At 45.7% G+C, this 72,089-nt stretch overlaps 2 non-coding genes across 2 annotated transcripts; one reads left to right on the forward strand and one right to left on the reverse strand.

Moving 5' to 3' along the window:
- The first annotated feature begins 11,491 nt into the window (after positions 1 to 11,491).
- TRNAP-AGG lies at positions 11,492 to 11,563 on the forward strand. The gene has a single exon. It is a non-coding gene; the product is annotated as a tRNA-Pro (tRNA).
- Positions 11,564 to 11,862: 299 nt separating this feature from the next.
- Positions 11,863 to 11,934, reverse strand: TRNAP-UGG. Its single transcript has one exon. It is a non-coding gene; the product is annotated as a tRNA-Pro (tRNA).
- Between the last annotated feature and the right edge of the window lie 60,155 nt (positions 11,935 to 72,089).

The raw sequence follows: 72,089 nt of genomic DNA on the forward strand, positions 1-72,089 counted from the left end.
ATTTCTCCGATGAAAATAGTGACGTCCTATTCCGTAATTATAATTTTACCATTTATACCTCACACATCTGACTGGGTTGCTACGGCCACTCTGGGCAGTTTCCTTTTTTTTTTTATAAGAAAATTATTGGTTTTTAAAGAAAATACAAAAAAAAGAAAAAGAAAAGATACATACAAAATACAAACAACAAAATACAAAACAAAAAAGACTTATACAATACATAAAACACACCTAAAACAACAAAACTCTGGGCAGTTTCCAATGTATATAAAAACATCATAAAACATTAAACTTTTTTTTGACACCTCCCTATAAAGGAGGGATCGGCTAACTCCATACCTTCCAACATTTCTCCAGTGAAAATAGGGACGTCCTAAGGAAAAGCGGGACATTTTGGGATCAAATCAGAAACCGGGATGGCTTATGTAAATCAGGGGTATCCCTGGAAAATAGGGACACTTGGAGGGTCTGTTTGCCTTTTCGTTTTCGCTGTCTCGAGTATTTTTTGTAAGCTGTATAGCTACTCTTGCTTGAAGTTTGACTTGCGCTTTGTGGATCACCTGGAGGGTCTTTTTGGCTGAAAGGCAGCAAAATCATAGAATTGGATAGTTGGAAGGGTTCCTGGGGGTCATCTAGCCCACCCCCTACAATGCAGGAATCTCAACTCAAGCATCCATGACAGATGGCCATCCAACCTCTGCTAAAAACCTCATAGGAAGCAGAGCCCACCGCCTCCCGAGGGCGTCTGTTCCATTCAGTTCTTATACTCCAAACCAATTCCTGGCCTCAGGATTTTTTTTGATCCCGTGCCTCTTGCACCAGACTTATATAGAACCAGTGCGGGATTTATGTATAAGCTAAACAAGCTATAGCTTAGGGCCCCACTCTCTTGGGGGCCCCAAAAAAATTTAAAGGGAAAAAAACTGGATGTACATTTCCAAAATATAAGATAAAAAACAAATAAAATAAAACCCACACACAGCAACAGTGTTTTGTGCTGTGTAGGCTCCTATTTGCTATGTGCAAATGGCTTTAGATACCTATTAGGTCCATAAATTACCATATAGCATATATTCAACACAAAACACAGTGACAAATTTGTTGTTGACAAAGGACAGCTGGACATATAAAAGGCCCCATTACCTTCAGTAGCTTCAAACCTAAATCCGGCCCTGTATAAGAACCATAGTATTGTAGAGTTGGAAGGGACCACAAGGGTCATCTAGTCCAACCCCCTGCAATGCAGGCATCTTTTGCCCAAGGTGGGGCTCGAACCCACAGCCCTGAGATTAACATCGAGCTAGATGTGCAATTGGTCTCGCTCAGTAGATGACAGCTGAAGTTGGTGGTGGTATTCCAGGGGCTTGAATGCGCCCTGATAAACCGCCGTCTCTTATTAGCTTATCGGAGAGACAACGGTGATGCCCCTTAAAATAAGAAAATGTATTGAAAAACAAAATCTTTAAAAAGTGCAAACTGTCTCACAGCCTAAACAATATCTTGGTAGCTGTGACAGGCGTCTGTCAGATCTGTAACTCTGACTTGATATAAGTTTATTAATTCACTGCATTTATATCCCACGTTTTTCCTCCGCAGAGCTCAAAGTATCGTGCGTGCTCCTTCTCCTCCTCCTCCTCCTCCTCACTTAATCCCCACAACAACCGTGTGAGGTAGGTTACGCTGAGAGGCAAGGACTGGCCCAAGATCACCCAAGGAGCTTCGTGGCCAGGTGGGGATTCGAACCCTGGCCTCCGAGGTCCTAGCCCGACACTCAAATCACTACACCACACTGGCTATCCTCCCAATAGTGTCAGTTGCAGGTGGGTAGCCGTGTTGGTCTGCCATAGTCAAAACAAAATCGAAAATTCTTTCTAGTAGCACCTTAGAGACCAACTGAGTTTGTTCCTGGTATGAGCTTTCGTGTGCATGCACACTTCTTCAGATACCAATAGTGTGTTAATCTTGGTAAACCTGTGTCTCACCTCTGGATGTTCCTCCATACAGAAAAGGCAGCAGGGCAGGGAGAAAATTCCCTCTTCATAGAAAATTAGCACAGTCTTTGGCAACCTGGTGCCCTCCAGATGTTTTGGCCTAAAACTGCCACCAGCCTAGGTCAGCACATTCATGCTGGCTGGCACAGGGGCTGATGGGAGTTTTAGGCGCCCAAACACCTGGAAGGTGCCCAGCTGAGAACAGCTGGACTTATGGCTGGCATACATCCGGGTCTTCTCAGACACGTCCGGAAATGGGTCTCTCTGAATGGTGTCCGAATTGGCAAAATGTACGGGAAAACACGGTCGTATGGAGTGATTTTTTTTTTTAATGCCTTTGAAAACTCGACAACTTTGGGAAGATGGTAACCCTAGCTGGACTAGCATCTCAAGAAGGCTACATTGGACCCCATTGGATTCTTAAGGAAATCAGCCCTGAGTGCTCACTGGAAGGACAGATCCTGAAGCTGAGGCTCCAGTACTTTGGCCACCTCATGAGAAGAGAAGACCCTGGTGTTGGTAAAGATGGAGGCCACAAGGAGAAGGGGACGACAGAGGACGAGATGGTTGGACAGTGTTCTCGAGGCTACCAACATGAGTCTGACCGAACTGAGGGAGGCAGTGGAAGACAGGAGTGCCTGGCGTGCTCTGGTCCATGGGGTCACGAAGAGTTGGACACGACTCAACAACTAAACGACAACATTGGACCCCTTCTCTCTCACATGCTAGTTTTCCAAGTGCTGAGAAATCCTGGCGTCACCAAACTGGTGCCCTACAGATGTTTTCGAGTCCCATCAGCTTCAGCCAGCACAGCTGCACAAGGCCGTATGAGACCATCCCTCTTTCTTAAATTGCCTTGCAATTTAAATATTAATCTAATAAGTATAATTTTTAAAGCTCCCCCCCCCTTAAAGTAACAAGCAGGTGATTAACTTCAGATGTACCTGTCAGGATGGTTCACAGACACAAACAGACAAAGGAAGCTGTTAATCCCTTTTCCCATCATAAAAATGCAACAATGAGCATATCTTGCCGAAAGACATATTCCACCCCCCCTTTCTCTCTCTCTCTCTCTCTTTCCTCCATATGTGCTCCAGCCTCTCTTCCTTCCATTTGCAAGAAGCGTGCCTGAGCTTTGCACTCGGAAAGCTAATGCACTTTTAGAGCCAGTGAAACTTTGGCACCTTGTTCAAACGAGTGCTGGGAAAAAAAGGAAAAAAAAGTCTGTTGATCTCCTGCAAGTCCCTCTCTCCCCCCCCCCTTCTCTCTCCATCCCCCCCCCCCAATGAAATTTTCATTTCTTTCCATGCTAATGGGAGGGGGGGTTAAAAGGAGGTGGGGGAGACAGGCAGATGGGATCTAGCAAAGAAAGTTACATTCCACAGGAACGGCGTAATACCCCCCAGGATTACACTTTTATGATTCACCACCTCCGATCTCATTCATATATATATATATATATATATATATATATATATATATATATATAGCTTTAAAAGAGACAAACTGCCGTCGCCTTAAAGGAGAGAGAAGATCAATAGCGCTTAGGGAACAGGTGAAGGAAACAGGGGGTGCACGAGGGGTGTGCAAAGGAACCTAGGGACAACCCAGCATCTAAAGTGATGTGTAAAAAGAAATGCCAGAATCTGGCTCTAAGACAGGGTTCCCCGTACCAAGGCCCGGGGGCCAGACCCAGCCCAATCGCCTTCTAAATCCATCCCGTGGACAGTCCGGGAATCAGCATGTTTTTACAAGAGTAGAATGTGTCCTTTTATTTAAAATGCATCTCTGGGTTATTTGTGGGGCTAGGAATTCGTTCACCCCCCCCCCCAAAAAAAATAGTCCGGCCCCCCACAAGGTCTGAGGGACAGTGGACCGGCCCTCTGCTGAAAAAGTTTGCTGACTCCTGCTCTAAGCCCTTCTTTGCTCCTGCAAAATTGGGGGGGGGGAGCAGAACTGAATATGTTTGCAGCCTCCAAAGTGCTACATCTAGTGAGCACCCAATCCTGTTACATGATCTGGGTCAGGAGAGGCTGTTGTGCAAGCTCTGGTAAAGGTAAAGGTAAAGGGACCCCCGACCGTTAAGTCCAGTCGTGGACGACTCTGGGGTTGCAGCGCTCATCTCGCTTTACTGGCCGAGGGAGCCGGCGTACAGCTTCCGGGTCATGTGGCCAGCATGACTAAGCTGCTTCTGGCAAACCAGAGCAGCGCACAGAAATGCCGTTTACCTTCCCGCTGGAGTGGTACCTATTTATCTACTTGCACTAAGACATGCTTTCAAACTGCTAGGTGGGCAGGAGCTGGAACCGAGCAACGGGAGCTCACCCCGTTGTGGGGATTTGAACCACCAACCTTCTGATCGGCAAGTTCTAGGCTCTGTGGTTTAGACCACAGCGCCACCCGCATCCCTGCACGCTCTGGAGCTGTGTCTTAATGCAGTGGTGGAATGGCTCACAAACTGAGTGCGAATCCTGGGGAGACAGAGGCTCTGTGGGTAGATGGCTCCCATGTCCACAATACGGGCCATGGGCCTGTTCTGGATAGGGTCGTGCTCCCAAAGAAGCAGGTGCATAGCCTGCGAGCACTTACTTTATTCATCTTTGTCTCTGGAGGCCCAATGGACTCCTGTCGCTAGAGGTTTCTTTTTACCAGCTACACCTGGTCTTCTTTCTTCTTCTTTGGCGATCCCTCGTAGCCGAGTAAGATTGTCTTCCATAAATACCGTTTTAAAAAGTGAGTCCGTAAGTGACTGGTTGTTATTGTTATTGTTTTGTTTTTGTTTTACCTATTTATTTGTGCTTTTACTTTGTATTTTTATCTTGCGAACCGCCCTGAGATCTTGTGATGAACGGTGGCTTAATAATAATAATAATAATAATAATAATAATAATAATAATAACAATAATAATAATAATAATAATGAATGATTTGCATGGTCGTACACTGCCCTGATGTTTTGCAAGAGGATAGTATACAAATGGGTGGGGTATAAAATATTCAAAATAAAAAATAAAAAAAATCCTTCCAATAGCACCTTAGAGACCAACTAAGTTTGTTCTTGGTATGAGCTTTCGTGTGCATACGTATCTGAAGAGGTGTGCCTGCACACGAAAGCTCATACCAAGAACAAACTTACTTGGTCTCTAAGGTGCTACTGGAAGGAATTTTTATTTTTATTTTTTATTTTGTTTCAACTATGGCAGACCAACACAGCTTCCTACCTATAACTGGAACAATGGAAGGCACCACATTGAGCCGCATGAAATGGAAGTCCATCAACCTCACCTCTGACACCAGGAATCACAAGACAGAGAAACCAGTAGGAGAACACTTCAATCTCCCAGGACATTCTATAAAAGATCCCAAAGTAGCTGTCTTAATACAAAGGAATTTCAGAAATAGACTGGAAAGAGAAGTGGCTGAATTGCAACTAATCACCAAACTTAAAACCATGGAGAAACCTGGTCTGAACAGAGACATTGGATTCTTATCTCATTATACATGACAAAGCTATCTTTAGCCATCTCACCCCTTGCCTTTCCCTGCAAGACCCTGTAAAAATTGCAGTCGTTAACAGTCGTCCACAGGTTTTCCACACCTATCAGCTGATCACCCATTCCCACCACCCTTCTGAGTAATACCCCTCCCCATTCCCTCACTATATATAAGGGTCTGGTGACTTCTGTTTCAATGTATCTGAAGAAGTGTGCATGCACACGAAAGCTCATACCAAGAACAAACTTAGTTGGTCTCTAAGGTGCTACTGGAAGAAATAGAAATGTTAAATGAGGTTTAGAAAATATATGTAAAAATTATACACACGCACACCCCAAATGGGTGGGGTATAAATAAAATTATTATTATTATTATTATTATTATTATTATTATTATTATTATTATTATTAATTATTATTATTATTGAATTTTTAGAACACAGAAACTGTCACAGTGAGTCAGACCACTGGCCTATCTAAAGGTAAAGGACCCCTGGATGGTTAAGTCCAGTCAAAGGCGACTATGGGGTTGCGGCGCTCATCTCGCTTTCAGGCCGAGGGAGCCAGCATTTGCCCACAGACAGCTTTCTGGGTCACGTGGCCAGCAGGACTAAACCGCTAGTGTCGCATGGAGGACCGTGACGATTGCACGAAAACACTGTTTACTTTCCCTCCACAGCAGTACCTATTTATCTACTTGCACTGGCATGCTTTCAAATTGCTAGGTTGGCAGGAGCTGGGACAGAGCAACGGGAGCTCACTCCGTCACGGGGATTCGAACCGCCGACCTTCCGATCAGCAAGGCCAAGAGGCTCAGGGGTTTAGACCACAGCACCACCCTGTCCCGGCCTATCTAGCTCAGCATTGTCTCCACTGACCAGCAGCAGCTCTCCGGGGTTCCAGGCAGAGCATCTCTCCAAGCCCTACCTTGAGCTGCCTGGGATGGAGCATGGGAATTTCTGCAAGCAGATTCTCTGCCGCAGGACTGCAGTGCTGAAACAAGGCTGTTTCATATTGTTTTTAGGCTGATTGATTGCACGCATCGCACTTTTATTGTATTATATGAATGTTACTCATCGCTTTGGGCCAAAAAGCGGTATATGAATAAATCACACCGCGCCATGTGGTCTCCTTGTGGAGAAGAAAAGAGAATTGAATCCAGGTCTAGAAGACCAAACCAGCCCTTTTCTCTTAGAGATGTTGCAAAAGTGGGACTTAATTTTGAGCTTCTGGCCGGCGAGACACAGCGAGACACCGAGTTGGGAAAAGGACAGAGCTACCAACAGGCTGAACATTTAGTGCCAAACTTGAGTGTCCCTGTTGCCTTGCTACCTTATGGATGGAGATGGGAGACCTGCTCTGGGGCCAACATCTCTATGGCTAAAGAAATCATCTGTCCTTGGCACTGGCAACTGGCCCCTCGCGCTCAGGATCTAGTTGATCGTTAAGTTTCGCAACTCAGATAAGGATTTATGCTCCAGGACAAGCTGGCTAGACCCACCTTTGCATGGGTTCTCTCCGCTACCCCTCCCCATTTCCCTCCTGCACGTGACTTGGCTGACTTGCTCGAGCCATCTGGATTGTTTTATTCTGCCATTCCTTAAATTGTTCTGGCATGTCTCACTTGGCAGGCCTCGGACGCTTCTGCCTCTTCTTCTTCTTCTTCTTCTTCTTCTTCTTCTTCTTCTTCTTCTTCTTCTTCTGGGTTAATCTTTATGTGAGTTAACGTGTGTGAGCGGGTGTATGAGTCAAAGCGCGCAAGGCGGAGGGTCGGCGGATGGATTCAGTCCTCCTCCAGGCCCACCGCTGTGCCACGCACATCATGCATGCAAATCATTCAAAAAATGCCAGCGAGCCACAACACAGGTAACGTTTCGAGGCCAGATCCAATACCTCTCTCTCTCTCTTTCTCTCTCTCCCCCATAAACCCTTCTATTCACGAACAGGGTTGGCTTCTGAGATACTTGCACAGGACTCCAGTTCCTCCGGACCTGTCACTTGCACCAAATGGATTGCTTCAAAAGATAGATGGAGAAAAGAGAAAGAGAGGATCGGTTCCCCCAGGGTGCCCACTCATTATTTTACATTTGAAAGTTCCTGGAAATGCAAATCCTCAAAGCTCTGCAGAGGTGACATCATCACCCAAACACACCCAGGTAATCCGCAAAGCATCCATTCGAGGGTGGTTTGCAGCTCATTACACAAAAGGCCCAGTATGCCTAAAACCATTTTTAAAGCATCTAATCCCTGGAAGTTCAAGTGGGGATTCCGCATCCAGTGTTTTCCCCCCTCTCCCCACCCCCACCCCCACTCCCAGGCGCTTTTCATATTTGCTCAGATATCCAAAAATATCACTTTTGATCTGGCTTTATTTTAAAGAGGAACCTCTTCCTGGAGGTTTTTTTTTTTTTTGGCTCCTTTTCACATGTCTGGACCGTACTGACGTTTCGCTCTATCCCCTAAACGGCGCCCGGCTGCTGGGATCAATCAAAACGTTTTTCCTCCCATCTGTAGGACCTGCGTTCTTCCCCCTGAGTCAGGAGACCACATAAGAGGTATAAATATTTATATGATACTATTTACTCAGGAAGTAGGAACATCACTAATTTGTTTGAAGGACCAAAGCCCAGTTCTCTGATTGCAGAGAAGGTCTGCTGGGTGTGCTTCAACACCCACCCACCCCCCAATTTATTTTTCTTTTTTATAAAAAAAAGAAAAAGAATCACTTATTTCCAGACATTTGCACTCTCCCTCGCATCCATGGGGAAAGGACTCATCTGTATTAATAGAACTATTTTATTTGCTCTCTCTCTCTCTCAGCGATTCTCCAGGATTTCAGGCAGATGGGCACTCCCATCTTGGGAAATTCATGGAGGAGAGTTCTGTTGACTAGCCATGACAACTATGTTCTATTTTCATTGTTGGATGCAGCAATGCTTCAGGATACCAGTTCCTAGAAACCGCAGGAGGGGAGAGGGCTCTGGGGCTCAGATCCTGCTTCCCACAGGGAACTGGTTGAGATCATCCTGTGAGAACAGGATGCTGGGCTAGATGGGCCAATGGCCTGACCCAGCAGCCTCTTCCTTTCTTCTCGTGCCAAGGATGGAGGCTTGGACCTTCTCTACATGTGAACCAGATGTTCTGCCACCAGGCCCAAACGGGGGGGGGGGGTCATATGGGCCACTTGGCCTGGGCCTCTGATTCCAAAGGGGGCCTCTGTCAGCATATTCACAGTTACAGGTAGGTAGCCGTGTTGGTGTGCCATAGTCAAAACAAAACAAAATAAAAAAGACCCTTAAATATAGGGAGGGAGTGGGGAGGGGTATTACTCAGAAGGGTGGTGGGAATGGGTGATCAGCTGATAGGTGTGGAAAACCTGTCTGGTGACTTCCGTTTCAGTGTATCTGAAGAAGTGTGCATGCACACGAAAGCTCATACCAAGAACAAACTTAGTTGGTCTCTAAGGTGCTACTGGAAGGATTTTTTTTAGCATATTCACAATCGCTCACCATTATTTAAATGTAAATACTTCAAATGTTACAGTGCATTAAAATACTTACAGTGTTCTCGAAGCTACTAACATGAGTTTGGCGAAACTGCGAGCGGCAGTGAAGGATAGGCGTGCCTGGCGTGCTCTGGTCCATGGGGTCACGAAGAGTCGGGCACGACTGAACGACTGAACAACAACAACAACTTAAAATAATCCTTTCCCCTATGTATTTTTAAAAAGCACTATTGTATATCTATATTTTCCATTTTGTCTTTATATGCACATACGGTTCATGCCTTGAAATCCCCAGGGTAAAAAAAAAGGGGGGGCACATTATCTACCTGGCCCGGGCCTCTGCCTGGCTCTGCAAGGGCCTGTCTGCCACTGAGCTATAGCCCTTGGCATTCGGCTTGTTTGCAGGATCATTTCCAAGACAACCGACCCTAACTCTGCAATCTCCCTACAACAAAGTGGCTTTCAAACTTTCTAACTCCAGGGCATATTTTCCATGTTGACTTGTTGGACAAGGAATCCTAGAATCCTTGCTGCAGAAGGTGGGAATACTGCAAAGGATTACGGTCTAGGATCCACACTAGGTTCACAGGGTAAGCTCCTTGGATCGTTATCTCCCCACTAGGAAGCCATGTAATCTCCTAGGCGTGCATTGTCAAAAAGGCAGTCGTGAACTGGGTAGGGGTTAATAAACTGAGGCTGAACCCTGGTAAGATAGAGGAGCTTCACATCAGTGGTTCTGTGGTCCAGGAACTACAGCGCTTTCGGGGGAAAACTGACCAAGGAACCTAAAGCCTTAGTTAGAAAGAGAGACGACGCTTTTATAGAGACCTGGTACCCTTTCGCCATATTCTCAACAGAAAATCAATTCTTATTCTTATTCTTTGGAGATCACTTGTAGCCGAGTAAGATTGTCTTCCGTGAACATAGTGTTAACAAGGAGTCCGTAAGTGACAGTGGAGGCCAATTCTGGATCCACACGTCCTTCCACAGTGGGGACATCAGTTTCTGGACGGGAGTTGATCACGGTGAGGGTTTGCAATCCATGCCTTCACATTTCTCCCTTGCGTCCTGAGTTCGAGTGTCTTCAAAGCCCGTGACACCTTTGGTAAAGGCTGCTCTCCAACTGGAGCGCTCACAGGCCCAGTGTGTCCCAGTTGTCGGTGTTTATACTACATTTTTAAAAATAGGTATGTCTTTAAACCTCTTTTGTTGACCACCAGCATTACGCTTTCCATTTTTAAGTTAGGAATAGAGCAGTTGCTTTGGAAGACGATCATCAGGCACCCGAACAACATGACCAGTCCAACCAAGTTGGTGTTGAAAAATCATCGCTTCGACACTGGTGATCTTTGCTTCTTCCAGTACACTGGCATTAGTTCACCTGTCTTCCCAAGTGGTGTGTAATTTTTTCCTGGACTCCATTGATGGAATATTTCAAGGAGTCAGAGACGGCGTTTATAAGTCGGAGAAAATCAGTTACAGTGGCATCCACTGGACTCACATTTGGTATACATGGTTCTTCCCCACTGTCTTTTTTTTAACCTTCACAACAACCCTGTGAGGTAGGTAAGGCTGAGAAGGCTGACTGGCCCAAGCTCACCAAGTACGCTTCATGGCTCATTGAGGATTTGAACCCAGGTCTGTAAGCGTTCCCTCTCCTCCCCTTCCCCCTGGGAAGACCCTCTTAACTTAGGAAGCTGCCTGAAAGTGCAGGTAACATACAAGGGAAATGTATGTTCCAAGACGCTCTTGCATTCCCAACGGGTCTCAATCCTGTGGACACTGACTCAGAGGCGTTTAAAGTCCCATCGTACTAAACAGGGGCTTCCCTGGCGCTCAGCATACCTAGACTGTTGTGAACCGCCCTTGGGATCTTAGCCTGAAAGGCGGTATACAACTTTAGTAAAGAATAGACAGGGACTACATACCCAGCTGGAAACAAAGCAACAAACGTAACCGAAAAATCCGGAAGAACTTTCCGAGATCGCTCCAGCAAACGGATTGCACACAGGTGCAATTATGGGATGGAAGGGGGCTTGCAAGAACAAAGGCATGGACGCAAATATAATAAAAAAACTGGCAAGCGGGGTGGGTGGGTGATCAAGTCGGGGGGGGGAAGGAGAGGGATTTTTTTTTTTCTGCCGCGGAGAAATGGTGCAGTTTGCAAGCATTCTCTAGATCCTGGCGCAAGTTAAGCCTTTTCCCGCTTTTCCTTTTTTTGTATATAACTTGGAGCAAAGGGCAGGAAGAGGGCTTGCAAGAATAAAAACACGGACGCAAAATAGTAAGAACGATAATAATGCCAATAACGAGCAAGGAGGAGGATGGAAAAAAAGAGAGCTTCAGAACGGATCTTTCCTGCTGCGAAGAAATTGGGCATTTTGCAAGCATCCTAGAGCAGGGCGCAATTTAGCACGTAAAAATAAAAATAAATCCTCCCAGCGCATGCGCCTTCCGTCTTTTGTACGTATAAATAGACATCATGAGCCGCTTCTTGCATCGGCTCGTTGGTCTAGGGGTATGATTCTCGCTTAGGGTGCGAGAGGTCCCGGGTTCAAATCCCGGACGAGCCCTGCCTTTTTTTCCTTATCTTCCTACCGCAATGCTCGCATTTAAAAATACTGGAAATAAATAGCTTCGTGTCGCAATACAAAGGTACCAGCTTCCAAAGCAATTGCAAAGCCAGCTCTTCGTGCCAATGTGGAACTGCTTTCTTGCATTGCAAGGACACGTGCAAAAAAATTTAAAAAAAATTTAAAGCCCGCAAGTGCTGCAACGGGAAGGCGGGATGAATTTTCAATCAGAGCTTAGAGGAGGAAAGATAAAATACATGATGGGAGTTTTTTTAAAAAAAGGGAAATGGAGAAAAGTAGGGCTCGTCCGGGATTTGAACCCGGGACCTCTCGGACCCAAACCGAGAATCATACCCCTAGACCAACGAGCCAGCTGGATTGAGGGCCGGCAAAATTTATATAAGGAACATGTACCTCATTAAAAAACACAATTAATTGCTGGGATGAGTTTCGTTGTTTTAAATTCATTGTTGAATTAAAATTATGGGTTATGTGTTCCTCCAGCACCATCAGCAGTCGCTGGATTCCCTGTTGCTTGGGGACGAAGTCCTAAACGGAGCACGACAGACAGAGGCGCTGACTCTTGGGGTGTCCTATTGAAGGCAACACGGCTTACTTCGGCATAAAGATGCTTAGAAGAGAGCATAGGGCTTTGCTTTGGTGTTTTGTTTTGTTTTTGCAAGCAAGCTTATGCAATAGAGGGAACATCTGCTGAGCTCTGCAGCCTCTCTCTCCCCCCCCCCTCAACCCCGGCAATCTCATTTTCTGCAATTTATAATGGACCCCAATCATCACTTATTCATTTAAAAGATGGGTTTTCGAGACCTCCGCCATCGTTTGCACGCGAATATCTCACTTGCATACTTTAAATACTGGATTTTTTTTTTAAAGAGTCAGATTTCCAGTAAGAGTGAACCTTTTGCGGGGGCAGGTGGGGGGGGGGGTTCTAGTACATTTGTGGTTGCAAAGTGGAGAAGCGTGATATATTTTAACAATACTGCGTAATTGGTGGTTGGTTGGTTTTAATATAATATAATATAATACAATATAATATAATATAGTAATTACACCACGTAATGTTAATGGAGGCTTCTAAATGGTTATATATGGTGTAATTATTATTAGTAGCCTTCTTACATTATTATTTCCTAATAATAATAAATCCCAAGGCTGTACAGGAGCCACAGTTTTAATGCATTTATTCTGGGCAATGTGCACTTGCACCCCAAACCAAATGAAATCAGAAGCAGACCATAAAAGCAGCCGCCACCAGTCACCACCCATTTAAATGGCACATCTAACTAAGAACTCGAGAGATCTGTGCTGCTCATGCACTGGTAAGGGAAGCACTCTGTGAATGCCCAGAGGCACAATGCAGATATTTGTTGCCACTTCTCGTGGCTCCTTTTCACACCTATGATGCCCACCCACTAGCCTGCTAGCTGTGCAGAGGCTCTACAAGAATAAGAAGGCAGCTAGCACCCCTCCAGTTATATAAATCCTGCTCTGAAATATCAGGGAGTTATAGTCTCCTTGGGGGTGATGGCACCTGCCTTTTATTGGAACGGTCTCATTGGAATTCCTTAAGAACAGCCTGCTGGATTAGCCCAGGGGCCTATTGACTTCCCAGTGGTGCAAGCAATAAAACTGCTAGCACATTTGCAAAGCTAAGCAGGGTCCAGTGTGGTTTCAAATTGGATGGGAATCTGCATGTGAAGATTCCCTGCATTGTAGGGGGTTAGACTAGATGGCCCTCAAGATCCCTTACAACTTTATGGTTCTGTGATTCTTGACTATTGTAGCCCACTTTACGTGGGGCTGCCCTTGAAACTGACCCAGAAACTCCAGCGGGTGCAGAATGCCGCGGCGAGACTCCTTACGGGGGCCTCGCCGCGGGATCACATTCGCCCGGTGCTATACCAGCTGCACTGGCTCCTAGTGGAGTACAGGATCAGGTTTAAGGTGCTGGTTTTAACCTTCAAAGCCCTATACGGCCTAGGATCCTCGTACATACGGGACCGCCTCTTCTGGTATGCCACACGGAGGACTTTACGGTCTGCAAAAAATAACACTCTGAAGATCCTGGGCCCCAGGGAGATTAGACTGGCCTCGACGTGGCCCCGGCCTGGTGGAACGCCCTCCCACAAGAGACTAGGGCCCTGCGGGATTTGACATCTTTCTGCAGGGCCTGCAAGACGGAGCTGTTCTGCCAGGCCTTTGGCCAGGGTGCAGTCTGACCTATTTTCCTTTGTAAAAAATAAATAAATTCCTTCCAGTAGCACCTTAGAGACCAACTAAGTTTGTTATTGGTATGAGCTTTCGTGTGCATGCACACTTCTTCAGATACGCATGCACACGAAAGCTCATACCAATAAATAACAAACTTAGTTGGTCTCTAAGGTGCTGCTGGAAGGAATTTTTTTATTTTTTATTTTGCGGGGCAGACCAACATGGCTACCTACCTGTAAGAAGAGTAGAAGAAGAATTTGGATTTGATACCCCACTTTATCACTACCCAAAGGAGTCTCAAAGCGGCTACAGGTAGGTAGGTATCTGAAGAAGTGTGCATGCACACGAAAGCTCATACCAAGAACAAACTTAGTTGGTCTCTTAAGGTGCTACTGGAAGGAATTTTTTATCTCAAAGCGGCTGACATTCTGCTTTCCCTTCCTCCCCCACAACAAACACTCTGTGAGGTGAGTGGGGCTGAGAGACTTCAGAGAAGTGTGACTAGCCCAAGGTCACCCAGCAGCTGCATGTGGAGGAGCGGAGACGCGAACCCGGTTCACCAGATTACAAGTCTACCGCTCTTAACCACTACACCACACTAGAACTATTTTCCTTTGTATAAGAACAAGCATGAAGGAAGCCTCCCAGCCTCTTCACAGGTCCTTATATGATCAGTGAAAACAGTTGGTCCTGGCAAGTATTAACTGCTCTCAATCTTAACCTGATAACTGCCATTTGTCCAGATTTTAATTTGTCTCAATTAATTTTAAGATGAGTTTTAATTAATTGATGCCTGTTTTTATGTATACTGTGTTATTTATAATATGATGTTAACCACTCTGAGCCTGGCTCTGGCCGGGGAGGACGGGGTACAATTATTATTATTATTATTATTATTATTATTATTATTATTATTATCATCATCATCATCATCATCATCATCACCATCCTGTTGCTTTTGTGGCCAACTAGTTTCCAGAGGCATGGTGCCTCCTTTGCTTTGTGAAGCAGAGAAGCAGCAACTTCTGCTACTAGGAACTAGGAAATTTCTAAAGATAGCTGTAAAATGCAGCGGTAAAATATGCCTCTGGGCATGTGCAGACGAAGCCACTACATGCTCCCTGGAAATCCAATGCACACAATTCTTTGACTTTAAGACAGCATCTTAAAAAGCAGAGACATCACCTTGCCGACAAAGATCCGTATAGTTAAAGCTATGGTTTTCCCAGTAGTAATGTACTGAAGTGAGAGCTGGACCATAAAGAAGGCTGACTGCCGAAGAATTGATGCTTTTGAATTATGGTGCTGGAGGAGACTCTTGAGAGTCCCATGGACTGCAAGAAGATCAAACCTATCCATTCTTAAAGAAATCAGCCCTGAGTGCTCACTGGAAGGACAGATCCTGAAGCTGAGGCTCCAGTACTTTGGCCATCTGATGAGAAGAGAAGACTCCCTAGAAAAGACCCTGATGTTGGGAAAGATGGAGGGCACAAGGAGAAGGGGACGACAGAGGATGAGATGGTTGGACAGTGTTCTCAAGGCGACTGGCATGTGTTTGGCCAAGCTGCGGGAGGCGGTGGAGGATAGGGGTGCCTGGCGTGCTCTGGTCCACGGGGTCACGAAGAGTTGGACACGACTGAATGACTGAACAACAACAACAAAGTTTCCAGAGGCATGGTGCCTCTTTTGCTTCGTACAAGCAGTAACTTCTGCCACTGGGAACTAGGACATTTCTAAAGATAGCTGTAAAATGCAGCAGTAAATGATGCCTCTGGGGATGTGCAGATGAAGCCACTACATGCTCCCTGGAAATCCAATGCACACAATTCTCTGACTCTCGCCCTCCCCAGGGGCATTGTGGAGGCAGAGGCATATGCTGAAGCTGGTCCCCTTTGCCACACAAAGGGGCAGGCAGGCATATGGTACATTGCTCTTCCTCTGTCCAAACTGACCAGGGAAAGGCCATGTACAGACAAATTGTGGGGCTGGTGTGTGTGTGTGTGTTTTGTTGTTGTTGTTTGCTTGTTTCGTTTTGCACTAAAAAATTGGGACGCAAACATAAAATACTGTTGCATGAAAATGGCATGCACATTCCTGTCAAACCATCTTTGCAGCTGTCGAAAGCACATGATAATTTCTGCACCGTCGAACCGTGTCTGGTGTGGAAAACAATCCCAGATTTCATCTTGAGATAGCTTGAATTCTGTTATTAAAATGTCACGGGGTAAAAAGAAAAAGAAAAGAAAAACAAGCTGCAATCATTTCTGGCATCCTTGGATGTCATCTGTCAAGCCTAAGTGCATTCACTTAATTGCTCATTAAAGACTTTTAATCTTTACCTCCATCAAGAGAACTGGGGACTTCACACACATACACACGCGCACGTAATTACAGGGAGGATCGGCTAAATTATATTAAATTATCACCTCCAAGGGTTGAGTGTATATGGAGAGAAAACCTGACCACAAAAATGAGAACTTGAGATCTTAGGCTTTAATGAGAAAAGAACAGGTTAGTTGATGGGGAAGAGATGGAATCTGAAAAGACGAAAACACCCCAAAGGTGTTTAGAACTGGGCACATCTATAACAAGGGAAGAATGTTCGTGTGAATGCACACTTCTTCAGATACACGAAAGCTCATAGCAAGAACAAACTTAGTAGGTCTCTAAGGCGCTACTGTACGACAAGGCTGTATATTGTCTCCCTGCTTATTTAACTTATATGCAGAATTCATCATGCAAAAGGCTGGACTGGATGAATCCCAAACCAGAATTAAGATTGCCGGAAGAAATATCAACAGCCTCAGATATGCTGATGACACAACCTTGATGGCAGAAAGTGAGGAGGAATTAAAGAACCTTTTAATGAGGGTGAAGGAGGAGAGTGCAAAATATGGTCTGAAGCTCAACATCAAAAAAACTAAGATCATGGCCACTGGTCCCATCACCTCCTGGCAAATAGAAGGGGAAGAAATGGAGGCAGTGAGAGATTTCACTTTCTTGGGTTCCATGATCACTGCAGATGGTGACAGCAGTCACGAAATTAGAAGACGCCTGCTTCTTGGGAGGAAAGCAGTGACAAACCTAGACAGCATCTTAAAAAGCAGAGACATCACCTTGCCGACAAAGGTCCGTATAGTTAAAGCTATGGTTTTCCCAGTAGTAATGTATGGAAGTGAGAGCTGGACCATAAAGAAGGTTGATCGCCAAAGGATTGAGGCTCCAGAGTCTTTTCCAGGGAGTCTTCTCTTCTCATGAGGTAGCCAAAGTATTGGAGCCTCAGCTTCAAGATCTGTCCTTCCAGTGAGCACTCAGGGCTGATTTCCTTAAGAATGGATAGGTTTGATCTTCTTGCAGTCCATGGGACCCTCAAGAGTCTCCTCCAGCACCACAGGAGCCTACAAAACACAGTTGCCATATGTAGGTTTTATTTTATTGGTTTTTTTTATCTTATATTTTGGAAATCTACATCCAGGTTTTCTTCCTTTAAATTTTTTGGGGGCTCCCAAGAGAGTGGGGCCCTAAGCTACAGCTTGCTCACTTGATGGCTTCGTCCAAGCACATGGGTGCACCAGATTAGTTGATGCATGGTTTCATGTGGAAAGTGGGCGTAAGGTCTGATGCCTGCAGCAAGGCAGGCCAGACGTTTCAGGACCACGGACAGCTCCAAGTGAATAAGTTGCTCCCACCAAAGCTGAGAGCAGGCTGAGACCTTTTTTTGAGCCTCCTTCCCCAAATGACCTCTCTTAGGCTCCGCCCCTTTTAGGTAGCTTTAGATTCTCAAAGGCCCAACTCTGTGGTCTGAAGGTGGGCAACCCTCTTCCATTTCACCACCTCCAGTTTGATGAACTCCCTGCACTGCTGAGGTCCTGTAGGCAGCATTTGGTTTCTAATGTCCCTGTGAGGGTCTGGCTTTTGGCCTTACATGTATGGGTATTTCTTCTCAGTGCTTTTCTTCAGTCGGAGAATGCCATAGCATAGTTCCAGCACCTCTCAGATGGGTGTCATTGCGGGCCAGAGTCCTCCCACTTCTGAGAAGCCCAAAACAAACATTTCAAGTCAAAATGGAAGCTGGCCAGTGTGTGCGAGTCTACACTTTTTTTTTTAGATCTATGACTCCACCTAGCTCCTAGCCACTCCTAGCCACGACTGGTCAAGCTACAGGGAGGGGCCAGTTCATATTTCCTTTTCCTCAATCCATCTCCCATGTGGCAGTGGCGGCGGGCTTTAAGCTTTCCAGCCAGAAAACCATAGAGAGGTTGGGCCAGACACACCTCGATAGGGAGCGAGTTTCACATATTGAGAGCCACCACTGAAAAGGCCCTGTGGAAGGACGTGTGGAAGGACGTGTGGATCCAGAATTGGCCTCCACAGTCACTTACGGACTTATTGTTAAAACCGTGTTTATGGAAGACAATCTTACTCGGGTATGAGTGTTCGCCAAAGGAAGAAGACTGAGGAGGGAACACCAGATAGGCCTGACTTGATGATTTTAGAGCACGGGCAGGTTGATGTGGATATCTGGGACTTGCAAGTTTTGTTGTTGTTGTTGTTCAGTCATTCAGTCGTGTCTGAATCTTCGTGACCCCATGGACCAGAGCACGCCAGGCACACCTATCCTTCACTGCCTCTCGCACTTTGGCCAAACTCATGCTAGTAGCTTCGAGAACACTGTCCAACCATCTCATCCTCTGTCGTCCCCTTCTCCTTGTGCCCTCCATCTTTCCGAACACCAGGGTCTTTTCTAGGGAGTCTTCTCTTCTCACGAGGTGGCCAAAGTATTGGAGCCTCAACTTCAGGATCTGTCCTTCTAGTGAGCACTCAGGGCTGATTTCTTTAAGGATGGATAAGTTTGATCTTCTTGCAGTCCATGGGACTCTCAAGAGTCTACTCCAGCACCATAATTCCAAAGCATCAATTCTTTGGCGAGCAGCCTTCTTTATGGTCCAGCTCTGGTCCACCCCTATTACAAGACATAATTAGCAATTGTGAGAAGTATTCTCATTGACTGGCATGCACTCATAAAAAGGGCAAACGAGCTTTTTATTTTTTTTAATTAAAAAACAAAACTTCTACAAGCTTCCACAAGCTTCCCCTTCCTCCCGTTCCCACTTCCCTCCAAACTCAGAATGAGAGACAAAACCTTTGATGATCATATTTAGCTCCGAGACATTGCCATTTAAATGCTTATTGGAAAATAATAATTAATCGTTAACCTTTAAACTCTTGCACAGGAAATGTTGAAATATGTTACAGTCCTCATGTCCATTTTCAAATTTCCTTTATGGCCTCCTACCCCTTTTAAATTTTTTTTAAAAAAGCACCTCCACCAAAATCCTTCAAAGGACTGCAAAACCAACCTGCCCTCTTTTATTTTTTTTTTGGTACTACTTGAAATGCTGGCTTCTGGCAGCCAACTATTCCTGGCTCGGTCCTTTTATTATCACAAATGGGTATTAGCAGCTAAGGGGTTTGCTGACATGCCCTTTCGGAGTTGCTACTTGAGTGCCTTGAAGTTCACGCAGAATTTATATATATATACCAAAGTCAAGTCACTTTAAAAGTATGCAATGGGGACAAGGCCAATTTCTTGGGCCACCTACATTTCAGAGGAATTAGCTGGCACAAGAGTTATTATGCACACACACCTTTCTATATTTCATTTAGAAACCACATATTTTCTGGGCCAGGGTCCAGAGCTGTTACACAACGGTTGAATCAGGGAGAGAGAGAGAGATGGTTGAGATTCTCTCTCTCTCTCTCTCTCTCTCTCTCTCTCAAACTTTATTGACAATCTTATGCGATGGATAGGAGGGGGGTGGGGTAAAGGATGATTATTTAAAGGGGATATTATAAAGGCTGACCACGGAACTCCGAAACCAGAGGGAAAACGGTGTATGAGACTGGAAGAAACATTTAGGTATTGGTTAAGATGTGATTTATTAATTATCTGAAATTGGAATCAGAAGGAATATAGGCTACAGTATTAGAAAGTTAAGTTAAGAGAGGATATAAGAAGTTGTGATGTGGAATTTGATGGTTTGTTTGATAAGAATAAGATTTATTATTATTTGATGTTTTGCTTGATAAGAATAAGATTTAATAAGATTTAAGATATGTTGATTATAATTGTAAGATTAAGATTAGGTGTAAGAAAGAAGATTTTACAAGGTTACAAAGTTACTAAAGAAGATTAGAAATGAACGCAGAAGAGAGGACGTGAGGAAGTCCCAAACCTAGGATTATAAAAAGGATAAGGATGGATAAATAAGTGTTTTGTTGGTGTGTATTTTGTTTTGTATTTTTGTAGTGTTTGCATTTGTATTTTGTGTATGTTTATTATTATTAAAATCCAATAAATTCTTATTACTTAAAAAAGACAATCTTATACAACAAATATAGTATACATCTTCTTTGAGTAGACATGATTATGAATCTTATAAACGCAACAACAAACATATACACGTAATACTACATTTGTTAACAAATAATAAACCAATTTTATATTTCTACTATCTCTTGTTTTCTCCTCTGTTTATTAACTTAAAATAAACAAGCAAACAAACAAACAAATACGTTATTGGACTTAAACTAAATGGCTGAGATTCTCAATGAAAACCAGAATTGGCTTATGGGGTTCAGCCTTGTGGCCCCCTTTCTTTATCTTGTCCCAGAAGCAGAGGGGGGGGGGGTACTTGGTTTTTCTCGCGCGCATACGGAAGAGAAGCAAATAAATAAATAAACAGAACCGAATTCCCGCGGCGAGCTAAACACTTGTGAAAATAAAGAGCTCCGCGCAGGCGAATGCGGATCGGTTCTTTTCTGGAAGCGTTCAGGGTGGCTTGAGTTTGGGCATGCCATTACTCATCTTTCTTGAATGGAGGGCATATGGCAGCCTCCTCCTCCTCCTACTCCTCTGAGCAGCCGGGGGCAGCTCTCATTTGGGTGAGTAAGCACGGCAGAGGGATGCCATTTGTGGGCGTAATGTTTGCTTTCGTTTCAAGTACACAAGCACAGCGTCAGCTTCCCAATGTGGGGCCTGCACACACACATACATGTGCTCTCTCTCTCTCTCTCTCTCTCTCTCCCTCCCTCCCTCCCTCCCTCTCTCTCTCCCTCTCTTCTCCATGCCTTGCAAGTGAGCTGAGTACCAAAGCAGCTAACCCCCAACCTGGTGCCACCAAGATATTTTTGGACAACTCTGATTTGTCTCGGGCCATTGGCCATGGTATTTGGGCAGATGGTCTCCCAACAATCTATGGCATAGCTGTCAACCTTTCCCTTTTTTGCAGGAAATTCCCTTATTATAGCAGTGGGGAACAGCAGGGAGGGTTGACAGCTATGATATGGTCTCTTCTCATTAAAGTCTTCTGCCTTAGAAACCCCCGTGTGCAGTGCCAGATTTACGTATAAGCTAAACAAGCTATAGCTTAGGGCCCCACACTCTTGCCCCCCCCCCAGAAATTAAAGGAAGAAACACTGGATGTACATTTCCAAAATATAAGATAAAAAACAAATAAAATAAAAACCTACATACAGCAACAGTGTTTTGTGTTGTGTAGGCTTCTATGATGTAAGTCATGGGCCCCGCCTGCTAGCCTGCTCCCTAAAATATCACTGGTTTGCTCATTTATATATACAGAGTGCCTACATTCTGCATGGGACATGGGTGGCACTGTGGGTTAAATCACAGAGCCTAGGGCTTGTTGATCAGAAGGTCGGCGGTTCGAATCCCCGCAACGGGGTGAGCTCCCGTTGCTCAGTCCCTAGCAGTTCGAAAGCATGAAATGCAAGTAGATAAATAGGTACCGCTCCAGCGGGAAGGTAAACGGCATTTCTGTGCACTGCTCTGGTTTGCCAGAAGCGGCTTTGTCATGCTGGCCACATGACCCGGAAGCTGTACACCGGCTCCCTTGGCCAGTAACGCGAGATGAGCGCCGCAACCCCAGAGTTGGATGCGACTGGACCTGATGGTCAGGGGTCCCTTTACCTTTACCTTTACATTCTGCATGGACTGCTGGGCATGGCAACATGTGCAAATGGCTTGAGATACCTATGAGGTCCACAAATTGCCATATAGCATATATTCAACCCAAAAAACAGTGACCATTTGTTGTTGACAAAGGACAGCTGGACATATAAAGGGCGCCATTACCTTCAGTAGCTTAGGGCCTCATCAAACCTAAATCCGGCCCGGCCCATGTGCTTCAAACCCCATCGGAATGACTCTGCTGGAACAGGTGGAGGGGAGGTCTCTTGCACCCCCTAAACCAGTGGTGGCCAAACTCGGCCCTACAGATCTTTTGGGACTACAACTCCCATCATCCCTAGCTAACAGAACCACTGGTCGGAGAGGATGGGAATTGTAGTCCCAAAACACCTAGAGGGCCGAGTTTGGCCACCACTGCCCTAAGCGAAGCAGGATGCAATGGCAGGCTGATGAAACAGTAGTGGTGTAGGGCCAGAAGTCAGGATGCTAACAGGAGCTGGGTTCTCACTGTGAGCACTGAGCTGAAGGTGACGCCAAGCTGAGTCAAGCAGCTTGGTGTTTGTTACTGCTACCTGCAGCAGGCAAAGGTGAAATAACCGAGAGGTTTGCCTCTTTGGGCATATTCCTAGGATCCTGGGGGCAGAAGGGCCTGCTAATTGCTGGGATGCGGGTGGTGCTGTGGGTTAAACCACTGAGCCTAGGGCTTGCTGATCAGAAGGTCGGCGGTTTGAATCCCCAGAACGGGGTGAGCTCCCGTTGTTCAGTCCCAGCTCCTGCCCACCTAGCAGTTCGAAAGCACGTCAGTGCAAGTAGATAAATAGGTACCGCTCCGGCGGGAAGGTAAACGGCGTTTCCGTGGGCTGCTATGGTTCGCCAGAAGCGGCTTAGTCATGCTGGCCACATGACCCGGAAGCTGTATGCTGGCTCCCTCGGCCAATAAAGCGAGATGAGCGCCGCAACCCCAGAGTCATACATGACTGGACCTAACGGTCAGAGGTCCAGTTACAGGTAGGTACCTGTGTTGGTCTGCCATAGTCAAAACAAAATAAAAAATAAAAAAAATCCCCGCCACGGGGTGAGCTCCCTTTGCTCGGTCCCAGCTCCTGCCCACCTAGCAGTTCGAAAGCACACCAGTGCAAGTAGATAAATAGGTACCGCTCCAGCGGGAAGGTAATTGGCGTTTCCGTGTGCTGCCCTGGTTCGCCAGAAGCGGCTTTGTCATGCTGGCCACATGACCCGGAAGCTGTACGTTGGCTCCCTCGGCCAGTAACGCGAGATGAGTGCCGCAACCCCAGAGTCGGACGCGACTGGACCTAATGGTCAGGGGTCCCTTTACCCTTTACCTTCTACAAGCCTGGCACAAGCCCTGAAACTTGGTGATGCTGCAGACCTGACTCGGGTGGAAAGAGTTATAAGATATGGATGGAGACATTTCGTTTAGTTCTCATTTCGATACCAGGATGTTACGGAAGTCAACGTTGAAGGCGGGAAGCTCTGTTCGCAAGGCATGGAACGCCTCAAAGCGTCTGCACTGCGGCACCACATAAAAGGGTGTGGACATTCTGGCCACCTCAGTAAAAACCAGCGCAGGAATGTCAAGAGATAGCATATGGGAGAGGGTGTTAATGGGTTCCAGGAAGCCCAAGGAATTCTCTGGTCCTCTGCCAGCATAGATGGTTATTTCCTCCCTTATTATCCATTTTGGACTCTCTTCTACCAAAAACTGCTCTCTCCCTGCAAAATGCACTTCCATTTGCAGAAGGTGAAGGGGCACAGAAGAGATTACATTTGCTTGGCTCTAATATATCCTTCAGAGGACGCGGGTGGCGCTGTGGGTTAAACCACAGAGCCTAGGGCTTGTCGATCAGAAGGTCGGCGGTTCGAATCCCCGCGACGGGGTGAGCTCCCGTTGCTCGGTCCCTGCTCCTGCCAACCTAGCAGTTTGAAAGCACGTCAAAGTGCAAGTGGATTAATAGGTACCGCTCCGGCGGGAAGGTAAACGGCGTTTCCGTGCGCTGCTCTGGTTCGCCAGAAGCGGCTTAGTCATGCTGGCCACATGACCTGGAAGCTGTACGCCGGCTCCCTTGGCCAGTAACACGAGATGAGCGCCGCAACCCCAAAGTCGGACACGACTGGACCTAATGGCCAGGGGTCACTTTACCTTTAATTATATGTCCTTGATGCTTTATTAGTATGTATGGTGAACTCCAATAAAACCATAGAGTAGGCCCATTGAAATAAATGGTCTTGCGCTATAGTAGATGGCTTGGGGAAGAGTTCGAACCTGTGTTTGGCAGCTGCGGAGAAGGCAAATTCCATGCTAGGGATTACGAGGAAGGGAACTGAAAATTAAACTGCTGGCATCATAATGCTGTTGTAGAAATCCATGGTGAGACCGCATTTCAAATACTCTTTGCAGTTGGAGTCGCCTCACCTCCAAAAGGGTATTGCAAAGTTGGGAAATGTTCGGGAAAGGGAAAACAAAATGATCAAGAGGATGGAGCAACTGTCCTATGAAGAACAGCCGCAGCATTTGAGACTTTAGAGGAAAGGTGAGCAAGAGGTGATACAATAGAGGCATATAAAATTATTTATGGTAGAGAAAGGTTTTCCTCCTTGTCTCGTAACACTAGAAATCGATGGGTGTTGGAAGATTCAGGACAGATAAAAGAAAGTCTTTCTTCACACAGTGCAAAGTTGAAGTTTGGAACGTGCTTCTGCGTGGGGGGGGGGGAGAGATTGCAACCAAATTGGATTGGATAAATTCATGGTAGAAAGGGCTATGAGGAACTTCATGGAGCAAAAAACTGAACAGAGAGGTTAGCATTGTAATCAGGAAAAACTAATGCTTCTGAATGCATCCTAAATGGCTACGTATGCAGAGGAGGGCAACCAAGATGATCCAGGGTTTGGGAACCAAGCCTTATGAAGAACGGTTGAAGGAGCTGGGTATGTTTAGCCTGGAGAAGAGGAGACTGAGAGGAGATAATAGAGCCATCTTCAAATATCTCAAGGCCTGTCACATGGAAGATGGAGCAAGCTTGTTTTCTCCTGCTCGGGAAGGTAGGATTCGAACCAATGGCTTCAAGTTACAAGAAAAGAGATTCCAACGGAACATCAGGAAGAACTTTCTGACAGCAAGAATTTTTTTTACAGACTCCCTCGGAAGATGGTGGACTCTCCTTCCATGGAGGTTCTTAAGCAGAGGCTGGGTGGCCATCTGTCATGGATGCTTTAGCTGAGATTCCTGCATTGCAGAGGACTAGATGACTTTGGGTAGGGTTGGCACTGGCGAATGGAGCCGCTTGGCTGCCTGGAGCGGCAAACGCGGGGGCACCCCCTAGGGGCGGGGTGTTGCTCCATAGCGCATGCGTCATGTGTCATGATGCACGACGCATGCACGCTACGAAGCTCGGCAGCTTGTAAGGTTGCCGTGGGAGCAGCAGCACGGACGGACAGCACAGGTGCAGGATTCTGCACCTGTGCAGTCCGTCCATGCTGCTGCTCCCACGGCAACCTTACAAGCGGCAGCTCGTAAGGCTGCCATGTGCGAACAGCAGCACGGATGGGCTGCAGCATCCCGTCTGTGCTGCTGCTCGCATGTGGCAGCCTTACAAGTTGCGGCTCGCACACAGCAACCTTACAAGCCACTGAGCGAGGCATTACCGGGCAGCGGGGCTCAGCTTGGGGGTCATGGGGGGCCCCGCCAAGTGTCAACCCCCCCTCCAGGGTGGCACACGGGGCGTGCTGCCCCCAATGCCCCCACATTGCTCCGCCCCTGAGGGTTGGCATATTTCGAGCATTGAAAATCCAGACTGAGAAGTGGTTGTCATGAATGAGCCAGCTCCCAGGGAAGGTTTACAGCCAGCTGCCAGGGAAGGGTTGCTGCCAACTGAAGAAAGCAGCCAGGAAGAAGAAGAAGAGAAGAGTTTGGATTTGATATCCCGCTTTTCACTACCCGAAGGAGTCTCAAAGCGGCTAACATTCTCCTTTCCCTTCCTCCCCCACAACAAACACTCTGAGGTGAGTGGGGCTGAGAGACTTCAGAGAAGTGTGACTAGCCCAAGGTCACCCAGCAGCTGCATGTGGAGGAGCGGAGACGCGAACCCGGTTCACCAGATCACGAGTCTACCGCTCTTAACCACTACACCACACTGGCTCTCAACAGGAACAGAGAGGGTTAATTGCCGTGCAGGATGAGCACTGGCTAGTGCCAACACCTCCACGCCTTGGAATGCCGGCTGATAAGGGAATAGATGAGAGCAAACTAGAACGCAGTCAAAGCTCCTCGGAAGCACAAACAGGCAGGAAAGAGTTAAGAGACAGCCTCTCAGAGAATGGGGAAGAGGAGGGAGCTGACCCACTCAGTCCGAAGTCTCGATGAATGGGAGGGCTGCAAGATAGGAAGCAAAAGAAAAGACGTATGAAGCAAAAGTTCCGTTGCTTCTGGTCTCGCCGGAAGCAGTCTTCAGAAGGGTCATCTTGATTGACGATGGCGGAGGCTGTGTAAAGCTGCCCGGAGCTATCTGTTTGTTTTGACAATAAACCATCCTTTTTAATTAACTACGCTCACTGTGTTATCAAGCTGGGGACTGGACTCTTGACAGTGGTTGAGCTTTTTAAAAAAGTTTTGCTCATAGTTGCTGGGTTTTATTTTTTTATTTTTATTTTTGTAAATTCCCATGGGTTGCCGTACATGGGATGCCGGATTTCCCTGGACATTTTCCTGCATATACGTGTATGGTATTTGCTGTGCAAATTTTAATGTATCACTTTTGTATTGTTGACTTAGTGAGTTGGTCTGTGACCGTAAAAATAAATTCATTCATTCATTCATTTTCCTGATTTCCGCCTGGACACTGTTGCTGACTGCAGTATTGTGTATATGTCCAGGAAATTCCAGCAACCCTACCCCTTCCAACTCTATGATTCTATGATTGGTATGGAAATGCACCCGGCTGCATCAACTGCTTCAAGCTGAAACAGAAATCACATGGTTAATAGGCATGAAAGCAAAGATTCCACTATTGCATATGCTAAGCGAAGAGACAGAGTGTATCACAAACTTTTTGGTAGGATTTCCATCCCATTCATTTCAGCATCTGGCTAACTGATGGCTTCTAACATCACTTGAAGCAATTTTTTATTTTATTTTTTTTGTTAAGGAGCAGGAAATCTCTCCTAAAGTGGGATTGAACTGCACACCACACTGCCTGGGAAAGAGATTGCGGAGAGTTATTGCAATCCCCGAAGCCTTTAGCCGTACAATGCAGGTGCAGTGTTAAAAGGAGGGGGGAGGTGGGGGGGAGAGAAAGGCTGCAGGGCTCCGGTGCTGGTATAAATCAGAGGTTGTTATGCACACGGAAAGATTATAACAGAACTGGAAAGGGTACAGGGAAAGAGCAAGAGATTACTGAGATCATGTTGCACGTTCTGCGGGAGAGGACGAGATGATGATGATGATGATGATGGTTTTTGCAAGAGGAGGCGAAATTGGAGGCAGCAGGTTTTGCAGCCTGCAAAAGGGGAATCAAAGGGAATTCCCACACAAAGAGAAACGGACCAACCTGTCCATTTCGATTTCTCTCTGTCTTGCAGCTTTCCAAACTTGAATTCATTTTACCACATTTCCACCACATCAGTTTGCGATTTTTTTTAATGGGAAAAAAATGTTCTCATTAAAAAAAAATCACATGCATTTCCTATGCATTTCACATAATGTACATGTGCAAATGATGTGCATTTCACAAAGCATACATTTTTTTTTTGTTTTTGCAATTTCCCCAAATCCATTCTTATATGTTATTGTCACTAATGCGTTCATACAAGGTGTGGCCGGAAAGTTCGGTGAATGGTCACAGAAATCGGACAGCGAGAAATATTCGACCATACATACCTCAAAGTGGGCCCCCTCTGATACAATGCACCGTTGACAACATTTGCAGAATGCACATATATATTCTTATAAAGCTGCAGGTTATTACAATAATCCTGCTAACGTTTTTATCTGTTTGCAATTTATCTGTAAATATTCAATAAACCATTTCCATTCTTTTATAAAACATTTGTTATCTTGATTTCTTATTCTTCCGGTAAGTTTCACCATTTCTGCATATTCCATAAGTTTTTGTATCCATTCTTCCTTCTGCTTCTTTCCATCTTGGAGCGAGTAACATTCTTGATGCTGTAGAAGCATACATAAATAAATTTTAGTAGTCCTGTCCCTATAATTCCCAAAAGAAAAGCTTCTGGGGTGGTTTTTTTTTATTAAAGTGATTTTGAACACCTTTTTTCAATTCATTATATATCATTTCCCAGTAGGCTTTAACCTTACTACAAGACTACTATGTGCACCTAATCTTGCCCCGTTCTAAAATTATTTGTTGGTGTGTGTTTTTCTTTCCGTAAATCTACCAAAGAGCAGAGGAGAAGAGTTTCTGTGCTGTGTCCCTTCTTCTGATAAGAAATATTCTGCGAGGGTGGGAGACAAAATTGGGGAGTTGAGGAGGGTCAGTTGGTGGGGAGTGAGGAATATCCCTGTTTTCATTTGAGGAATGTTGGAAGGTATGCACTGGAAGTAGAACATTTCCATCCCAGCTAGTAGACATTCATCAACTTGTCCTCCATGAATTTGTCTAATCCTCTTTTCAATCCTCCACGCTGGTGGTCATCACTAAATCTTGTGGGAGCAAATGCCATCGTTTAACTATGTGCTGTGTGGAAAAGCACTTTCTTTCATCTGCCCTGAATCTTCCAGTGTTGTTCACCTTCACTGGATGCCCCAAATTCTTCTATTAAGGGAACATCTCTCTCTCCACTTTTTCCGCAGCACACATAATCCATCCTCACTCAAAATCGTGATATTTGATTTCTGATTGACACCTGCACTTTGCATAGATTTTTGTTGTTCAGTCGTGTCTGACTCTTCGTGACCCCATGGACCAGAGCACGCCAGGCACGCCTATCCTCCACTGCCTCCCGCAGTTTGGCCAAACTCATACCAGTCGCTTTGAGAACACTATCCAACCATCTCATCCTCTGTCGTCCCCTTCTCCTTGTGCCCTCCATCTTTCCCAACATCAGGGTCTTCTCCAGGGAGTCTTCTCTTCTCATGAGGTGGCCAAAGTACTGGAGCCTCAGCTTCAGGATCTGTCCTTCCAGTGAGCACTCAGGGCTGATTTATTTAAGGATGGATAGGTTTGATCTTTTTGCAGTGCATGGGACTTTCAAGAGTCTCCTCCAGCACCAGAATTCAAAAGCATCAATTCTTCGGCGATCAGTAGTCTTCTTTATGGTCCAGCTCTCACTTCCATACATTACTGGGAAAACCATATGTGTTTGTTCTTGGTATGAGCTTTCGTGTGCATGCACACTTCTTCGATACATGAAAGCTCATACCAAGAACAAACACAGTTGGTCTCTAAGGTGCTACTGAAAAGAATTTTCTATTTTGTTTCGACTATGGCAGACCAACACGGCTACCCACTTGTAACTGGGAAAACCATAGCTTTAACTATACGGACCTTTGTCGGCAAGGTGATGTCTCTGCTTTTTAAGATGCTGTCTAGGTTTGTCATTGCTTTCCTCCCAAGAAGCAGGCGTCTTTTAATTTTGTGACTGCTGTCACCATCTGCAGTGATCATGGAGCCCAAGAAAGCAAAATCTCTCACTGCCTCCATTTCTTCCCCTTCTATTTGCCAGGAGGTGATGGGACCAGTGGCCATGATCTTAGTTTTTTTGATGTTGAGCTTCAGACCATATTTTGCGCTCTCCTCTTTCACCCTCATTAAAAGGTTCTTTAATTCCTCCTCACTTTCTGCCATCAAGGTTGTGTCATCATTTGCATAGATACCTAACTGTTAATGTGCGATCAATCCCTGGGCTGTGATTATACTGCTGATGCAAGAATCTTTGATCGGTGCTCAAAATGCGGGAAGGTCACAAGTGAGACTTTGTCCGCACTGAGTCCTTGCATACAGTTTTTTTAATGGAGATGAATGGTCAGAAATCCAGGCCTGTTGTGTGTTGACGATATGCCCTCGCTGCCTGCCTTTATTTGGGAGCCTCTCCACACCTCCCCCCTGCAACCATTTGCCAGTTCCTGCTTGTAAGAGCCCATGTAAACAACATCACATAAATATAGAAAGAATTCAGAGGGTATTTTTAGCTGCCCTGAGCTCTGCTCTTGAGAGGCAGAACAATAAACATTCCTGTTTGGATCTGGAAAGGCAAGGCAGAGCGGGAATGACACTAACCTGATATGTAAGGAACCACCGCAAAGCGGCCAAGAGATCTTTATTGTTGGTAGGGGATGGGAGAGGAACTCAATTCAGTTCACGTTTAAAGGTGAACCTACATGATTCACGCTGCCGGGAACAATGCCCAGACTGAAACACAACCATCCTTCAAAATTTGCACTTCCCTGAATTTTGCGATGTGGTTATTCGGCCAAGAAATCATAGAATTGCAGAGTTCAAAGGGACCACAAGGGTCATTTGGTCCAAACTCCTGCAATGTAGGGATCATGTGGAGCTTGAACCCATGACCCTGAGGCTAGGAGTCTCCTGCTCTACTGACTGAGCTATCCCAAAGATGCATATGCGGAGGTATAGTGTGCATAAAACTGCATATAATTCTTTTAAAAAATCATACAAGATAGAAATTGCTTTGCTGTGATATGACCAGAGCTGTCTTTCCCATTGGGTTTACTGGCACGTTGCGCCAGGGTGCGGGCCTCTCAGGGGTGCCCCAGCAAGTGGGGGAGCTGCGCGGCTTGGCTGGCGGCCTCCCCTTTCCCTCCTGCACGCCTGCCAGCTGCGCCCCGTCAATCATATAGCTGGTGAGTGTGCAGCTTCCTTCCCAAGCCTCCACGGGAGGAGAGCGATCCCTGCAGAGGCTTGGGGAAAGGTCAACAACTATGGGAAATGGTGGATGGGGCACCCGAAGGATCTTTGCACCATGGCGCCAGATATGCTTAAGACGGCATGTACATGTTAAGATGACATGTACAAATCTGTATGTTGGGAGAAAGTCATACTGCTTCTCATGAGGACACAAAGGAATGCAGCCACTGGGCTGAAAAATATTCCTCCCTCCTTCCTTGGTACCAATACACATAACAGTGTAAACTCTTTCTTTCAGCAACATATACACATCTTCAACGATCCTAACCTAACCTAACCTAACCTAACCTAAACCTAACCTGGCCCCACACCCTCCTTCTTCCAGTCACCACTCTCCTCACACTAACAGCTCCTCCCTCCTTTTAAAGAGTGGAATGTCCCACCTCCCAAGGGGTATCTGCCACTCAAACTGGGGTGCTCATTAACTCCTAAAACACCGTGGGTTTCTGAACACCCCCTAACTTAGATCTGATTCATTACACCCAGCTCCTGCCAACCTAGCAGTTCGAAAGCATGCCAATGTAAGTAGATAAACAGATACTGCTGCGATGGGAAGGTAAATTGCATTTTTGTGCGCTCTGGTTTCCATCACAGTGTCCCGTTGCACCAGAAGCGGTTTAGTCATGCTTGCCACATGACTCAGAAAGCTGTCTGTAGACAAACGCCAGCTCCCTTGGCCTGAAAGCAAGATGAGCGCCGCAACCACATAGCTGCCTTTGACTGGACTTGACCATCCAGGGGTCCTTTACCTTTACCTTTACCTACCAATACAGATAAGGGCTGTTGAGCTGCATCCAGCATTGTGAGGTCTAAGGAGGTTATGGTGATGCCTCCTCAGCTGTTGCCATTGGCTGTGGACTGCCTGTGATGTCACAAAAGCACATGGCAGCTGTGCTGATATAAAGGCGGTCTGCTCCCTCTTCCCTGGCAGACCGCAGGGGCCAACGGCTGTGATTGTTAGCACTGGGTGGTCTTCTTCCATGTGGAGGTGAGCTGGCCAATGGAAGGAGGTGAGCAACATTAGTTTTGGCAGGATGCTCATTTTAATCACCGAGATTCTCCCCCACATAGATAATTTTAGTCTTTGCCAAACTTCAAATTGATTTTCTATTAATCTTACTAGAATTGTCTTCAAACAAATGTGTATTTTTCATTGTCAAATTTATCCCTAAATATTTTGCTTTTTGCACAACTTTTAAACCCATTTCTTGCTCCAATTTCTTCTTACTTTGCTCATCCATATTTTTTGCCATCACCTTCGTTTTTTCTTTGTTTATTCTGAATCCTGCCACCTTACCAAACTCCTCCATCTTCCTCAACAGCTTGTTTATACTTTCAATTGGAAAGTTTAAACAAACTACCATTACAATCATGTCATTGGCAAACGCTCTTATCTTATATTCACTTCTTCCTAAAGCTATTCCTTTGATCTATTTTTCTGACCTAATAACTTGATTTAACACTTCCAATATTACAATAAATAACAGAGGAGTAGGGGGCACCCTTGCCTTGTTCCCTTTTCAATACCAAAATACTCGGTCATCTCTCTGTTAATTATTATATTGGCCTTCTGGTTTTGATAAATTGCTTTAAGGCCCGTTAGCATCCTTGCACCTAGATCCATCTTTTCGATTGTTTTTTTCCCTAAAAAACGTCCAAGAAACATTATCAAATGCTTTCTTGGCATGCACCAGAACAAAAGCTGCCTTCCTCCCTGGGTTCCAATCAAGATATTCAATAGCATCAATCACGAGCCTCATATTACTGTTCATCTTCCTTCCCGGTAGAAGCTAGATGAGCGCCGCAACCGCATAGTTGCCTTTGACTGGACTTAACCATCCAGTGGTCCTTTACCTTTACCTTTACTACCAATACAGATAAGGGCTGTTGAGCTGCATCCACCATTGTGAGGTTGAAGGAGCTTATGGTGATGCCTCCTCAGCTGTTGCCATTGGCTATGGATTGCCTGTGATGTCACAAAGGCACATGGCAGCTGTGCTGATATAAAGGTGGTCTGCTCCCTCTTCCCTGGCAGAACGCAGGGGTCAACGGCTGTGATTGTTAGCACTGGGTGGTCTTCTTCCATGTGGAGGTGAACTGGCCAATAGAAGGAGGTGAGCAACAAGGAGACCAGACAGCTACGTTTGTTTGTGTGTGTGTATGTGTGTACAGTTTATAAAAGGAAGTGGTATTGAGTCACCATTCTCCTAGAAGCAAACAGACCATGTTCTTAATGCTGTTAAGGGGAGGGCAAAGAAAACTAAAAAAACTGGGAGAGTTGCCCCTTTAGATATATGCGTCCCAAGCCATTTAACAAGCTGGGGGGCGGGGGGGGGGGAGGAGGAAAGCTACTGCATATCAACCTAAGCAAGTTGTGCTTCCCTTTTCTGGTTATTTGGCTATAACGTTTGATAGAATACAGATAATTGAGCCAACTTTGTTGCATTACATTCTTCATTAAATTATATTTCCGTTGAGATATAATTTTATGGCATTACTCCAAAAAAAGGTGGTGTTATGAGCCATCAAACCTCGAAAATACACTTTCCCCAAAATGTTTCCACAATTCTGGCCACTAGTGTAGGCCTCTGGCTGTCATTCAGAGTAGCAAATACTAAGCTAATCAGACCGACGTTCTGGCTCAGCATTACGAAGTCGGCTTCCTGCATTCTTGCACTGTTTTCTTTAATAATCCATAGCTGTCCCGAAGATGACAAGGCAAGCGATTTCAAAACCCGCAGACCTCTTCAGACTTACAATGGTGGCTGCGCTCGTAAAAGCCCCAACTCCCATTCTCATTACTCCAGGTGAGAGTGATGCTATCGGGACCGCCGTAATCTGTGTCTCTTGTTTTAATGCTATAATTACTTGAGCGTTTACAGATCGCGGAGCCTAACCTGCGAGGGACTCCTTGCCAAGACTGCAGGGAGTACAGGGCGGGTGGAGGGAGGGAGGAGGAGGGCTGCGGCTCATTGAGAAAGCATCTGCCTTGCATGGAGAAGGTCTTGGGTTCAATCCCTCAGCAGCTCCTGATGTGGTTGGGGAAGATATTTGCCTGAGCCTCTGGCCACTGCTAGTTGATGGACTGTCAGTTTGACTCTGTACAGAAGCTTATCTTCCAAAGAGGAGGGAGACCTGCGTGTTGGGGAGAAAAGGTTAAAGAGAAACCTTCAAGCTTTGAAGACTTTAACCGTAACATAAGGACCAAGGAAGAGCTTGCTGGATCAGGGCAATGGCCCATCTCAGACCCTCCAAGTGTCCCTATTTTCCAGGGACAGCCCTGGATTTACAGAAGCCGTCCCAGTTTCTGATTTGATCCCAGAATGTCCCGCTTTTCCTTACAACACCCTTATTTTCATCGAAGAAATGTTGGAGGGTATGGCGTTATGGTGACCCCCGAGCCAAGGAGATAAGTAACTATACAAGCTTTAGAAGACACCTGAAGGCAGCCCTGTCTAGGAAAGTTTTTTTGTTTTATTATGTTTTAATGTATGTTGGAAGCCGCCCAGAGTGGCTGGGGCAACTTAGTCAGATGGTGGGGTATTATTATTATTATTATTATTATTATTATTATTATTATTAGGCTAATGGCCCATCTACTCCAGCGCATAGCTGTCAACTTTTTCCCTTTTTTAAGGGAGATTCCCTTATTCCGAATAGGATTTCTCGCAAGAAAAGGGAAAAGTCGATAGCTATGCTCCAGCATCCTGTTCTCATGGGGATCACCCAAATGCTTGTGGGAAACTCCCAAACAGGGTCTGAGCACAAGAGCAACACTCTCCGCTCCCGTGGTTTCCAGAAACTGGTATTCAGAAGCATTGAGAGCCAGTGTGGTGTAGTGGTTAAGAGCGGTGGACTCGTAATCTGGTGAACCGGGTTCGCGTCTCTGCTCCTCCACATGCAGCTGCTAGGTGACCTTGGGCTAGTCACGCTTCTTTGAAGTCTCTCAGCCCCACTCACCTCACAGAGTGTTTGTTGGGCGGGAGGAAGGGAAAGGAGAATGTGAGCTGCTTTGAGACTCCTTCGGGTAGTGATAAAGCGGGATATCAAATCCAAACTCCTCCTCCTCCTCCTCCTCCTCCTCCTCCTCCTCTTCTTCTTCTTCTTCTTCCAACTTTGGAGGGCAGAACAGTCGTAAAAGGTAAAAGGTAAAGGACCCCTGGATGGTTAAGTCCAGTCAAAGGCGACTATGGGGTTGCGGCGCTCATCTCGCTTTCAGGCCGAGGGAGCCGGCATTTGTCCACAGACAGCTTTCTGGGTCATGTGGCCAGCATGACTAAACCACTTCTGGCACAACGGGACACCATGACAGTGTGGGATTTGAAGGTGCAGTCAAGTGCAACATTCCAACAGAGACTAACGGTCTCCATGTTCTAACCAGTTGCTGTGACAACCAGTTTGTCGGTTGCTGGTAGTTTTGAAAGATAACTGCTCCATTGCAGTCGCCTCAGGACCAACTTCCCTCTGGTGTAGTTTATTTACTTGTTATGTAACCTAAGCCTGCATTCAGGTACAGTTCTGTAAACCTGAATTAATCTGAGAGTAAAATAGTTTTATATTAACATGAATCCGATTTGTGTGTGTACTCTTTAAGAGGGATTCAAGGGGATTTTTAACCAGAAAGGCATCTTTATGAGTAGAACTCAGACAAGTCAGCAACAAGGTGGTCGCTGCATAAACTTATAAAGGGGATTGTTTAACTCTGCTAAAGTAAACCTTCCCACAGACAGAAGCCAGAGTGCGTGGAAACGCTGTTTACCTTCCCACTGCAGTGGTACCTATTTATCTACTTGCACTGGTGTGCCTTCGAACTGCTAGGTTGGCAGAAGCTGGGACAGAGCAACGGGAGCTCACTCCGTCGCAGGGATTTGAACTGCCGACCTTCTGATCGGCAAGCTGAACTGGTATTCAGAAGCATTGATGTCTACAACTATGGAAGGCAGAACCTAGCCATTAAAGCTTGATGGGCGTTTGTTCTGATCCAAAAGGGCTCTCTTTCTGTCCTTAAGTTCTTTCCATCTGGTGGGCACCAGGTTGGGGAAATCCATTCTAAGCAAAGCAACCAGGGCCAGCCATTTCTATTTCTATATCTATTTCTTCACATCTAAGTCCAGCCCTTTTAATTAAATAGCAAGCACGTTCCACCTGGCTGTCTCACCAGATCCGCCAACCCTTCTTAACCCAGATTGCCGAGTCTCTGATCCGGGGCCAAACAGATAAGGCATTTCTATGCCTCAGCACAGATGGAATAGCTTCGGGTTGTTCTCAGCCGACAAGTTGGAACGCACACAAGGTTTCTTTTAAGGGCTCTTCAGCGGCTGAATTCTCTGCAGCAAACAAATTTCTTCTTCTTTTCCCTTCGCTTTCGTAAGGTGTTCTTCCTTTCCTGCGTTTGTAATGGGATCCAGCCTTGCCGTTTATTTGACGGACGCAGCCAGCTCTGATGGAGAGGTGGCTGCATCAGGGCAGGGAATGGAGTGGAAGGCCAAATCATAAAAATGCTATTGTATTTGAAACCACTAATAAAATAAGGACCAGTGATTTATCTGTGAGCGACTATTAGGGGACGTTTACAGTTAGGTGAGATCATTTTCTAAAGAAAGTAATAATCTGTGTTCTTCACACACAACATACACTCACCTACCCCAATTCTAATTGTTAGACAAAAAGGATATTGAACACTTTGGATAAAGACAAAATCGAAAATTCTTTCTAGTAGCACCTTAGAGACCAACTGAGTTTGTTCCTGGTATGAGCTTTCGTGTGCATGCCAATGTCTTTGTTCAGACCAGGTTTCTCCATGGTTTTAAGTTTGGTGATTAGTTGCAATTCAGCCACTTCTCTTTCCAGTCTATCTCTGAAATTTCTTTGTATTAAGACAGCTACTTTGAGATCTTTTATGGTTAAGTCCAGTCAAAGGCAACTAATCACCAAACTTAAAACCATGGAGAAACCTGGTTTGAACAAAGACATTGGATTCTTATCTCATTATACATAACAAAGCTATCTTTAGCCATCTCACCCCTTGCCTTTCCCTGCAAGACTAATTGCAGCCGTTTAGAGTCATCAACAGGTTTTCCACACTTTTCAGCCTATCACCCATTCCCACCACCCTTCTGAGTAATACCCCTCCCCACTCCCCCACTATATTTAAGGATCTGGTGACTTCTGTTTCAGTGTATCTGAAGAAGTGTGCATGCACACGAAAGCTCATACCAGGAACAAACTCAGTTGGTCTCTAAGGTGCTACTAGAAAGAATTTTCGATTTTGTATTTGGATAAAGAAGAATTCGTCTCTGAGCTTTGAAAGACTTGCGTTGCTTTACAGAATTCTAAATTCTGCACCCATGTCCTGCTGGTGGATGCTAAATTCTGCAGCATTGTGAAATTGCAAAAATTATTTTGTTTCTGCAAGGTAGGCCACTCACGGGCCATTAGTAGCATGCCATTTTAGGTGTGTGTGTGTGTGAAACTTAATTTTTGCAAATTTCTTCATTGAGGGGTCTTAAAAATATGTTTTTGGCCGTGAGGAATTCGAACCTGCTATTATTTTTGTGAATGGTCAACGTTTAGCTTGGTAAGTCTGTGTCTGAAATAATATGAGAATTGAAACACGACTATGCTTCAAAACTTGCACTTCTCTGAATTTTCCAATGCAGTTCTCCAGCCAAGTAATGTGGACAGAAAAGTCTGTCCTGTGGTGAAGTGTGTATAAAAAATGCAAATATTTGTGAAAACAAGATTTTAAAATGCATTGTATTAGGGAAGATTGCTTGCAGAGTAATACAAATGCCTGCATACAATCTGCACTAAAATGCTGGTGAATTTTCATAAGACCTCTTTTTCATATTTAACAAAAAATAAAATAAAATTGAAAACCGATGTGGATGTGTGCAGAACTGAATATAGGATTGGAAAGATGAGAAACCGAGAGAAGTCAAAATTGACAGATATGCCCAGCCTTTCTTCCACGATCGTGTTTGGCACAGTGATTACTTTAAAAAGTGAAAGAAATCTGCTGTTGGGTTTTAGAAATTTGTATTGGGTCATAAATGTTGGATGGGTGGGGGGAGAAATGTGGGTGTCAATATTGGTGGGTTGTTCGAGTCCCCCCGAACCTTCTAATCTGGACTGACAGACCGTGGCACCAAGGGAAGTAAAACTGGTTTATGGGCCAGGGTAGGTAGGAATGAAAATGGAAAAATAGCAGAGTCTCGAATGTTAAAAAATATGGCTTTGTACAGGCTGTAAATGAGGTAGACAAAATACTCCCCGTCTGAAGGAAAGATCTATGCCTTTGCCAAAATATTCTGTCCTTTAATCGCACGGTGGATAAATGGCTTTTAACCATTCGGTAAAGGTTTTGAATGTCTAGAATGGAGAATTACCCTGAACAGAACCGAATTTTATAGGGGACGTGAAAGCGGGTTTGCTTTTCAATAGTTTTTCCAGGGAGCTCTGTTACAGACTTCACAGGAGTCACCGAAGGTGGAATATCTTGGAAATCGTGGAAACAGCCTTGCAGATCCCTAAATCAGACACTGTTAAGAAAAAAGAAACGCGCAGAGGGAGATCCTGTTACCTGAAATGTGTACGGGACTGCAGTACTCAGCTCATTAAAAGAACGAACAGCCCCAAGTTTAATGGAAAACACTATTCTACTGTGCGAAGCTGGAATATACCATGCCCGCCGTCGCTCCCCACAAACCCCATGCCATTCCCCCCCCCCATTTTCTTTCCAAAGTGTGTTAAGATCCCTTGCAAAGGACCCCGGGGGCAGCTTCATGGACCTCCAAGTGGAATACAGAAGAAGTTCTTGAACCAGGGCTGAAGCTCATTGAAAGCCCTTCTCTCCTCATAAGTCGAAATTTCGTAAGTCGAAGGCGCCATCTTGGAACGGGGGGAAAAAACGTATGTCGAAAAAAACACATTCAAAACTTCATAAGTCGAAGTATCGTGCCGCCGCTTTCCCTTCGTAAGTCGAAAATTTCGGAAGCGGCGGCCATTTTTTCGCTTCCGGAGGTCATTCGGAAGTTGAAAAATACGGAAGTCGATTCCCTCGTAAGTCGAGGTACCACTGTACCTTGGGTTACAGACGGTTCAGGTTACAGATGCTTCAGGTTACAGACTCTGCCAACGCAGAAATAGTACCTCGGGTTAAGAACTTTGCTTCAGGATGAGAACAGAAATTGTGCTCTGGCGGTGCAGTGGCAGTGGGAGGCCCAATTAGCTAAAGTGGTGCTTCAGGTTAAGAACAGTTTCAGGTTAAGAATGGGCCTCCAGAATGAAATAAGTTCTTAACCCAAGGTACCACTGTATTGCTAGACTACAACTCTTCTTCTTCTTCTTCTTCTTCTTCTTCTTCTTCTTCTTCTTCCTCTTCTTCCTCTTCTTCTTCATTCAACTTATACACCACCCTGTACCCAAAGGTCTCAGGGCGTTTCACAACAAGACCCCAACGTATAAAATCAAAGCAAAAGCAGTAACCCAATAATCCCCCCCCAAAAGCCACAATCTAAAAGGGTGTTGGATGCCAAAAGCCTGGTTAAAAAGGAACGTTTCTGCCTGGCGCCTAAAGGTGTATAATGAAGGTGCCAGGCAAACATCCCTCTGGGGAGAGCATTCCACAGACGTGGAGCCACTGCACAGAAGGCCCCGTTCTAATGTTGCCACCCTCCGGACTTCTCGAGGAGGAGTCACACGAAGGAGGGCCTCAGAAGATGATCTCAGGGTCCGGGTAGGTTCATATGGAAAGAGGAGGTCCTTGAGGTATTGCGGTCCTGAGCCGTGTTCAGAAGCGAATGTGGCCCTTGGGCTGCAAAATGCTGGGCGTCTTCTGCCACCGGCGACACCTCTTGCATTTCCGCACTTGCTGCCTGGGCTCAATCTTTGCTGCTAATTCCTCCTCTTCGCAAAGGTAGAAGGCGTATGAGACACGTGTGTGCCGTACGGTGCTCTGGAGGGTAATGGCCTCCCAGGGAATATGGAGCTCTCCGCTATGTTTCTTCCACCTTGACCCGGAGGGATTTCCTCCGTATGTAACGGGACCTGCCTCTACCATCCATGAGTGAGAGAATATAATACGAGCTGTCAAGTCGCATTAAGTGCAGATCCAGCCGTTCGTGACCCCGGGGCCTGGTTTGCAAACCGCAGCAATCTGTGGCGTATCACAACATGGATACTTTCGCTAACGGATGCCTGTCGTTTTTCGGGGGGCGGGCGGCGAGGCTGTTGTGTGCTTTGAGAACGCCTCTTTGAAGTCCTTTCCCTCATCTCCAAGTGTCTGGCGGGGTTGGGGGAGGGAAGAGCAGCAGGAAATTGTTCCTAGCCTGAAGGGAGAAGTTTGGAACAGGAATCCAAATTCTCTTCACCTAATAACACTTAATGCTTCCCTCGCCCATCGCCCTTTCTCATCCACGGAAGAAAGAAAACCATGCAAGAACACACCATGAACAGATGGCCGACTTCTTATATGTATATAACAATCACGAAGCTACACCTGGAATCTGTTCCTGGTTTTACCATGGGAAGCAGGGGGCTCCTCTGACGTGTCGAGGTACTCGGTCCTCTTTGTGATTAAGAAATTACGGTCGCCTGGGTCTGGCGGTTTTTTGTGGCGTATGGGAGATATTGCCAGCAAGCACCTGCTCCACGGATGTGGTCCTGTGAGGGGTGAGGGGGGAAGCAAGTGAGTGGAGGCCGGTCCATTCGTGTCCTGAACCCCACGGAGATGTCATGGAGGGGATGGACTGATCCTGAGGAAATGGAGGAGGAGCTCAGAGAGTCGGAGGACCCGGTCAGGGCTGTCTTTTTCCATGGAATTGTAAAATTGGAAGGGAAGCTGAGCGTCATCTTGTCCAACCCCCTGCAATGCAGGAATCTCAGCGAAAGCATCCATGAGTGGGGCCTTTCAGATATTTGCAGCCTGGGTCAATTAGGACTCCAAACACCAATGCGAGCACCTCGAATTGGACCTGGAAACAAGCCAATGGCCAATACGGATTAATGAATACTGTTAAATGTGGGAGCTAAGAAGGAGGAAATGGGTCTGGAGCCCTCTTTCCGCCACAGTGTTCCGTGACTCAGTTTCCACAATCTGTAAAATGGGTAGAAAAGGGCTCTACTGCCAAACGATCACCGGCCGCTGAAGCCTGAGAAAGCTGCTGGAAAGGGCTTCCTCATGACGAAATGAGGCTGTATAGCATTGGAGCTGGGACTACAAATTCCATGATTCCTGATCATTGGCCAGGCTGTTTGCAGGGGCTGCTGGGAGTTGGAACCCAGCGGCATTGGGGAGGGGAGAGATGCCCCAGTTCTCTGCCCCTGAGCTTTTGGAGCAGCACTTTCCTTCCTTCCTGTCCCTGAGATCCAGCTGACTAAAGGGTTAGCACCAGCCCTTGTTAATGATGTTTACTCTTGGCGCTGTTGCTGCTGCCTCCAGGCCTCGGGGAGCCAGGGCCGTCTTTACCCGGGGGTGTAAGGGGTGCGGGGCACCCGGGCACCAAATTCTGGGGGGCACCAGGCACCCGCCGCTGAAACCACCTAAGTTCTTAACCAACTACCTGTTATGAAATCATAAATAATTTTGATCAAGCTAGAAAAACAAAATACATATATACCTAGGTATTACCAAAATGTATACCTACTGTTTCACTAAAGGACTTTCGACTTTGTGTGCTCATTTACCAAAGACACACCTTGCCAGTGGCGGCGCTTGTCAGACTCAATGAGTATAAGTGTATTGTAAATAAATGAGCAAATAAAAAAGTTTGTTTCTTTTTCCTCCCTTCTTCCCTAAACAAGATATAAGGTGTAAGCGTGGTGTCTGACATAAGCATAATAAAAGTTAATTTGAGGGCTAAACTAAATTTGGGGGTGCTGAGCGGATCTTTGCACCCTGGTGGCACATCTGCTAAAGACTCCCCTGGACCCGGGAGAGGCTCCTAGTGGGTTGGGGGAGCCAAAAGCAGGACCCCAAGAAATGTCTGAGCCCGAAGGGAGCAAGAACATAAGAACAGCCTGCAGGATCAGGCCAAGGGGGCATCCAGACCAGCATCCTGTTCTCAAAGGGGTCAGCCAGAAGCCGGTGGGAAGGCCAAAAGCAGGACCCAGGTGCACTCTCCCTCCTGTGGATTCCTGCAGCCAGTATTCAGCGGCATTGTCTGCTCTTTCACAGCGATCCAAGTTGGCAGCCATCACTGCCTCCTGTGGCAGGGAGTTCCATAGTTTAACAGGGTGCTGCGTGGAAAAGGACTTACTTATATCTGCCCTGAATCTTCCAACATGCAGCGTCATTGTGTGTCCAGGAGTCCTAATGTTAAGAGAAAGGGGGGTGGGCTTTCCCATATCCACTTTTCCCCTGCCATGCCTAATTTTATAAACTTCCATCATGTGGCCTCTTACTCGCCTTTTCTCTTAGTTGAAAAAAATCCCGAGATGCTGCATTCATTCCTCCTAGCAGTGTGCGCCATCTCCTAGCAGCGCAGCAATAAAACTACTCACACATTTGCAAAGCTAAGCAGGGTCCGGTATGGTTCACAATTGGATGGGGAACCAGGTGTCGAGATTCCTGTGTTGCAGGGGGTTGGACTAGATGACCCTCTGGGTCCCTTCCAACTCTACAATTCCACAGTTGTATGAGATTTGATTGATGCTCCACCTGGGAATAATGTAGTTCCCTATATCTCTACGCCCTTCGAATGGCAGATACCTTCACAAAAAGGACTGTCCTCTGCTTGCTTCTCTGTTGGAGCTGTTCCCAAACCTTAGATCTGCTTTTGAAAATGAAAAAGTCTCTTCTCCTGCGTTCTATTTCCTCCCTCTCTCTCTCTCACCCCCCATCTGAAGAAGTGTGCATGCACACGAAAGCTCATACCAGGAACAAACTCAGTTGGTCTCTAAGGTGCTACTAGAAAGAATTTTCGATTTTGTTCTCACCCCCCACTTACTTCTCTCCTCCTGCCGCATGTTAACGGGCCCGTTTCAAAGGAGATTTGGTTTCGACAGGGGCAACTGCCCAGTAACTGTGATGACGGCTCCCGGCAAGCTCTCTCGGCCTGCTGTGGCCATGCGAAGCTGAGATCTTCCATTTCTCACATTTCATCCTCCGCCTCGGACGGCTGTTGGCTTTTCAACGCCTGGGTTTTGAGAGAGCTGCTGCTACCGCAACAGCCGCCACTCTCAGGGCGAGAAACGTCAAGGGCATGACTGAGGAAGTCTGAAATAATGCAGCTTTGGGAAGACAGACCACGAGCCTTTTGGTTTTAAAGACAAACTCAAACAGGCCCAAAGGATTAGGGCAGGGGTTTGTTGTTGTTGTTGTTTAGTCGTTTAGTCGTGTCCGACTCTTCGTGACCCCATGGACCAGAGCATGCCAGGCACTCCTGTCTTCCACTGCCTCCCGCAATTTGGTCAAACTCATATTGGTAGCTTCGAGAACACTGTCCAACCATCTTGTCCTCTGTCGTCCCCTTCTTCTTGTGCCCTCTATCTTTCCCAGCATCAGGGTCTTTTCCAGGGAGTCTTCTCTTCTCATGAGGTGGCCAAAGTATTGGAGCCTCAGCTGCAGGATCTGTCCTTCCAGTGAGCACTAAGGGCTGATTTCTTTGAGAATGGATAGGTTTGATCTTCTTGCAGTCCATGGGACTCTCAAGAGCCTCCTCCAGCACCATAATTCAAAAGCATCAATTCTTCGGCAATCAGCCTTCTTGATGGTCCAGCTCTCACTTCCGTACATTACTACTGGGAAAACCATAGCTTTAACTATACGGACCTTTGTCGGCAAGGTGGTGTCTCTGCTTTTTAAGATGCTGTCTAGGTTTGTCATCGCTTTCCTCCCAAGAAGCAGGGCAGGGGTAGGCGACCTTTTCCATCCCAAGGTTTGCATTCCCTTCTGGACAACATGAGTGGGTCACATGTTACTGGCTAGGTGCAGCTATCAAGAGATTATTATTATTATTATTATTATTATTATTATTATTATTATTATTATTACTCCTCCATTTTTTCCTGACAAGCACTCAAGGAGGCGTACAAATAAAAATAAGAACAGATTAAAAACATAGGAAAAAGCCCTTTAAAAGAGCAACAACCATTAAACACACATAGAATTAAAACTATCTATCTAATGTACTAAAACCATACAAACAATTGCAATAAAAACAGCAGGACACCCTCTCTTTCATTAAAAGCAGTCAGTTCCCAAAAGCCTGTTGGAACAATGTTTTCACCTGCTGGCAGAAAGACAGCAAGGAGGGGGCCAGTCTGGCTTCCCCAGGGAGGGAGTTCCAATAGAAGCATACAAATCTTCTTATTAAGTTTTCCACTTTAACAAGCCAATCAAACCACATTAAATATTCCAAATTATACATAAATACAATATTCTGCCAAATTATAAATTTTTTGGGGGGGTGACTTCCCATGCTTCAAGTTTGGAGGGCTCTAATCATCCTCTCAGTTCTACTGCATTTCATATTCATTTCCGGTGGTTCCTCTAGTTCTTTCTGTTGTTATCCTTCATTCTTTCGCGGCCTCTGAGTTGTTCCCACAAGTGAGTTAAAGCAAACGATGTGTTTCTGTGTGGATTTTATGTCTATGATTCCCTTCCCTAAATTCGCAGTATCTCCTCACACGCTGGTGTTTCTGCCAAATCAACCCAAAAGTCTTCTCACTGCTGGCAGCCGCCATCTTCACATAGTCCCGATAACATCAAATCTAAGCGTCTGCTCCATAGTTTCCCCGAACCGGTTGCATCAAACATTAGCCTTTCCAGGGGAGATTTGCCAAATCAAACTAGAAATATAAATATAATGACATATTAAAGTCATATATTTGTATGTGGGTTTCACTACCACTGGCAGGAGCAAATTCCATAGCTTAGCTATGTGTTGCGTGAAGAATTGCTTTCTCTGTCCCGAATTCACACGGAAGGTACAGCAAGTTTGTTTTCTACTGCCTCAGATGGTAGGGCCCAAACCGATGGATTCAAATTAGAAGGAAGAAGATTCCGATTAAACATTAGGAAGAACTTTCTGGCAGTAAGAGCTGTTCAATACTCGAAAGGACTCTTCCGGCAGGTGGTGGGCTCTCCTTCGCTGGAGGATTTCAAACAGACGTTGGGTGAACATCTGTCAGGGATACTTCCGCTCTGGTTCCAGCATTGCAGGGGTTGGACTATATGTTTCTTGGGGGCACCTTCTGAAGCGTAGGTGGGTTCCCACAAGGCAAGACACGGTGATAACAACAAGAACCTTTATTGAACTAACAGAACTGCTTATATACATTTCTGAAGGCCTGGGCCTGTCCCACTCCCAACGTGATTGGCTGTCTAAACTTCCAAGCTGCGAATCGTGATTCAGAGTTTAAGGGCCAATGGCAGAGGCCCAAATCCTGAAATGTTCTGTGATTGGATATCATGTATCGAATCAGAACATAGGGGATCAGAATCCTTAGTCCAGATACAAGATCAGGCAAACACAGACCACTGAATACATAACACCTTCTAACTCTACAATTCTATGATTCTAGGATAATTTAGATTTCCAAAAGTTTCTCCAGGCTGAGAAATGTTTTTGGGGAGGGAGCTGTTTTAGACCAAACTGATGGTACAAAAAGTGCAACAGATATGTGTGTTGTAGGGTTGTTGTTGTTTTTTTAAAAAACGAACCCACTTTTTAAACATGCACACACCACAAGTTCACCATTCCGGGAGACCTAATGCTGTTGTTCCACCATCCACATTTGCAATACTTCTGCAGGTGGAAAGTTTAACACAGGTGCTGAAAACAGGCCGAGCCGGGCATTTAAAACATGACAGTCAATGTGAGCATTTTGATAAAGGAAAGAGGCGAGTGACACTCCGCGAAACTCAGCAGTTCACCAGGGAAGCATTTAGGAAGCTAGCCTCCACTTGAGTGAAAGACTACAGGCCTGGTAGGAAGATTAGCAGAGCTTCTGAGAGTCAGCTACAGCAGAGAGAGAGAGAGAGAGAGAGAGAGAGAGAGAGAGAGAGAGAGAGAGAGATCAGCACCCAACATCAATGTCACCCATAAAGGCCATGCTCCATCTCCATTATCAGGGGACAGTATTTTTAATTTTATTTTTTGTAAATAGTTTTTATTTGATTTTTCAAGTGTGAAATTATAACGGTATCAAATACATACTCAGATTTGGAAATTTCTCTGAATCTCTAGACTTCCCACCATCCCCTCCATGGGTCCTATTGTCAACATTTTCAACTGCATATTCTTTCATCATCCATATTTTAAATGTATCCATATTGCCCAAAGCTCCCATCATCCCTGACCAGTTGGTCATCCTGGGGTTGAAGGGGAACTGGTGTCCAACCACAGCTGGAGAACACTCGGATGGCTTCGTCCTTGTCATGCATTATTTTCTGCAAGGAACACAACAGCATCTGCATGGCAGAACGCTTCCCTGCGGGTCAAATATTATGCAAAACAGACATTTGGGTTTGGCAGATGTTACTGTTCTATTGCCTTGTTTTCCCACTGTGCCATTCACCCTACTTTCAGGTCAATTAGAAGAACGGGGCGGGGAAAATTCTATAGCAAGAATGGGAAAATTGTGGCCCTCCAGATGTTGGTGCACTCCATATTGCATGCTGACTGGAGAATGTACAAAATTCAGCTGAGATGCGCATACCCTAAAGCCTGTTGTAGATTATTCATAATGGCTGCAGAATCTACAAAATTCAGTTGAGATATATACATTCCCCAAAGGAGGATTATGTATATTGACCAGGAAATGCACACAATCCCTTTTCACAGACAGATTATATGCACATTCTCTATGTGGCCAAAAGGATCTGCACAATCGCTGGATGTTGTGCACGTTAACAGACCCAAAGACTGCCATTCACTCCTTTTTCAACAACAACAACAAAAATCACACAATTGATAGTGACGGGGGGGATTGTATTCATTTCTCATTTAAAGGCAAACTTGCCCAAGTAACACTTTTTGAAACAATACATGAACTGAAACCAAGCCACCTTCTGGAATTTGCGCTTCTCTGAATTTTGCGGTGCACTTCTCCAGCCCGGTAATATGTCAAAAATTGCATACACTGGGATAAAGTGTGCATATAAATGCATATAATACTGAGAATAACATACATAAATGCATTTTGGGGAAATCTGCCTTGCAGAAATGTGTATATTTAAGGCAAAATGGCATGCAGAATGTACACTTAGATGCTGATAGATTTTGATGAGGGCTTTTTTTAAAAAAAATGCAAAAACTAATGTGGCAATATGGAGAATCGAACTTAGGAATTGCAAAATGAGAAACCAGAATAAACTGCAGTTGACCGATCCCTCTATCCATAGGCAATTGTGTGGATAGGGTCATACCTCACAGGGTCATGTCAATAGCCACCACCGCCACATCATGCCTAAAAATGTGCAGCCACAGTAAAGTGTGTGCAAGGTGCATCGAACTCATGCAGAGTTCCTATCATTTTTTTAAAAAAAGAATCCATTTCTGCAGACATTCAGTGCTGAAGAGTGCAATAGAGCTACCTCTTTGGAAAGATGAACACTCTATAAACCTTCAGAGGATCCAATTCCAGGTCCTTTACGCACATAAAATACCATACCCCCTTCTCCCCCCACAACCCACCCCCAAACATACGCAAAGAATAGATTTGGCTATGATTGCACCCAGGAATGAACTGTTTGATTTTCACCCGTTTCCCTGCTGCCTGCCAAGTATTTCCTCTCCCTTCCAGAGACTTTTCTTTAAATCGTAAACATCTGTTAGATGACTTGATTCCCAGCGTGTTCATATCAATGAGTATCAGGCCTCTAACGAACAACAGCGAACCCTCCTCGACTCCACTCCACTCTCTCCGATGTGAGCCGCTTCCAGGGAAACTTGCTGCACACAAATTGTCCTATAAACACTTTGGAGGCTTTCAATAAAGGCTTGTGAAGCCCTCGCCGATGCACTTGGAAGGCTGCTCTTCAAGGAGTAAATTAGGAGCAGGCATCCCCTGTTCCTTGCCAAATCCACCACCTTCTCTCTCTCCTCCCCCCTTTTCTCTCCTACTTTCCTCCGCTGGTCTTGCTCGGGATATCATGAGCTGCCGCGTCGAGATGCGGCGCTTGCTCCTTACATTGTCCAACTCTCCCTACGCAATCAAGCCAGCTCTCTGCCAATTCCAGCTGCGAATCGTGGCCAACCCAAGAGACCTTGAGAGTTGAAATCAGAGCCCCGCTTCTCCAGCTGTCGGATCCCAACTTGTGTGGTGCAGAAGGGCATTGGAACAAGCAATGGGTGCCTTCCTTCTCGGCTCTTTCTGTGAAACGCTGCCACAGAGTTGGAGGGTCCATTTCATAGCACTAATATCAGAGATAAGCTCTAAGACCACAGCGCTAAGATAAGGGACAAGGCTCTGCCTGACATCTTTTAAAGGGCAAGCAGGGACTTATCTCTGATCTTAGCACTGTGGGACTACAGCACTGAGAGATAAGCCTCTGCTGGGTGCCTTTTAAAGAGCAAACAGAGGCTTATCTCTGATCTTAGCGCTGTGGGACAACAGCGCTAAGATTGGAGACAGGCCCGTCCCTCCTTCCAGCTTGAAATCTGAATCACCTGACATTGTGACACGAGCCGATTGACAGGTAGGTGGTTCCACTCACCTGTCAAAATATGGTCCACAGTGGATTGGCGCACAGGCTGAGAAAGTTCCCCTGCAACTCCAAGCTGGTGCTAAAAGTATCACTCTTCTTTCCTTTGGACCACATCGGCAAGGCCAAGAAGGGGGTCTTGTCATCTGGGCAGCCCAGGACCTCCAGACACACTGCCCAGGCTTGCACTCCAGGGTGCTGCTAACACAGCGGTTCGACTTCACCCATGGAAGCACACTCCATTGTCTCTCAAGACAGACGGATGCCAGCAACGAAGTCATGCTCAGAGTAGAATTGAGATGAATATACCTGAGAAAGTTATGTCCATTCCTCCCAATGCGTCTACTCTGAGTAGGACTTAACCAAATACAGTCGTACCTTGGTTCTCGAACACCTTGGTACGCGTACGTTTTGGCTCCCGAACGCCCCAAACCTGGAAGTAAGTGTTTCCATTTGCGAACATTTTTCGGAAGCCGAACATCCGATGCGGCTTCCACTTGACTGCAGGAAGCTCCTGCAGCCAATCGGAAGCCACGCCTTGATTTGGAACCATTTCGGGAGATGACAGTGCTGTCAAGTATCCAGTTTTCCCCGGGAATCTCCCTTATTTCAAGCAGTTTCCTGCTGCTATCCCTTTTTTTTTTTTATCCCTTTAATTTCCCGTTTTTTCAAAGGAAGCAGCTCCTCTCCCTCCCTCTGCTGGCCAGGGACTGGGAAGACCTCACCTCCTTGCAGCCTCAAAGCAAGCGGGAGCCATTTCCCGCACTTACAGGCGTCGTAGCCCACGGGCAGTGTTTCCAAAATACAGTAAGCCTACTGCGCACGTTCACACCAGTGCCGCCCACTTTTGCTTCTGGCTCCGCTCACCGCTGCCATGTGACTGTCCCCGGGATAGGTGAAGCTGCTGATACCTTATTTTCAAATCCGAAACTTGACAGCTATGGGAGAACCAGGGTACCACTGTACAGCCCATAGGAGATAAAGAGAAACTGACACAGGTTGTGTATATATATATATATATATATATATATATATATATATATATATATATATAACAAATTAGATGGTTTGCTAGCTGATTTTGCTCCTGACCCGGCAGGAGGCCTTTGAGGGGGAAAGCTTGCCAGGAAGGTAATGAGGATATTGCAAATGCAAAATGGCATTCTTCGTGGAGATGCTGGCCAGCCCTAACTCCAAGTGGGTGATGCTGTCTGAAGGCGATCCAGTCGCTGGCTGGCTCAACGTCCTTGGTGTGTTTTTGGCTCCCGCTGTGAGCAGATCCTGGCAGGCAGGCAGGCAGGATGTGTGGGCAAAGGAGACCGAAGCCAAACAGAAGATCTCTTTGACGGAGCTATCAGATCCAAAATGAAAAGAGCGTTTGCTGCCAAGGGAGGGAGAAGCACCATACATTTCAAGCTCAGCTTAAAGCACAGGACTGCCCCTGCCCCTGGGAACCGTAGTTTGTGAGTGGTGCTGGGAATTGTGGGTCGCCGATGGGTAAACTGCCAGGATTCTTTGGGGGAAAGATCTGTGTCCATTAAATGTATGCTGTGTGTATGAAGCCAGAGAGGAAAAGGAAAGATCTAAAGAGATGCATTTCTGCATTTCTGCACCCTTGGGTGCTGCCAGACGGTCCTCGCTGGGAAGGGTGAAACACTGACCTTGCCAAGGGAGACTGCCTGCTAGCTCCCCTGCTCACAAAGCTTGCCCTTTGGCAGGGAGGGGCAGAATCAAAGCCACGCACAACAAGGCGCATAACTTGGTTCAGATTGTGATGGCGGGAAACAAAATGCTGCAGCCGGCCTGCTTTCTATGCAGGGAAAGTGGCAGCCACCCTGCGGTTTTGACACCACCCACAATCAGTTATTTTATAGGGCTGCAATCGGGTCGCCCGTTTTCCTCTCTTTCTCTTCTGGCAAGAGACCGGTGCCGTTAACAACCGCCCCGTGTGCTGAAACGTCGCCGGCAAAGCTTTGCCCGTCCCTTCATCCGCACGCCAGGAAAAGCTTCTAGGTTTCTGTGTTGCTAAAGGCACAAGAGCCCATTCAGAAAACTGTTGGCAACCCCCAAGGCTGAAAAACCACACAGGCTGGAAGGTAAATGGAGAGAAGGTGCTCAGAGAAGGTTTTAGCAGTCCAGTTAGTCTCAGATTTTATGAGCCTCCCTCAGGGACAACTGATTTTAACCAATCCAAATGAGTTACTTAGTGCATGTGTTTGCTTTGCAATGAATGGAGCCCATGGAATCATAGAACTGCAGAGTTGGAAGGGACCCCAAGGGTCATCTAGTTCAACCCTCTGCAACGCAGGAATCTCAGCTAAAGCATTCGTGACAGGTGGGTATCCAACCTCTGCTTTAAAATGTGCAAGGAAGGAGAGTCCACCACCTCTCGTGGGAGCCTGTTCCACTGCCAAACAGCTCCTACTGTCATAATAATAATAATAATAATAATAATAATAATAATAATAATATATTTATACCCCACCCATCTGGCTGGTTCCCCAGCAACTCTGGGTGGCTTCCAACAAAATATTAAAAATACAATCAAACATGAAAAACTTCCCTAAACAGGGCTGCCTCCAAGTGTCTTCTAAAAGTTGGGTAGTTGTTTATTTCCTTGACATCTGATGGGAGGCGTTCCACAGGGTGGGCGCCACCACCAAGAAGGCCCTCTGCCTGGTTCCCTGTAACCTCACTTCTCGCAGTGAGGGAACCGCCAGAAGGCCCTTGGAGCTGGACCTCAGTGTCTGGGCTGAATGATGGGGGTGAAGACGCTCCTTCAGGTATACTGGATGAGGCGACTTAGGGCTTTAAAGGTGAGCACCAACACTTTGAATTGTGCTCGGAAACGTACTGGGAGTCAATGAAGGTGTTATATGGTCTCGGCAGCCACTCCCAGTCACCAGTCTAGCTGCTGCATCCTGGATTAGTTGTAGTTTCCGGGTCACCTTCAAAGGTAGCCCCAGGTGGAGCGCAATGCTTCTGAATACCAGTTGCTGGAAACCATAGGAGAAGAGAGTTGTTCTTTGTGCTCAAGCCCTGCTTGCAGGCTTCCGATAATGAGCGTCTGGTTGGCCGCTGTGAGAACAGGATGCTGGACTAGATGGGCCACTGGCCTGATCCAGCAGGTTTTTCTAATCTTCTTATGCTCCAGAGAAATCTGACTCGGTTTATTGTAGTCCTACGAAGTTTTGTTTCCTTGAGAAACTGAGCACAGATTTGGACTCCTTGCACAAGTGGAAGAAATAGGTTCTGAACCCGCCTTACGTTGTCAAATCCCTTTTTGCATTATTAACATCACAAGCGCACACAGAATTGCTTTCAGTGGGGGGGGGGAGTCTGCAAAGTAAATCTTTTTTGTTATTAAATAGAGAAAAGGGGATCTGGAGCTTTGAGTGCCAAAGATTTATTCCCGTCCTTTCTCTTTTTCCCATCCATTTCTGCAACGTTCCCGGATTGCCCTGCAATGGAGAAAGGTCTTTCCTGCTCTTATTTCTTCTTGACAAATGCTAAATTGCTCCAAGGGCAGCAGAGATGGAGTGGAATGATAAAAAGCTCTCTCCTTGTTTAAGTTACAGGTGGAGCTGGGCGATAAATTAGGATTATTAATTGTAACAAAGCCTTAAATGCATGCTGACACATATATTAAAGACATCCTCTCGCATCTGGAAGCACAGGAACTGCTGCGTCTCAGGATCTCGGTGATCCGTCTAGAGCTCTACGTTGTCTCTGGCTGTAGCCAATATGATTATTCAGAGAAGGATGAAAGAGGATTGCTAAAGAAGGCAATTATGTCATCCTTCCTGATAGAGGGCATCATTTGATGGCATGCCCAGGAAGAAGAGAACAGCATTGCAGTCACCTTGAGGGAATCAGTCTGGCATCCACGTTCTCCCAGGTTGAGTTGGGTGGATGAGCATGGTGCTGAAATCGAGCATCGCCTGAGCTCTGCGAGTGCGGCTTTCTCCTGATTGAAGTGCAGAGTGTTTGAGGACCGGGACATGCGCAGGGAAACCAAAACGCTTATTTGCAAAGCCATTGTACTACCAACCTTACTGTATGCTTGTGAAACATGGAGCACTTATAAACGCCATCTCCAACTCCTCGAAAGATTCCATCAACGGTGTCTCCAAAAAAATTTACACATCACTTTGGGAAGAGAAGCAAACTAATATCAGCGTACTGGAAGAAGCAAAGATCACCAGTGTTGAAGCAATGATTCTTCAACATCAACTTCGCTGGACTGGCCATTGTTGTGCAGATGCCTGATTATCGTCTCCCAAAGCAACTACTCTATTCCAAACTTAAGAATGGAAAGCGTAATGCTGGTGGTCAACAAAAGAGGTTTAAAGACTGTCTCATGGCAATTTTTTAAAAATGTAGTATAAACACCAACAATTGGGAAACACTGGCCTGCGAGTGCTCCAATTGGAGAACAGCCTTTCCCAAAGGTGTCATGGGCTTTGAAGACACTCGAACTCAGGACAAAAGGGAGAAATGTGCTAAGAGGAAGGCATGCTTGGCAAACCCTCACCATGATCAACTCCCGCCTGGAAACCTGTGTCCCCAATGTGGAAGGACGTGTGGATCCAGAATTGGCCTCCACAGTCACTTATGGACTCATTGTTAAAACCGTGTTTATGGAAGACAATCTTACTCGGCTACGAGGGATCGCCAAAGAAGAAGACCAAATGCTTGCTTTCTATATGACAGTGTCAGGGACTGACAGGGTGACGAAGAGTGGCGGGAGTCTCCAACTGGGGAAGCCACAGAGGAAGGAGGCTGATACCCAGGGGAGTGGTTGGTGGGACACTAGACAGATCAGAGCGGTGTGGAAGCTGGGAGCTGGAAGACACAGGAGACTTGAGTGAACAAGAAGAGGGAGCCCTCCGAGGACAGGACTGGGTGCAGAGGGACACAGTTTGAGCTCAGGATCTGAAGGAGAGGACAGGGATGGGGCCAGATGCCGAAACAGCTTCACAGCAGCTGCCCGGTCCCTCTGCATTGAGCTCCCCTCCGTCTTTGACTCCAAGGTCACACACAGCTTTACACATAGCTGAACAGAAAGCTAGAAAAGCCCAAGGCGGGGGGGGGGCGCTTCCTCTCTGCCGGAGTTTGCATCTGCTTGGAAGACACCCGGAAAAGGAGGGCTAGGAGGAAGAGAAGGTGCCCAGAGCCAGTTTTGGCAACATCTTAAGTGCCTGAGTGATCTCTGCCGTATACTAATTCCCTAAATAAAACAGCTAACTTTATTTCAAGTCTCCGAGTCTCCCTTCTGACCTGTCGATGAACCTGTTCACCTGACAGCCCCCTGACAAGGCTGGGGGACATTTGACCTTCCACATGTTGCTAGACTACAACTCCCATCATGCCTAGCCATTGTCAATGCCGGCTGGGATTGATGGGAACTGGAGTCCAACAACATCTAATAGTATTAGTACAGGGGTCAGCAACCTTTTTCAGCCGTGGGCCGGTCCACCATCCCTCAGACCATGTGGTGGGCCGGACTGTATTTTTTTTTGGGGGGGGGGAGAATGAATGAATTCCTATAACCCAGAGATGCATTTTAAATAAAAGCACACAATTAAAACAAGAACAAATAGATTAAAAAAGAGTTTCTACCCGATGGATTTATCCGTATATCCGGAATCACAACTGCTAGCTGTGAGCACCAATAAACAGATGAAGTTCAGCTCCAGAGGTTTTGAAGTAATCCTTCTTTTATTTATAAGCTAAACATATATACATATACAGACTATACTATACAGACTGTGTGAGTTTCAGTCACCTAGCAGAGATGATAACACATTTTACCTCAGAATACTCTCCATCAGAACTGACAGTTAGGAATCATAGAATAGAATCATAGAATCATAGAGTTGGAAGAGACCACAAGGGCCATCCAGTCCAACCCCCTGCCAAGCAGGAAACACCATCAAAGCATTCCTGACAGATGGCTGTCAAGCCTCCGCTTAAAGACCTCCAAAGAAGGAGACTCCACCACACTCCTGGGCAGCAAATTCCACTGTCAAACAGCTCTTACTGTCAGGGGAGCCCACCTAATGTTTAGGTGGAATCTTCTTTCTTGTAGTTTGAATCCATTGCCCCGTGTCCGCTTCTCTGGAGCAGCAGAAAACAACCTTTCACCCTCCTCTATATGACATCCTTTGATATATTTGAACATCGCTATCAGCCGTTCCTCATAAGGCATCGTTTCCAGGCCTTTGACCATTTTGGTTGCCCTCTTCTGGACACGTTCCAGCTTGTCAGTATCCTTCTTGAACTGTGGTGCCCAGAACTGGACACAGTATTCCAGGTGAGGTCTGACCAGAGCGGAATACAGTGGTACTATTACTTCCCTTGATCTAGATGCTATACTCCTATTGATGCAGCCCAGAATTGCATTGGCTTTTTTAGCTGCTGCATCACACTGTTGACTCATGTCAAGTTTATGGTCTACCAAGACTCCTAGATCCTTTTCACATGTACTGCTCTCAAGCCAGGTGTCACCCATCCTGTATTTGTGCCTTTCATTTTTTTTGCCCAAGTGTAGTACTTTACATTTCTCCCTGTTAAAATTCATCTTGTTTGCTTTGGCCCAGTTCTCTAATCTGTTAAGGTCATTTTGAATTGTTAGGAACAGTTAGGAATAACAGTTATCAAGTAAGCTCATCTCCCCGTCTCTCCACTGAGTCAGGAGATTGACAGAAAGGGAGGGATGAAAATGCTAACACTACCCCAGAGCTACAAACATCTTAAATGCTGTAATCAGATAATATGACCTTGGAGAGTTGTGATGTGTGTGTGTGTGTGTGTGTGTGTGTGCATGTGTGGCTGAAAATGTTTTTTGTTTTGTTTTTTTGTCTTGTTTTTATGGGTTGGCATTCAATTTTGTTGCACTTGTACAATGTTGTACTTGTACTTTTACAATTGTTGCGTTGGGCAAAAGGCCCTTCTTCTGAGCTACGCCAATAAAACTCAAGAGACTAGAGGAGCTAGGAGTCCATTTTGTTTCCTTTATTGCGAAGCAATAAGGGTTACAGTGGAAATCGTTTCGCAAAGACTGCAACCCCGCCCAAAGGTCTGGGCAGGGGTATTTATAACATTTCAAACAAAGAATGTCAAATTAACCAATCACATTTCATTACCTCATTTCAGTTTAGTACTCATGTACATTACCTAATCTAATACGCATGCGCAATGAGCATTGCTAACTAAACCTTGATTCTCAGAGATTGTTACATTCTGTTAGTGTGTCAATGCATGGGAACCAGTGTTACGTGTCATGTATCAACTTATGTTCTAGCTTATGAATGGCATCTTTGTGTGATTGACATATTCGCTGTACTACTTTCCCTGTAGGGAAGGTCTCATGCCAAATCACCTGTTTCTTAAAGCAGCAGGTTACCATAATTCTCTATAGAAGCATATTAAATGATTTATTGGGGTTCACATTATCATATTCATTGTGGCCCCTTTGGGCCACTGTTGTTGTTGTTGTTGTTCAGTCGTTCAGATGTGTCCGACTCTTCGTGACCCCATGGACCAGAGCACGCCAGGCACGCCTATCCTTCACTGCCTCTCGCAGTTTGGCCAAACTCATGTTAGTAGCTTTGAGAACACTGTCCAACCATCTCATCCTCTGTCGTCCCCTTCTCCTTGTGCCCTCCATCTTTCCCAACATCAGGGTCTTTTCTAGGGAGTCTTCCCTTCTCATGAGGTGGCCAAAGTACTGGAGCCTCAACTTCAGGATCTGTCTTTCCAGTGAGCACTCAGGGCTGATTTCTGTAAGAATGGATAGGTTTGATCTTCTTGCAGTCCATGGGACCCTCAAGAGTCTCCTCCAGCACCATAATTCAAAAGCATCAATTCTTCGGTGATCAGCCTTCTTGATGGTCCAGCTCTCACTTCCGTACATTACTACTGGGAAAACCAGAGCTTTAACTATACGGACCTTTATATAGTCCGTATAGTTAAAGCTATGGTTTAACTATACGGATAGTTAAAGCTTTGGGCCACTGCTACACAATGACAATAAAGAAATCTTATCTTATCTTACCTTATCTTATTCTACTCATATAAAAACATGCTGATTCCTGGACCATCCACAGGCCAGATTGAGAAGGTGATTGGGCGGCATCCGGCCCGCGGGCCTTAGGTTGCCTACCCCTGTATTAGTATATAAAGACTTCATCAGCTCACTAGTGAGATTACCTTATCCCGTACATGCTTTGGAACTGGCACTATCCAAGTGCCATATAATATTCATTTCAAGATACTAAGAAATCAATCATTACCCACACTTCCTGTTGACATCTGGCAGACACCTTTACTGTATTCTTATTGATGACCGCTAAAAGCATTTTTGTTTAGGCAAGCCTGTAGAATGTTGACATGTGTTTTAATCTGGTTTTTTAGCTTGCAGTTGATTTTAATTCTCCGGGACACCCATCTCAGGTGTCAAAGGCTCAGGTAAAGAAGCATTCGCTTAAAGATGTATAGAGAAGAAGCCAGACACACCTCTGTGGGGAGGGAATCCCACAACTTAGGGGCCACCCCTCAGAAAGAAAGGAAGGAAGGAAGGAAGGAAGGAAGGAAGGAAGGAAGGAAGGAACTTTAGAGGGAAGTGGAGCTAGTGGTAAAGTAAAGGTAAAGGGACCCCTGACCATTAGGTCCAGTCGTGACCAACTCTGGGGTTGCGGCGCTCATCTCACTTTACTGGCCGAGGGAGCCGGTGTACAGCTTCCGGGTCACGTGGTCAGCATGACTAAGCCGCTTCTGGCGAACCAGAGCAGCGCACGGAAACGCTGTTTACCTTCCCGCCGGAGCGGTACCTACTTATCTACTTGCACTTTTGACGTGCTTTCGAACTGCTAGGTGGGCAGGAGCAGGGACCGAGCAAGGGGAGCTCACCCCATTGCGGGGGTTCGAACTGCTGACCTTCTGATCAGGAAGCCCTAGGCTCTGTGGTTTAACCCAGAGCGCCACCCGCATCCCTTTGGAACTAGTGGTACCTTGGTTCTAAAATTTAATCTGTTTCGGAATTCCGTTCCAAAACCAGTGTTCCAAAACCAAGGTGCGCTTTTCCATAGAAAGTAATGCAAAACGGATTAACCCATTCCAGACTTTTAAAAACAACCCCTAAAACAGCAAATTAACATGAATTTTGCTATCTAACGACACCATTGATCCATAAAATGAAAGCAATAAGCAATTTACTGTACTATAAAATAAATAAAACAGTATTGTAGATGATAAAAATTAAAATAATTTTTTTTGTCTTACCCGCACTGATGATAGTCATTGTTTGGCTTGGGAGCTTTTATCCATTTCCACATTCACACAATCAATCAATCAATCAATCAATCAATCAGTAGCTGAACTGGGATCTACACAGTCACAAAAACAAATTAACGGAAAAAGCCTCAAAGCAAAAAACTCAAAATAAATAGCGAAAACAAAAGCACCAAGTATAAGCTCCAAATATCACCTCCAGAACATTGCAATCGGAAACGGAAGGCTTGAATTACAATGGGGGGGGGACGCAAATCAGCAGCGCAACAGGAAACACAGGGGGACTCAAAACGGAGCACCTTCAGCTACTGAAAAAAAGTTCGAAAACTGGAACACCTACTTCCGGTTTTGCAGCATTCGGGTTCCAAGTTGTTCGTGAACTAAGCTGTTTGAAAACCGAAGTACCACTGTACTAAGAAGGTCCCTTCTATTAATTTTAACACCCTGGATGGTCTGTGGGGGAAGAAGGTGATCTTTCAGGTATTTGGAGCCCAGGTCATTTATGGCTTTAAAAACTAGCATAAGCACCTTAAAATGAGTCAGGAAATGAACTGGCAATGAATGCAGCTGTTTCAGAACAGGGCTATGTGAGTTTTGAAGGCAACCCAGCCAGCCATCTGGCTGTTGCATTTTGGAGCAGTTGATGTTTCCAGGTCATCTTCTAGAGCATCTCCATGCAGAGTGGTTTGCAGTAATCCAACCTAGAAGCTAGATCAGGCACCCCCAAACTCGGCCCTCCAGATGTTTTGGGACTACAATTCCCATCATCCCTGACCACTGGTCCTGTTAGCTGGAGATGATGGGATTCGTAGTCCCAAAACATCTGGAGGGCCGAGTTTTGGGGGTGCCTGAGCTAGATGAACCGACGGTCGGAGTTGCTACAAGGCAGCTGCCTGTTTTCTTAGCAGCAAGCCGAGTCCCTGAAGGTTGGAGATGACCAAATTGTAGAATCTTGATGGTTTTAAATAGAAAGCAGGAAGACACAGGGAATTATCGACCGGCTTGCTTGACTTCATTACCCAGGAAATGCGGCGCCGCAGCTGTGTAACTTCGTGCCCCAGGAGAGTCGAGTGGTCCAAGCTCTGGGTTCCTTCCAAGACATTGTGAAGATTTTCCTCTTTCGGAATGGTGTGATGTCATCTTCAAAATGTGCTGTTTTATGATAGTTCGCCGTGTTGCATTTTAGCGTTGGCCAGCTCTATCTGGCGACAACCCACCTGGGGGTCCATGTTTTTGGTGGGTAGGGAATGTCATAAATAAGAACCAGGCAACAGCAAAAAAATGGAGCAAATCGCTTATAGAACAGTTGCAGCTGAGATGGATTTTGTTAAGTCATGGGTGGACACAGCAGACGACACAGTGATTTCCAAACAGCTCTTGTTTATTCTCAGGCTGGAACAGAACTGAGCTGAAGGGCTCAGCAACCTGCTTATATAGAACTCAGCTACAAAGCAACAGTAACAACTTTCTGCAGTTACCCAATCCCTGAACGTCAGTTTACAATCCTTCATTTGCATATGCGGACCTGAGTGAAAACTGCAGCAGTGAAAACACACCCCTAGTGGCCTAGGGTGAGAACTTCAATATATAACAGATTTGATCAACACAGGCACTGAAATCAGTTCCTAGGGTGTGAAGCTCAGGTGAAGCTTTGCCAAAAGGACCTAGGTCAGGGGTAGGCAACCTAAGGCCCACAGACATTCCGGGAATCAGCGTGTTTTTACATGAGTAGGATGTGTCCTTTTATTTAAAATGCATCTCTGGGTTATTTGTGGGGCCTGCCTGGTGTTTTTACATGAGTAGAATGTGTGCTTTTATTTAAAATGCATCTCTGCGTTATTTGTGGGACATAGGAATTCGTTCATTTTCCCCAAAAAATATTGTCTGGCCCACCACATGTTCTGAGGGACGGTGGACCGGCCCACAGCTGGAAAAGATTGCTGACCCCTGAACTAGGTGGTTGTTTTATCATCAGTCATACCACTGGCCCATCCAGTTCAACCTTTCCCCAACCTGACCGCCATGCTGGCTGAGGCTCATGGGAGTTGTAGTCTGAAAATCTGGATGGCACCAGGTTGAGGAACTCCAGAGGTTTAATCGGAGTTTTTTCCCCCTGCTCAATTGGAGATGCTACAGATAGAACCTGTTACCTTCTGCATTCAAAGGAAGTGTTCAGCCCCAGAGCTATGGCCAATAGTGTGCTTACTTCAAACTCTTCCACTGAATTAGTGTGGCTTATGTTACATTCGCAACATACATTTAAAGCATTATGATATTATTGTTATTCATTTCATTTCTATTGTTGTTGTTCAGTCGTTCAGTCGTGTCCGACTCTTCGTGACCCCATGGACCAGAGGATGCCAGGCACCCCTATCCTCCACTGCCTCCTGCAGTTCGGCCAAACTCATGCCAGTCACTTCGAGAACATTGTCCAACCATCTCATCCTCTGTCGTCCCCTTCTCCTTGTGCCCTCCATCTTTCCCAACATCAGGGTCTTTTCCAGGGAGTCTTCTCTTCTCATGAGGTGGCCAAAGTACTGGAGCCTCAACTTCAGGATCTGCCCTTCCAGTGAGCACTCAGGGCTGATTTCTTTAAGGATGGATAAGTTTGATCTTTTTGCAGTCCATGGGACTCTCAAGAGAGTCATTTCTATACCTCTTTATATAGTTAAGGAAAAATATCTCAAATATGGTTTACAACCTATAGACAGTCATGACTTCCGCCGAAGCATTCTGGGATCTGTTGTTTGTTAAGGGTGGTAAGAGTTCTTAGGAGATACCTAATTTCGACAGAGGATGAGATGGTTGGACAGTGTTCTCGAAGAAACTAGCATGAGTTTGGCCAAACTGCGGGAGGCAGTGAAGGATAGGCGTGCCTGGCGTGCTCTGGTCCATGGGGTCACGAAGAGTCGGACACGACTGAACGACTGAACAACAACAAATTTCGCCCTGAGCTATAATTAATTGGTTCAACAATCAATTCCCCTTCACAGGGAACTCTGGGAATTGTAGCATGGGGAGGGGATAACTGTAGTTGGGACATAGAAGCCTAATTTCTACCATGTTACCTGTTACTTGCCTTTTCTTTAAACAACTATGGAATAACTGCATATACAGAATGAAATACACTCAAAAAATGCTGGCAAATTTTAATAACTTTAAAAAATGCAAACCTATGCAGGAATGCGGTGAACAGCTTATGATTGGAAACAGAGAAACCAAACTTCACAGATCTTTTAAAGTGGATTTGTTGCACCAGAGCATCAAAGCTCTTTAATCGATTTTAATTACGCAAACCTAAATTTAGCAAAGAATTGTAGAGTTGGAAGGAACCCTGCAGATCATCTAGTTCAGAAACCGTATCAGACCCTGCTTAGCTTTGCAAATGTGCTAGTAGTTTTCTGTCTATTCCTACTCTAGGCAAGGGATCCATTACACTGACAGGGAGGGGAACCCCAACCATCCCAGCATGTATGATCTCCATAAATCCAGAGTCGGTAGCCATGGGATCGTTTCTGTGTTGGATAGACCCAGTCTTCCGCTTAGAGATTCCATTTACCTGACTTGTGAAATGTCACATTCCGCCTTGTTTTTCCCAGGTCAGTTTTTCTTTTTCTTTTTAAAGCCTTCCTCTTGGAAGAACATAAAACATTTGCTTATCCTGGAAAGGAAATAAACAGTTTGGAGGAATAATTCTTCCAAGATAAAGGCGACTTTGCAAATCCCTGAAGGAGCATCTGTTCATTTCTTAACATGACACACAACTTTCTCAAGTCAAACTGCTTTTCTCTTGGACCAATGCTGGATTTTGAGTGGTTTTGTTGTTGTTTTTTCTAGGGAGAGACGGTTTCTCTTTTCCAGACATTTTCTTTTTGGGGGCCTCCCAGTCCTCTGAGCCAAGCTGTCCCAACCTGTCATTTCCTCTTTATCATCTCTTACGCAGCCTCTTCTGCTGGGGTCAGCTGTTGGATTCCAACCCGAGAGGTTGTAAGATCAAGTCCAGTCATCAGAAATTTACCTAAGGGATCATGGGATTCGGCCAGTAAATCATAGCCCATTGAAACACCAGGACGTCTGATGGGTTCTTCAATTTCAGTATTTTTCCATCCTCTTCCCTAACGGATTCGGGATTGATCGAGAGCCCAATCAAATCAACAGGAGACTTTCTCCATGTCAAAAAGCCGAGGCGGCATTGATGCTTGTGGAATTCTCCATCCCACCCCCGCCCTCTCCCCCCAAAAACACTTGGACTCTCCATCACTCCCAGTGCTTAGCACGCTGTAAAATTGACTTACGGCTTCTGATTTATGTCTTGAGCGACATAGTCAAAAAGGAAAAGCTGGATTTAAATCTTATTAAAGCAGCGGTGGGGAGATGTGGTGTTAATAATTCCTTTAGGGTCAAGCCATGAATCTCTCCTCTCTCTGGATGGTGAAGCAGGAAAAAAAAGGATGCAGGTATAAGTAAATAAATACAGCTTTGTGGCAAATGTGTTTTTTGTTTTTTGTAATGAAACAGGCCCTGGATAAGATTGATGCTGTAAGGCACAAATCCTCAGTTTCAGAAGGTGGGATGCAGAAGAGGTCCCAAGGTAAAGCACAGGATTTCCAGAAACACTCAGAAGAAGAGTCCTGAAGGCTGAGCATGCAGATGGGCTTGTTGGAGATTCATTCTCCATGTGCAGTCATGGGTTTGTTGTCTATCACATGACTGGGTGTGTGTTTTGATTCCACAGGAATGGGAAGTGATGAACACAGGATGTTTGTCTTACTGTGTTCACTGAAGTGGGACTATTGTCCTTTCTCTTTGCTGTCTGATGCTAGAGAGAGAGATTATGGCGTACAGCTGATGAAAACCCCAAAGCTGAAATTGTTAATTTGAGGTTCTCATCAGCTGTACGCCATAATCATCACAATTATAACAAATAAAGGCTTGACATATCTCGCTTTGCACGTCACGAGTCTATCTCATATATTAGTTTCACCTTTTAAGTTGAATTACTGAAAGAAATGAACCTTTCCATGATATTCTAATTTTTCGAGTTTCACCTGTACTTTCTATGGAAAAACGCACCTTCATTTTGGAACGCTTTGCTTTTGGAACAGACTTCTGGAACGGATTAAGTTTGAGAACCAAGGTACCACTGTATGTGGAATTTGTATGATCTTTTCATGTAACTTTACTCTTTCTTTCTTTCTTTCTTTCTTTCTTTCTTTCTTTCTTTCTTTCTTTATATATATTTATATGTGTGTGTGAGAACATTGCATTTTTGTGATATGCACTCTTTTTATAAAGGTATAAGCAAAGTTTCAGGGGAGGCAAACAGGTTCCCGCACCGCAGGCAAGCAGATGCCCCCCGCAAGGAACTCTCCTAAGACTGCAAGCCCAAGTTTTCGCCCGCTGAAATCCTTCCACTCTATCTCCCCACTGCAAACTACGGTTTCTCCTGCAAGACAGTGCCCTACAGAATTCTGGTCCAGGAGATCCCACCCAGGTGAGCTGCCCCTTCCACAAGCATCCCATTAAAGACAAATTCACTGCTTGAATCTGGGATGGTTCCCTATCCCCTCATTGCTTCGGGCAAAACCACCCCAGCGATGGGCCGGTTCGTAGTAATCAAGACAAGACAAGATCATAACACCGAGAGCAGGAATTACATTATTTCCAGTAAACAATGTTCCATTCAAACAGGAAGAGGTGGAGGAGGGGGGAGGGGGAGCAACGAATCTGATGACAAAAATATTTATCTTACGAGAAAGATTAAAGGAATGTTGTCCCACTGAGCTTTGGAAATTGGAAAACATTAAGACGTTCCCAAAAATAGAGAGCTGCTGCCTTGCCCTTTGTGTGCCTTCGGCATAATCTACATGTGTGTGCATGCAGAGGGAGGGAGAGAGAGATAACTTGGAGGCCCCATTCCAGAGTTTTCTCACACTTGAGCCCCATTGAAGTCAATTGCCTTTCATTATGATTGGCTTGTTTCATTGGTTTCAATGGGTCAGGATGCACAGTGTTCATACCCTCCGACATTTCTCCAATGAAAATAGGGACGTCCCATTCCATAATGATCATTTTACTTTTTATACACATCTTGCCGTGTTGCTGCAGCAGTAAGGAGTTGTTGGTTGTTTCCAACATATATAAAAACAAAGTAAAACATTAAGCTTTAAAAACTTCCCTATACAGGATTGCCTTCAGATGGCTTGGGGGTCGGATAACTCCATACCCTTCAAGATTTCTCCAATGAAAATAGGGACATCCTACCATACCATACCATACCCTACCCTACCCTACCCTACCCTACCATACCATACGTGGGTGGTGCTGTGGTCTAAACAAGAGAGCCTAGGGCTTGCCAATCATAAGGTCAGTGGTTCGAATCCCCACGGTGGGGTGAGCTCCCGTTGCTCGGTCCCTGCTCCTGCCAATGTAGCAGTTCGAAAGCACACCAAAGTGCAAGTAGATAAATAGGTACCACTCTGGCGAGAAGGTAAACGGCATTTCAGTGCGCTGCTCTGGTTCGCCAGAAGGGGCTTAGTTATGCTGGCCACATGACCCAGAAGCTGTCTGCGGACAAACGCCGGCTCCCTCGGCCTACAGAGCGAGATGAGCTCCACAACCCCAGAGTCGTCCACGACTGGACCTAATGGTCAGGGATACCAGACCCCTCAACATTTCTCCAATGAAAACAGGGACATCTTAAGGAAAAGCAGGACATTGCGGGATCAGAAACTGGGACAGCTTCTGTAAATCAGGGGCGTCCCTGGCATATAGGGACACTTGGAGAGTCTGAGTGTTCCATTGCACCCACACACTTTTAAATTCTCCAAGTGCTTTTTTGGAGATCCCATTGCCAAAATAGCGGTAGAGGAAAGAGGAAACAGGAAGTGCAACACTCTCGCACTTTCCCCCTACGAACCCTCACCACTCCTGCTTCTCTTCTTTCGGCAGAGAAGATTTGAGGGAGGGAGGGAGTTAAGAGCAGGTGCCTGGTAGGAAGAAAATGGATAGAGAGGAGATGTTCTTGCTCTCTCGACGCTAGAACTCGTAGACATCCACATGAAGCTGAACTCTGGAGTATTCCTCAGAAACCAAAGATCTTTGCTGCTGAGGCCCTAACTAAATTATGGAATGAGCTCCTGCAAGATATTGAGATGACCACCAAACGGGGTGAGTTCAAAAGAAGATCTGACAAATTCATGGAGAATAATCCTGTTGTTGTCTACAGTGGTTGTTGTTGTTGTTCAGTCGTTCAGTCGTGTCCGACTCTTCGTGACCCTATGGAGCAGAGCACGCCAGGCACCCCTATCCTCCACGTCCTCCCGCAGTTTGGTCAGACTCATGTTGGTAGTTTTGAGAACACTGTCCAACCATCTCGTCCTCTGTTGTCCCCTTCTCCTTGTGCCCTCCATCTTTCACAACATCAGGGTCTTTTCTAGGGAGTCTTCTATTCTCATGAGGTGGCCAAAGTACTGGAGCCTCAGTTTCAGGATCTGTCCTTCCAGTGAGCACTCAGGGCTGATTTCCTTCAGAATGGATCGGTTTGATCTTCTTGCAGTCCATGGGACTCTCAAGAGTCTCCTCCAGCACCATAATTCAAAAGCATCAATTCTTTGGCAATCAGCCTTCTTTATGGTCCAGCTCTCACTCCCATACATCACTACTGGGAAAACCATAGCTTTAACTAGACAGACCTTTGTCGGCAAGGTGATGTCTCTGCTTTTTAAGATGCTGTCTAGGTTTGTCATTGCTTCCCTCCCAAGAAGCAGGCGTCTTTTAATTTCGGGACTGCTGTCACTGCTGTCTACAGTGGTACCTCTGGTTAAGTACTTAATTCGTTCCGGAGGTCCGTTCTTAACCTGAAACAGTTCTTAACCTGAAGCACCACTTTAGCTAATGGGGCCTCCCGCTGCCGCCGCGCCACCAGAGCACAATTTCTGTTCTTATCCTGAAGCCAAGTTCTTAACCTGAAGCGTTATTTCTGGGTTAGCGGAGTTCTTAACCTGAAGCGTATGTAACCCGAGGGACCACTGTACTTACTTACCTTGTGGGATCTCTTCGGGAGAAGGAAAGGTCAAGGAGGAAACACCATACAAATCTGGAGTGGGACCCCTAAGATGATTGCATGGCTCTGTGTACGCCTTCTTCTGGCAACACCTACAGCCAAGCTGGTGCCAGATGTCTTGCTCTGCTTTCCTTCGGACCACATCGGCGATGCCAAGAGAGGGGTCTTGTCGTCTGGGCAGCCCAGGAGATCCAGGCACACTGCCCAGGCTTTTGCCCCAGGGCGGCCACTTCAGTGCTGAGTACGGTTCTGAATGCCAGTTGTTGAGAATGTTATTGCAGGCTTCCAATGGGGGCATTCCATGGTTGGCCATTGTGAAAGCAGGACCTTGAGGTAGGTGTATGCCTGGTCTAATTCAGCATGGTGCCTGTAATGTCGTGTGCTAAGCAAGAGCTAGCTCAGAGGTCTACGGCCCGCGGGACTCATTTATCCGGCCCCCGGCAACCCCCGCCGCCCCCTCTTACCGGCGCAGCATGCTGCGGCTGCCCACTTCTGGGTCGGAGGAGCACCAGAAATACAGGTGAAACTCGAAAAATTAGAGTATCGTGGAAAGGTTCGTTTCTTTCAGTAATTCAACTTAAAAGGTGAAACTAAAATATGAGATAGACTCGTGACATGCAAAGCGAGATAGGTCAAGCCTTTATTTGTTATAATTGTGATGATTATGGCATACAGCTGATGAGAACCCCAAATTAACAATTTCAACTTTGGGGTTTTCATCAGCTATAACCCATAATCATCACAATTATAACAAGCAAAGGCTTGACATATCTCGCTTTGCATGTCATGAGTCTATCTCATATATTAAACCCCAGTAGCTAATGAAAACAATTGCTTACATAAATGGACTTTTCCACGATATTCTAATTTTTCGAGTTTCACCTGTAGTTTGTACACACACGCAAGCGTTATTTTCAGTGCACATCTGGGTTGGAGGAGGCCCGCGCACATGTGTACATGCTATTTCTGGTGCGCCGGAAACAGCATGTGCGCACACGTATGGGCGCACGCTCCCCCGCCCTCTGGCCCGCTGCGCAATCGGCACTGGAGACACCAGCCCGAGGCGCGGTAAGTTTGCTGACCCCTGAGCTAGCTTTTTGACTCACTTGCACTCATTTCAGAGTGTTCCTGGTCTCCATTGGTGGAGTTTGGTCCTGAGTAATAACATCCTACAACATCGATTCACCCTAGTGGCTGGAAATTCCATTTTTTTAAAGCATAATTTTCCACAAATAAAATACAATTCATCAAACATTTTCCAGAATGCATTCACTAAAGAAATTGACTTTTCTCCCACCCTTTTGTGGTTTTCCCGTGATTATCTTTTGCTGCCGCATATTTTAATTAATCTATACCTTCTTCTTTGCCTCAACTTTATTCTCAACATAGCTTTTGCTGCTGATCTTGCTCCAAACCTTCTAGCGTGCTAACATATTTACAAAAAAATAATATACAAACATTTCCCAATCCTCCTTCATCTTGTTCTCTAATTTTATTAGCTAAACTTGTTACTCTACATATTTCATCAATTTCAGCTGACACTCCTCTTTCAGGGGTAAATAAAGGTAAAGGTAAAGGACCCCTGGACAGTGACTATGGGGTTAATAATAATAATAATAATAATAATAATAATAATTTTTTATTTATACCTTGCCCTTCCTGATTAAAAAACCGGGCTCAGGGCGGCTAACAGCAAATATAAAACACTGATTAAAAAGGACTTTAAAAATAGCATAAAACAGCATAAAATACAACATAAATGTAGCATCCATGTCAATAAAATTCAAAAAATTCAGGGTCATTTTTTGGGAGGGAAACCCAGTTCAGTAAACATCAAGTGATCGCCAGGGCTAACTCATCTCGCTCATCTCACTTTCAGGCCGAGGGAGCCGGCGTTTGTCCACAGACAGCTTTCTGGGTCATGTGGCCAGCAGGACTAAACTGCTTCTGGCACAATGGGGCACCATGACGGAAACCAGAGCACACGGAAACGCCGTTTACCTTCCCGCCAGAGCAGTACCTATTTATCTACTTGCACTTTCATGTGCTTTCGAACTGCTGGGTGGGCAGGAGCTGGGACCAAGCAACGGGAACTCACTCCGTCCTGCGGATTCGAACAGACGACCTTCCGATCGGCAAGCCCAAGAGGCTCGGTGGTTTAGACCACTCCTCTTTCATGGGTACTGCCTCCTCGCACCATTTTTGGGCAGGCAGTAGTCAGTGGCTGGAAATTTCAGGAGGGGAGAGCACTGTTGAGGGTTTCCCACAGGCATCTGGTCGGCCACCGTGAGAGCAGGATGTTGGCCCAGATGGGCCTTTGTCCTGATCCAGCAAAACGGTTCTTAAACTATTTTCCATATTAAAGTTTGGCACAAGCGAAGAATGCTCTTAGCCCTCCTTCTGGGATTCCTGGCCTCAATTTCTCTCCCCTCTCCTGCAGAGGGCCAGGAGACATGACCACTCCGCTTGTTCCGTTGACGCACGGAGGCGAGGAGGTCACCACAGAGCATGAAGGGAAAAGACCTGCCTTTGTGCTAACATGGGGGGTGAGTAATAGAACACAGAGCTGCCCGTTTCTCTGCCAAAAAGAGCCACTTCGGTGGAGGCAGGTTTATGGCAGGTGGGAGGGAGAAGATTTAAGGGGAAGAAAGGTCCATTACGGGTCTGAAGCAAGAGAGAGAGATTTTGGGGAATGCTCCCAGCTCACACAGAGAGGAAATGGCTTTTAAAAGTGAAGCAGTGAGCAAAGCTTCCAACAGCCCGACTCCTAATCCTTTGAAAACCTTCTCACCTGTGGTGAACAGCTTCAGGGTCCTCTGGCTTAGCAAGCTTCAGCTATCCCTTCAGAATTCAGAAGGTCCAAAACGTCAGGTGGCCCCCAGTAAAAAAGAATGGTTTGCGAAAACAATAGAATTTTTAGAATTGGATAACCCTAGGAATAGAGTGGTGGAGGAATGGGATGGGTTGTTGAGGTGTTTAAAAATGAGATGCAACCTGAGCATGGATTTCGCTTCGTAATAGTTCTTGTGGAAAAAAGCAAATGGATAAGGTAATGATTTCAGTGAAGTAGATACGAAGACCATGATATATTGATTGAAGTTTCAGTGTTCAACTGGACTATTTATATATTATATTCTGAAGTGGTGGAGTGTAGGAAGAGGGAAGTCGATATAAAAAAAAACTATTTGGTTTTACGATAAACTGTGTGTAATGCTTTTTCTTTTTTCTTTTTGTATGATGAGTTTGTTGGTCTGTATGTCAAATATGATTTTTGTTGTTGTTGTTGTTTTTGTTGTTGTTTGTAGTTCTTTGTCGGTTTCTTTCTTTGGAAAATGGAAAATGAACTAATAAAAAGGAAAAAAAATTTTTTTAAAAAGGGCCAAGAGGTCTTCCTTCCCACTCCTTGCCTCTCCTGAGTTTTGCTTTTCTTTGCTTCCATTTCCGCAGGGCGGGGAGTTTATTCCTTGTTGCTGCTGCTAGTCTTCAATTAGACCGGTATACATTAAGTTGGACAGTGTTCTCGAAGTGACTGGCATGAGTTTGGCCAAACTGCGGGAGGCAGTGGAGGATAGGGGTGCCTGGCGTGCTCTGGTCTATGGGGTCATGAAGAGTCGGACAGGACTGAACGACTGAACAACAACAACAAGACGGCACACGGATTATCTACCAAACCATTCCACGTTCTAAATCTTATATTAGTAATCCAAGAATTGAGAGAACAATGTGCAAAATCTAACACAGAAGCCACAAACAGGAAACTCATTCACATTTGTACAAAAGGAAAATTTCAGTCTTTATAGTTCCTTTTGCCAGGCTCCTGTGGATATCAACGAAGGTAAGTCCAATCAGATGAAGTGTCAAAGATGTTACGCACAAATGTTGGACAGGGTGCCGGCGTTTGTCACCTGTTTCGCCCATGAAGAGTTTTCGGGCTTCTTCAGTAATTTCTCTCTCAATGTATTAATGTATTTACATACATTCAGATTCATGTGTTACATCTCATCTTGGCTTGAGCTACAACATTTAATTTTCTTCTTCAGAGTATTCTTCCTCAAGGTTTTGGTATATTTAAATGTACAAATGCTTAAGCCAAGAAAGAACTTAGGATATGAAGTTGAACTTAGCATATGGACTTACCTTTCACACCCAGTTGCCGCAGCAGCAGCAGCCAATCGCCAGCAGGCCTTGCCGCGGCCACCAATCACCTGCCCAATTGCCGCAGCAGCAGCAGCCAATCTCCAGCAGGCCTTGCCGCGGCCACCAATCACCTGCCCAATTGCCGCAGCAGCAGCTAATCGCCAGCAGGCTCTTGCCGCGGCCACCAATCACCCGCCCAATTGCCACCGCAGCAGCAGCCAATCGCCACCAGGCCTTGCTGCGGCCACCCGCCCAATCGCTGCTGACAATCTCCTGCTCGTGGCTGCCACCAATCGCCTGTCCCCCCTCTGCACTATCCATGTATAAGATGACCCCCAATTTTTAACATTTTTAAATAATAATTTAAAAAAATATAAAAATAATATAAATAATAATGTAATAAATAATTTAAATTTATAATAAATAATAAATAAATAATAATTTTAAATATATATATAAATAATAAAAACCTTCTTATAAATGGGAAAATACAGTATATAGGCTCAGCAGGTTATGACAGCGACACAGAACCAAGCAGGCAGAATCTACCTTTTCCAAACCAAGCCATGGGTAAGAAGAGGGCACATATCTCACACAGCAGACATGACAAACGAGGATCTGGTACAGAGGAACAATGAACAACAAAATGCCGTGTGTTTCTTTTGGGGGAAAAGCAGCCACTCACACCCCAAGCTAATGTTTACCAAAAAAAACCCACCCACATTTTGCTCAGCTATTGGGAACAGGTGGGCAAATATTGAGCATCCTGCCACTAGAAATCCAGCCATCTAGAACACCCCCAAATTCCTCCCAACCTTTCGCCTCGCACACGAAAGAGTCCGAGGACAGGAATCGCAGCATGGTAGGGTGTGTGTTTATAATCGTTAACGGCTTGCTTTGCCCTTTGGAAAGGACGAATGGTATATACATTTAAAGGCACGCTGGGGCCAAGAGACTTTGGCGGAGTTATTTATATTCTGCCATACAGATGGCATCCCTCACTGCGGCCTCAGGAATCTCTCGGGGGGCCTGGCTGGTTGAGAGATCTGTTAGGTTTTCCCCCCACCCACCCTCCACCCTTCTAACTTCTGCATATTTCCAGGTGTTAGATATATGATTTTAGAATCTATTCCTGGCACATCAAAGCCCATGGTTTGGGACTTTAAATGCGTCTCTACGGTTGATATTCTGCTGTAAGAAACCCTTAAATGTTTTAATAAGTTTTGTGGTTCAAAGAAAGCACTTCACCCCGTAGTTCGGGGAGGGGGTGGCCTGCCCTCTCTGCCTACTTTGGATTTGAAGAAGAGTTTGGATGTGATATCCCGCTTTATCACTATCCGAAGGAGTCTCAAAGCAGCTAATATTCTCCTTTCCCTTCCTCCCCCACAACAAACACTCTGTGAGGTGAGTGGGGCTGAGAGACTTCAGAGAAGCGTGACTAGGCCAAGGTCACCCAGCAGCTGCATGTGGAGGAGCGGAGACGCGAACCCGGTTCACCAGATTACAAGCCCACCGCTCTTAACCACTACACCACACTGGCTCTTGCATACATGTAGGCAAGCAGGTACGAAAAACCATAGATTGGGAACTGATTAAGACATTGCCAAAAGAGGGGGGGGACGCATTTTCCAACCCCCTCAAAAAAAGGACACATGTTTACATTAAATTTGCATATAGTACAGATGCAAATCTAGAAAAAATAACTATAATTTCAATAGAAGTACATCAGTAGCATGGCAGGGCACCTCCGTTGCCTGAATATGTAGCTGGCTCTACTATTTATTTATTTTTTTTAAAAAAGTGTTTATTGAATTTTACAATTTAATATTCAACCACACGACACAATATAACACTTATCATATTAAAGTGATATCATATTGGAGGATGGATGGCGGCTAACGGATTGAGGTTGAATCTTGACAAGACAGAAGTACTGTTTTGGGGGGACAGGGGGCGGGCAGGTGTGGAGGACTCCCTGGTCCTGAATGGGGTAACTTTGCCCCTGAAGGACCAGCTGCGCAGCCTGGGAGTCATTTTGGACTCACAGCAGTCCATGGAGGCGCAGGTCAGTTCTGTGTCCAGGGCAGCTGTCTACCAGCTCCATCTGAGACCCTCCCTGCCTGCGAACTATCTTGCCAGAGTGGTGCATGCTCTGGTTATCTCCCTCTTAGACTACTGCAACACGCTCTACATAGGGCTACCTTTGAAAGTGACCTGGAAACTACAAGAATTTTTTTTTTTAATAAAATTTTATTTTT

Source organism: Lacerta agilis, chromosome 4, assembly GCF_009819535.1.
Source record: "Lacerta agilis isolate rLacAgi1 chromosome 4, rLacAgi1.pri, whole genome shotgun sequence".
In the NCBI taxonomy this organism is placed as follows: Eukaryota; Metazoa; Chordata; class Lepidosauria; order Squamata; family Lacertidae; genus Lacerta; species Lacerta agilis.